Source organism: Neoarius graeffei, chromosome 5 (assembly GCF_027579695.1).
Source record: "Neoarius graeffei isolate fNeoGra1 chromosome 5, fNeoGra1.pri, whole genome shotgun sequence".
Lineage (NCBI taxonomy): Eukaryota > Metazoa > Chordata > Actinopteri > Siluriformes > Ariidae > Neoarius > Neoarius graeffei.
Window position 1 is genome coordinate 109,749,910 of NC_083573.1, and position 72,089 is coordinate 109,821,998.

The 72,089-nt window shown below is 42.5% G+C and overlaps 1 protein-coding gene across 5 annotated transcripts; it reads left to right on the top strand.

Moving 5' to 3' along the window:
• The first annotated feature begins 3,156 nt into the window (after nucleotides 1-3,156).
• LOC132887231 (NACHT, LRR and PYD domains-containing protein 12-like) lies at nucleotides 3,157-56,986 on the top strand. Of its 5 annotated transcripts, none has more exons than XM_060922735.1 (14): nucleotides 3,157-5,957; nucleotides 6,312-6,428; nucleotides 6,867-6,921; nucleotides 7,076-7,280; nucleotides 7,523-9,290; nucleotides 20,870-21,043; nucleotides 32,418-32,591; nucleotides 32,753-32,929; nucleotides 43,779-43,952; nucleotides 53,046-53,219; nucleotides 53,370-53,546; nucleotides 55,333-55,506; nucleotides 55,655-55,831; nucleotides 56,345-56,986. In XM_060922735.1, the coding sequence occupies exons 1-14, from the start codon at nucleotides 5,923-5,925 to the stop codon at nucleotides 56,361-56,363; spliced, it is 3,600 nt and encodes a 1,199-aa protein (XP_060778718.1). In that variant the 5' UTR covers nucleotides 3,157-5,922; the 3' UTR covers nucleotides 56,364-56,986. The 5 variants fall into 5 exon arrangements, with proteins under 5 accessions (XP_060778718.1, XP_060778719.1, XP_060778720.1 ...); XM_060922736.1 differs by having other exon boundaries at nucleotides 56,351-56,986; XM_060922737.1 differs by lacking the exon at nucleotides 53,370-53,546.
• The last annotated feature ends 15,103 nt before the right edge of the window (nucleotides 56,987-72,089 follow it).

Genomic DNA, 72,089 nt, shown 5'->3' on the forward strand with positions numbered 1-72,089 from the left:
AACAGCTGTAAGGCTGTGGAACAACCGAAGAAGAAGAGGGTCTAGATTTAGTGGTGTTCATTTCACAGCTGGTTTTCACTTATCCTAGCAGACTGTCTTCTTTGGTTTTTACAAAACTATGAACTTTGCAGTGCATTCCATGTCTCTCACACACACACACACAGTTCAAACCAGTTAAGTTTTAGTGCATTACTAATAGTTTTAAATCTTTAAAGTGGCATGATAATAAGAAAATATTCTTTGATAATAGTTTGTGTTGAATAAGCTCAATTTTACAAGATAATGTGGCTGATTTATCTTTTCTGTTCTGAATGAGTTTACTGTTTAATTTATATATATATATATATATATATATATATATGATTAATAACACTGTTTTGATATTGAATCAATTCAATTTCATGAAAGTGTGAACTATTTAATATCACTTGATCACTTGAATTATTATTTTCTAAACATATATGCAGTATTGCACATAAGATGTGACAGCATCACTTTATAGAAGTTTTGACATCCAATAGTGAAAATTCTGAATTTAGAACAATGCACTCCTGAAAATTGCTCATTTAACTAGGGGATTTAAATTCGATATTTTTGACATGTTAATCATTAATGTACATGAAAGAAAAAGGCTTAAGTTATAACTTGTTTTAGTGAAAATAAGTACTAAAATGCACTAGAATGCAGGGTTTTGCGTGTTATGTTATTAAAATATTTTCGGGGGACGTTGCCCCCCCCCCCCCCCCCCCCCCCCCCCGCCCCCCCAATCTTAGTTTGACTTTCAAAAGTTCAGCATTTTTTTTCTTTGCTCCACTTTCATCTCTAATGATATGCTCTCAGCAGTGAAATGTAAACTACTGCTGTATGCTGACGATTCTGGCCTTCTGGTGTCGGGCAAAAACACTGTGGATATTCAGCAGCGTCTGTCTTGTGAACTTCAATCAGTCCAAGAGTGGCTTGTAGAAAACAAGTTATCTCTGCACCTTGGCAAGACAGAATCCATACTTTTTGGCTCCAAATGTACAACCCCGATTCCAAAAAAGTTGGGACAAAGTACAAATTGCAAATAAAAACGGAATGCAATAATTTACAAATCTCAAAAACTGATATTGTATTCACAATAGAACATAGACAACATATCAAATGTCGAAAGTGAGACATTTTGAAATTTCATGCCAAATATTGGCTCATTTGAAATTTCATGACAGCAACACATCTCAAAAAAGTTGGGACAGGGGCAATAAGGTACAAAAAAGGAACAGCTGGAGGAGCAAATTGCAACTCATTAGGTCAACTGGCAATAGGTCATTAACATGACTGGGTATAAAAAGAGCATCTTGGAGTGGCAGCGGCTCTCAGAAGTAAAGATGGGAAGAGGATCACCAATCCCCCTAATTCTGCGCCGACAAATAGTGGAGCAATATCAGAAAGGAGTTCGACAGTGTAAAATTGCAAAGAGTTTGAACATATCGTCTACAGTGCATAATATCATCAAAAGATTCAGAGAATCTGGAAGAATCTCTGTGCGTAAGGGTCAAGGCTGGAAAACCATACTGGGTGCCCGTGATCTTCAGGCCCTTAGACGGCACTGCATCACATACAGGCATGCTTCTGTACTGGAAATCACAAAATGGGCTCAGGAATATTTCCAGAGAACATTATCTGTGAACACAATTCACCGTGCCATCCACCGTTGCCAGCTAAAACTCTATAGTTCAAAGAAGAAGCCGTATCTAAACATGATCCAGAAGCGCAGACGTCTTCTCTGGGTCAAGGCTCATTTAAAATGGACTGTGGCAAAGTGGAAAACTGTTCTGTGGTCAGACGAATCAAAATTTGAAGTTCTTTATGGAAATCAGGGACGCCGTGTCATTCGGACTAAAGAGGAGAAGGACGACCCAAGTTGTTATCAGCGCTCAGTTCAGAAGCCTGCATCTCTGATGGTATGGGGTTGCATTAGTGCATGTGGCATGGGCAGCTTACACATCTGGAAAGACGCCATCAATGCTGAAAGGTATATCCAGGTTCTAGAGCAACATATGCTCCCATCCAGACGACGTCTCTTTCAGGGAAGACCTTGCATTTTCCAACATGACAATGCCAAACCACATACTGCATCAATTACAGCATCATGGCTGCGTAGAAGAAGGGTCCGGGTACTGAACTGGCCAGCCTGCAGTCCAGATCTTTCACCCATAGAAAACATTTGGCGCATCATAAAACGGAAGATACAACAAAAAAGACCTAAGACAGTTGAGCAACTAGAATCCTACATTAGACAAGAATGGGTTAACATTCCTATCCCTAAACTTGAGCAACTTGTCTCCTCAGTCCCCAGACGTTTACAGACTGTTGTAAAGAGAAAAGGGGATGTCTCACAGTGGTAAACATGGCCTTGTCCCAACTTTTTTGCGATGCGTTGTTGTCATGAAATTTAAAATCACCTAATTTTTCTCTTTAAATTATACATTTTCTCAGTTTAAACATTTGATATGTCATCTATGTTCTATTCTGAATAAAATATGGAATTTTGAAACTTCCACATCATTGCATTCCGTTTTTATTTACAATTTGTACTTTGTCCCAACTTTTTTGGAATTGGGGTTGTAGACTTAATAGTAATGAGTCTCTGGATGTCGCATGTAATGGTCAAAAAGTTACCAGTAAATCCTGTGTGAAATACTTAGGCGTGGGATAAGACCTGTCTCTTATGGCCCTTTTCCACTAGCCTTTTTCAGCTCACTTCAGCTCACTTCAGCCCGACACGGCTCGCGTTTCGACGACCTCAGAACAGCACGACTCGGCTCGCTTCAGCCCTGCTTAGCACCCAAAGCTCGCACGGTTTTGGAGTGGGGCTGAAGCGAGCCAAACCGAGCTGAGTGAGGCTGGGGGCGTGAGCAGACACTCCCCTGTGCACTGATTGGTGAGGAGGAGTGTCCTCACATGCCCACACACGCCCTGCGAGCACGCTGGGATCTGTAAACACCGTAAACCCGGAAGAAGAAGAATTACGAATTACGAGAATTTCTGAAGCCTTATGCGCCTCGTCTCATCTATACACTCTTGCCAGTATCTGTTGGCGTTGTCGGTGACAACAAGCCACAGAACCAAGACCAGCAACACTAACGACTCCATGTCCTCCATGTTTATGGTTTACTATCCGGGTCGTGAGACTACCGCTTAAAAGATCACTGATGTCACTGTTTGCGCCGCTTAACGACATCACGTGACGTCCACCCACTTTCGCTAACTCCACCCAATGTGTCCACCCACTTCCAGCCAGCACGGTTCAGCGCGATTGTAGTCGAAATGCAACTCCAACAGCCCGGCTCAGCCCGACTCGGCACGGCACGGCTCAGCCCGACTCAGCCGCGTTTGTAGTGGAAAAGCGGCATTAGTGGGAGCCATATAGCTGACAGTATTATACGTAAGGCCAACGCCAAACTCAGGTTTCTATACAGGCAGGCCCGGAACCTCGATAAGGCAATCAAGAAACTTTTTTCTGTCAGCTCTTATCCAATGTCATTTCAACTATGCCAGCTCCACTTGCTACTCTGGCCTTACCAAGAGTTATAAGAATCGTCTTCAGGTTACACAAAACAAAATTATTGACTTTATGCTGAGTTCCTCCCCCAGGATTCCTATAGGGTTTACTGAGTTCAAACAGGTCAACATGTTGCCAGTCCATCTCCGAGTCAAACAGTGACAACTCAATCACATCCACAACATGTTATATGGTAACGCTCCGAGATATCTCTCATCTTCTAGAAGTGTTCGGAATACCCGCCATAATACCTGTTCAGGTCCCATGCCCCTTTTTGTTCCTTCTGTAAAGTCATTTGGCCATTCTTTATTTAGGTTCACCGCCATCACTGCCTGGAACCAACTACCAAGTCAGTTACAGTCCAGAAATGTTTTACATAGAAGAAAGAAAGAAACCTTTATTTGTCACATGCACACTTCAAGCACAGTGAAATTCATCCTCTGCATTTAACCCATCTGAAGCAGTGAACACACGCGCACACACACACACACTCAGAGCAGTGGGCAGCCACACCAGAGCACCCGGGGAGCAGTCAGGGGTCAGGTACCTTGCTCAAGGGCACCTCAGCCCAAGGCTGCCCCATGTCAACCTAACTGCATGTCTTTGGATTGTGGGGGAAACCGGAGCACCGGAGGAAACCCACGCAGACACGGGCAGAACATGTAAACTCCACACAGAAAGGCCCCGGCCGGCCGTTGGGTTCAAACCCAGAACCTTCTTGCTGTGAGGCGACTGTGCTAACCACTACACCACCGTGCCAATTTCAAGAATTGTTTATTTGATCAATTTTATCAGCAATCACTAAATCCTTTTATGTCCGAGTTTACCTTCTAGTCCATGCCATGTTTTATTTTGTTTATCTGCTGTACATGACTTTCCCCCCCTTTTGTTTACACCCCCTTTTTTGTCCCTTGATGTACTTGGACCACAATGGAAATAATGGATTTACACTTTATTGTGCTATCCATATATTTTAATGTGCACTATACTTGTATTTTGTACATTATTTTACTAAATAAACTCAGCAGCAGCAGCAGCTTTCGGGAACAGAATGCTGCGGAAACCAAAGCATTTACTCTCAAAGGACTCTGACCCGAACTGTGGGCTAGATCTTATTCCCACCCCTCCATGTCTCAGCAACCCCAATGTAATACAGTGATACTTATTATTGCTAAAACAATATCTGAAGCGTTATTTGTAAAGTAACAAAATATCTTGCTCTAGACTTTCAAACAATATTTTAAGATTTTATTTTAATTTTATCTAATAGTGGATGGAACAATAATTACAACCACGAACTGAATCAGCACATTCCAGTTGTAGCTGTAGTCATACAGTAACTATAATCACTCTTGTTATAATAATTTCAATCAACAGTTCATGTTCAGTTCCTTCTTCATTTATTCTCGATTCAAAAGACACAGCTGAGTCACGCAGGTTGATCAGTGCGTAACGGACAATAACAATTTTATCCAAAATAGTTTTTCCTGCCTTAGTCGATTTATTTCCATTTCACATGCCTGCAGCTGGTCTAAAGTTCAGTGTGTGTGTAGAACTCTCTCGAACTGGAGGTTCATCACTACACTCTGGCTCCATGGGGACATTTTGCACAAGACTGGGTTACTCTGATAACAGAAACAAAGCTCCAGCGCTCTCTGCTCTTAATCTGTTCTGTTCTTTCACGATATATCGCACATGTCGCTCCTTGTTGGGATTTTTACTGAATTATGTCCAAGTTGTTTATCTGGTGTCCAATCTGAGTTTTCCGTGTCGAATAAGGAAGTTGGTTCATCTGTAAGAAAATCATTTGATTTTGTTTGAACACTTTTTTATGAAGAAGCTCACTCGAATGTGAGCAGAAATGAAATGAGATTCTTAAGCAAACTCTTCCATACTCACATCCGACCTTCTATTTCAAAAAAAGCAAAGCATTTTAAATACAATCACGAATTTATCTGGAGTTTTCAGGCTTGGTTCCTTTCGTCGTATTCTCTTTAACCACTCATTTCTTCGTTGTTCTTGAAGCATTTGCGTCTTTGTTAACATTTTTCTTCATAACGGGGAGATGGTAATAACATATTTTTTTTTCTATTTGAATGATTTGAACAACCAAAAAGAGTGCAAAATAAACCATATTTAAGACAGATTAAGCCTTGCTTACACGAAAGACGCTGTCTGTCTGTCCCTCAGGTGAAATTATCACGTGATGCGTGACGCCATGCCCAAGGGGTCGATTGGAACAGCAAGAACAATTCTTTTGTTTCTGCTTTACACCAAACACATTTGAGTTTGAGATCAAAAGATGAATATGAGCCGATAGATCAGAATTTCAGCTTCATTTCCTAATCTTTACATCTAGATGTGTTCAGCAACAGAACATGACACCTTTGGAGGCAGACCACCCAATGGTTAGGTGAGCAAAAGTATTGGGGCAGATAGTCTGAAAGTAAATGAGAAAAACAGAAGACGTGCCCTTGCTGTTCCAGCGCTTTCAGAGGGGTCTGTATAAACACATGAGACATGATGACATGAGATTAAAATTAATCGTAGTGGAGACAGATGTTCCTCAGGTTTGAACTGCTGTCTTTTATCAGGCTTTGTTTTATTTTTATACAGAAGTCTTGTGTTACTTTCTGCTTATTAGACTGAGATTGTTGAAGAGGTTCTGTGTTAATTCAAACTGGATATACCGTCATCCATATCCACTCCATATTATATTAGCATGCACACTTCCCGTAATTTGTCTGTAATAATATCTGTGTTTTAGAATGATGGAGGGAAAGAGATCAGACTCACCAGAACCCAGCTGTGTGTCCATGAAGAGTGACGGGTCAATGGGACTCCCATATCACTTCAGAGACAGAGACAGTCCTGCTGATCTGAGGTCAGTATAGTGAGGTGTTTTACAACACTGTTCCACCTGATCAAACTCACTGGTGTCATTGTGAAGCCCTTCATGAGCTTTATCAGGTGTTGAAGCAGTAAAACACTAAACTGTGCAGTGCTGCAGCTCTCGGACTGGCAGTGAGGAAAACTGCTGGAAGAGTTCAGTTCAGCCTGCAGTCCCTGAGCTGGAGGGTCTGTGGTGCGACATGAGAACATTTACACCCGAGACATTAATCACTATATCACTATTTCATTCATTCATTCATTCATTCATTCATTCATTTGTTTCTAAATGTGTGTGTGTCAATGATGAAATCCTGAACTCAGTGTATTGTGTTAAGAGGAGAGTGTTAAATATCTGTCTCTGTATGAGTGTGTGTTGTACAGCTATGATACATATAGTCCATATTACGGCATGTGTTTTGTTTGTTCACAGACCACAAAAGAAGAAATCAAACATCAGCAGAAAGCAGCTGGAGTCCATATTCAAGGTGTGTGTGTACAGTTTTATCCACATACAGCAGCATTATGGGTAATCAGACGCAATTTCAGTTGCAACTGACTTTTCTTCTTTTCCTAAAATAAATCCTCTCTCACTGTGTAACATTATAATATTGGGATCTGTTCCTGTGTGTTTCTCACCAGGAGCTGGAACACAAAGTCATCAGTGTGATCCAGAAGGAGCTGAAGAGGTTTAAGAAGCTCCTGAGTCCAGATTCCCCAGCATGCTCTGAGAGGGAGGTGGAGGATGAGGAGGATCAGAGCAGTGTCAGAGAGGGAGTGCTGAAGATCACACTGCACTTCCTGAAGAACATGAAACACACAGATCTCGCTCACACACTGCGCTACAGTAAGAGCTCTGAGTCATGACTTTATTTTATCTGCTTCAGTTTGGTTCATATTTAAATACATCATATTAAATTTATCAAGCTGAATAAGTCAGTGAGATTAGAACTCTGAAATTAATTTTATTTTACAATGTCTATATTTTCCATCTAAATTCTATACATTAATCAGGAACGCACATCAGTATTTAATTTATATTGTTCTCAGTGATTTTGCATGAAAAGATGTTATTACTTTGTTTCTCAGAACACGTCTCTGTGTATCGGCAAAAGCTGAAATCCAACCTGAGAGAGAAGTTTAAAAGAGTTAATGAAGGAATCTCACAGCATGGAAGCTCAGCTCTTCTGAATGAGATCTACACAGAGCTCTACATCACAGAGGGTTGGAGTGGAGATGTCAATAAAGAACATGAGGTGAGACAGATTGAGACGGCGTCCAGGAGACCAGCAACACAGGAGACACCCATCAAATGTAAGGATCTCTTTAAAGACACGTCCATCAGAAGTGTGCTGACTAAAGGAGTTGCTGGAATTGGAAAAACAGTCTCTGTGCAGAAGTTCATTCTGGACTGGACTGAAGAAGAGAATCAGGACGTCACCTTCATGTTCCCACTTCCCTTTAGAGAGCTGAATCTGATGAAGGAGAGAAATCTCAGTCTGATGAATCTTCTTCATCACTTTTTCCCAGAAATGAAAGAATTACGATTCATAGACTGTGATATGAACAAAGTCCTGTTGATCTTTGATGGTCTGGATGAGTGTCGACTTCCTCTAAATTTCCAGAACAATGAGAGATTGTGCGATGTGACAGAGTCGGCCTCAGTGGATGTGCTGCTGACAAACCTCATCAAGGGGAATCTGCTTCCCTCTGCTCTCCTCTGGATAACCTCTCGACCAGCAGCAGCCAATCAGATCCCTCCTGAGTGTGTAGGCCAGGTAACAGAGGTACGAGGGTTCAGTGATCCTCAGAAAGAGGAGTACTTCAGGAAGAGGATCAGTGATCAGAGCCTGGCCAATAAAATCATCACACACATGAAGTCTTCAAGAAGCCTCTACATCATGTGCCACATCCCAGTCTTCTGCTGGATCTCAGCCACTGTTCTCGAGAGAATGTTGGGTGAAGCAGAGAGTGGAGAGATCCCCAAGACTCTGACTCAAATGTTCACACACTTCCTGATCTTTCAGATCAAACACAAGGAGCAAAAGTACCATCAGAAATGTGAGCCTGATCCTCAGCAGACCAGAGCGAGTATCCTGGCACTGGGAAAACTGGCTTTCCAACAGCTGGAGAAAGGAAACCTGATCTTCTATGAGGAAGACCTGAGAGAGTGTGGCATTGATGTGAGAGAAGTGTCAGTGTACTCAGGAGTGTGTACCCAAATCTTCCAAGAGGAGTTTGGGCTTCACCTGGGGAAGGTGTTCAGCTTCGAACATCTGAGTGTTCAGGAGTTTCTGGCTGCTTTATACACATTTATCTCCTTTATCAGCAGAAAAGTAACAGAACGACAAACCACTGATCTGTCTGATCTTTTCACCAAATCAAACATGTCTGATTTTCTCAGGAGTGCAGTGGACAAGGCCTTACAGAGTGAGAATGGACACCTGGACCTGTTCCTCCGCTTCCTTCTGGGTCTCTCACTGGAGTCCAATCAGACTCTCTTACGAGACCTACTGCCCCAGACAGGAAGTAGCGCTCACAGCAAACAGGAAACAGTCGAGTACATCAAGGAGAAGATCAGGGAGAATCCATCTCCAGAGAAATCCATCAATCTGTTCCACTGTCTGAATGAACTGAATGATCATTCTCTTGTGCAGGAAGTACAATGTTACCTGAACAGAGGAGATTCCAGGCGTCTCAGGGGAGTCAGTCTCTCTCCTGCTCAGTGGTCAGCTCTGGTGTTTGTGTTACTGAACTCAGAACAGGAGCTGGATGAGTTTGATTTGAGTAAATATGACCCATCAGAGGAATGTCTTCTGAAGCTGCTGCCAGTGGTCAAAGCCTCCAGAAAAGCTCGGTGAGTGTTTTTATTTTTATTTATAAATGTATTACTGCATGGTTTGTTATTTTAATGTCACACTGAACTGCAGTGTTTAGATTAATGCTTGTTACTAGTGACTCTAATCTTCTTTAAACAAACCTCTGGTACTTTTACAGGAGATGGTTTCACTTTTTACACTAACAGGTTATTAAACCCACCTTCTGACACACGTGAACACACCACCTGTACTCAGGTCCACTCCAAACCCCCAGAAATCAGAGGTGTGTGTGTGAGCAGAGAATGATACACACCAACTGTTTTACTGTCTGTTTGAAATTCAACACACAACTTTGTGTTCAGTTCAAATAATTACATCATATTTTTCCCAAAATCTTGACCTCCAGCAGTAAAACAACCCCAATAAGAAGTGTCCATCAAACCCCACCCTGACAAACTCCTGACTAGGGTTGGGCGGTATTCAAATTTTGATACCTTTAAACTGTCTCTGTGTTTTCCCGGGGTATACGGTATTACCGAGAAAAAAATATTTTGTTTCGGCCTACTGTGTAACCTGCGCCTATGCCTCAAATGTACTATTTAAAAGCAGCATAGCGAATTGTGTGCATTGTGGTATGGATTAAGCAGCAAAGCGAATTTTGTGCATTGATGAATGGATTAAGAGATATTTCAAAGCATCACGCAACTCTTCCTTCATCTTGAAAATAGCATTCAACTGTCGTTTACACATGTCTGCGTTGAAACGCCATTTGCAGCACTATTTCACCTACTCCATCAAAAAAAAGTACACGATGAGCAGGATCATACCCTTTCAAGCATGGGAAATAAAAAAAAGAAAAAGAATCAACCAACACCCAAGTCCGTTTAGACTGCGCGATAAACCATATTCTTCAGCGCAAATGAGGCGAACCTAATTCAAATGCGTGATAGCTGCACAAGGCAAAATCATATGGGCCCACGTCATGCCATGGCAGGGAAATTAATAATCAAATGGCCTTACCTTGCTTAAAACGTTGTCTTGATCACATAACTCCTTACAATTATTCCACTTAAATCCATACGGTTTAACACACCCAACAAAGATAGCAAGCGCATTGCTAATTCCCACCAGAAACCTAACAGTTTACGCTACGATGTTTTCTTCCGTTTCTTCAGTAGATGACATTTCAAACGTTTATTACCCACATCCCAAATGTCATACGTTATATTATTTTACCTTGTTGTTACTCATGTAACCTACTCAAAACACAACTCATTGGAGAGATCTCGTGGAAGTGGAGTGGTGTGCCTTAGGGGACATATTAGATTTTTCGTTTGGTTTGAAACCAAAATACTGCCACACTGCCAATGTTGTATTTTTTTTTTGCCACTAACTCGTTATCTTGACTTGCCATCTTTCAACCGCGGTCTCAGTCTCTTTTTTTTTTAGATAGGACAGTATAGAGAGACAGGAAATGAGCGGGAGAGAGAGAGACGGGATCGGGAAATAACCTCGGGTCGGAATCGAACCCGGGTCCCCGGATTTATGGTACTGTGCCTTAGCCATCTGAGCCATGACACCCCCGGTCTCAGTCTCTTGCGAAGCTTTCTGTCAGACTCCAAATGTCATGCAGGGTTGCCATGGTAACGACATAAACAACCCTGCACGCGATGAGAACTTCTTTAGAAAATTGATAGAATTAGTGAAAATACGATCACACAGTTATTCGGGATGATCTTCAATTTATTATTTTATATTATGACCTCATGTACTCCATATTTATTTAGATATTATATATTTTTTTAAAATGACGGTAATGAGACCGATACTGTTGGTACTTTTGGATACCTCGGGATACCTTCTTACCGTAATACCGCCCAACCCTACTCCTGACCAATCAGAGAACTCCCTCATGGACAAACAGTTTGGTGCTCTGGAAAATCAGTGCAGTGTGAAACTAACCAAACCAAATGACAGGAACACACTGTGCACTGAAAAAAATCCTTTGGATTTACTTGATTTTAATGTGTACATCGGTCCCACGTGATCAGATGACATAATTTCCTTCTTTTTCTCAATGAATTATTACTTGTGGGCCAGCATGGTGGTGTAGTGGTTAGCACTGTTGCATCACAGCAAGAAGGTCCTGGGTTCGATCCCAGTGGCTGGCGAGGGCCTTTCTGTGTGGAGTTTGCATGTTCTCCCCGTGTCTGTATGGGTTTCCTCTGGGTGCTCCGGTTTCCTCCACAATCCAAAGACATGCAGGTTAGGATAATTGGTGGCTCTAAATTGACCGTAGGTGTGAATGTGAGTGTGAATGGTTGTGTGTCTGTGTGTCACCCTGCGATGACCTGGCGACTTGTCCAGGGTGAACCCCGCCTCTCGCCCGTAGTCAGCTGGGATAGGCTCCAGCTCGCCCACCACCCTATAGGACAGGATAAGCAGCTACAGATAATGGATGGATGGAATTATTACTTGTTAAACCAAAATATTTCAGTCATGTTAGACTATTTCAAAGAATCAAGTTGATTTTAACTTTTTCTTTAAGCTATTGCAATGCCAGTTAACTGACTAATGTTAAAGTGATTTCATCATGTTCAGGATACCAGATTTTTAAATGTAACTTTAATTTGATTTGTTAATGCTAATATTATTTAAAGGTATTATGTAACTTAAAAGCAATTTTATGATGTCCTTACAACCCAAGTTAGGTCTCTAAATTCAACTTGATTTGTTAAAGCCAGCCAAATTGTAGACATCAGTTTTGTATTTAAAGTTTGTGCAAATACAAAAATCAAATATTAAAAAAAAAAAATTGCATTGACAAAAACCAAAGATTGAGTGTTCTGTATTAAACTTTGACTGTACTGATCCTTACACTTTACAGTTCACACATTTTACCTGAACAGTAGGACTCAGTGCAGTTGCCATACAGTAAATTCAGCATAAAAACACACAGCAGATACAGTATAAACTTATCATAGTACATTAAAAAATACTGTGAACTGTTAGTACAGCGCAGCAGTGCATCCTCAAGAGTGAATACAAAACAATAACAGTATTTTATTGACTTAAACCAAACATGCCACAAACTGAATAAGGCAAATAAGCTCGAGTGCTTCATAAAAACACTTTACCATGAGGGTTAACCCTGTGAACACCATTTTACACAGCTGACAAGTTTGACAAATCAAAGTGGATTTACAAACAAAAAGTAATCAACCCTGCATAAACTCATCACTGAGAAATAAACACGCACACAAAAGTGGATACACAGCAGAAATCAGTCTGAGCCGTTGACTGAGAGAGCCTGTTTTTCAGAGCAAGTGCTTTGTTGGAAAGTTTACCTCCATCCAGTTCCATCCAGATCTTTTGGATGACCTCAAAAGTGTAGCGGAGGTCAGCAGGGTCACTGATGTTCAGTGCATACATCAGTCCAAACAGCATAGCAACAGCTAATGCTACATTTATCAAGATCTTGTAACACCTTGATGCCTTCGAGAACAATGCCAATGTCCTCTGCTTCATCACTTGAAGCATGTTCTTTAAGAACATAAATCCCAGTGGTGGTGTCTTCAGTGGCCTCATTGATGGTGCTTTGATCCATGCTCTGTACAAAACAGACAAAAGGTAGGTAAACCGGGGGCATCGTGGCTCAGTTGGATAAGGTGCCATGCCATAAATCCGGGAACCCGGGTTTGATTCCGACTGGAGGTCATTTCCTGATCCCTCCCTGTCTCTCTCTCTCTCCTGCTCATTTCCTGTCTCTGCACTGTCCTATCCAATAAAGGTGAAAAAAGCCCAAAAAATATCTTTAAAAAAAAAGGTAGGTAAACCAAAGTTAGGTCAATCAAACCTTTTCACCAAGCCCTATCAAGAAAAGGATAAACATAAAATAGTGACACTATAGATCTAGGTAAGGTGAAAGTTAGAATGAAAGTAAATTTAAAGACAAGAACAAGTAACTACAGCAGAACATGATATAAACATTTAATAAAATGGAAGCATTATCTGTTCCATGAGAACACACTGAACGCACCTGCTGATGGGCTGAAATAATGTTGTGAGGTTCGGTCCGAGCCACTTTGTTGCCCAGTTATAGAACCATGGTTGTGTATGAACACTGGATTCTTTTTCAGTGCGCACACAGATCAGACAGCTGGCAGACCATGAGGAGATATTTACTGAGTTTGACAAAAAGTGTGTTGCACAATTGTTCTTGAGAACCATTTATTCTACCTTGAAGTTAATTCGTCTACGTGTGTGTGACTGCAGCCTATACTGCCAGACACGACGTGGAAGCGCCGGTAGAGTTTTTGTAATTATGTAGAATTCCTCCAGGGGTCAACAGAAGTTGCGCGCTGTAGCTTTAAAGGAGAACTGAAGGCAATTTTTTTTTTTAATCATAAATTCTATTTATGCCATTTTATTAAATATAGGAATGCATTTTTGATCGCTATTTTGTCGCTGCTATAGCAAGTTTTGAGTGTTTGAAATATGCTCTGTAATATCAGTCCATATGTCAAAGCAATGGCCGTAAACGAGATTCGCTGAGACCTTTGCGAGACATCGTAGGCTGTGCTCACTCTAGGACCCAAATTGTTTTAGCGAAAAGTGCTAAAGACTCAAATTTTTCTTTAGCAATTTGCAATTTCGCTTAGCAAGAAATGCTAAAAGAACAATTTTCTTTTTAGCAAAGTAATTTTTTTAGGAAGATATGTTATACTTCTAAATATTTATTGCACTGACATAATATTGAAAAAAGAATTATTACTGTAGTTTGTTGGTGTTTCAATAGTGTTTGCAAGCTTGTTTCCTGCCTTTGTCTTTCCGTGTTCTTGATTTACGTTCATAGCATGCTTATTTATTCTTGAATCCTCTTATTTTGATCATTTCATCAACTGTATATATGTAATGAAATTGTGTGTTTAATTTAACCCGCTTAATCTGGTTTACGGAGCCCATATTTTTCATTATAATTATATTTAACATCTGGTGTAATGTGCTTTGCATTGTTTGCTATCTATGCACCTTTTAGCCCTTAGTCACCCTCTGTAGTATGCTGACTGGCTGTGTAACATAACTGCATGGTGAGTGGCTTCCAGCTCTATCAGGGATTTATCACACCTATGGGTCATGTATAAATTTGAACTGGCCAAGCTGGCCTGGCTAACATCAGTGTCTGACTTGACCAATATCAGTGGCTGTCCTTGCTAAATTCATTTTTTTATTTTTTATTTTTTCAAAATTCTATTTTAACATCTCAACCACTGGTATTGCCTCGCGTGTGTGTGTGTTTTCATTATAGAGATCTTGCAGTCACGTGACCGGAAAGTACACAACCGCCATCTTGTCGGTCAAAAACACCGCTGAATACTGCTGCACTCGTGTACAGAATGGATCAATTTCAACCGACGGACTACACGGCTCATTTTTCTAATGAACAGATAACTAGATATATGTCTAAAATAAACGATCTACAGATTTGTGACCCTTATGGCTTACCGGACGGAGTTTTCACGACCGGATTTTGAACTGCCAGCGGAATACCCGTGTATAATTACCTCATTAGCTTTCCCTCGCTGTTCAGTGGTGAAGCACTGCGTGCTTATAAATCTCTGGACAGTTACCTTTACAGAAATTCAGGATTTGTCAGCGACTCAGATGTGGCATCTTGTAAACAAGAATCCTTATTGGATGGGTAAGTCACTTAAGTATTGAGTATAGCACTGACCAGCCGATTATAGAATAGAATAAGGTAATTCCAGCTGTAATTCCAAATCGTCCGTCTTGTTTACATGGATCTGGCGTTGGAGAGGTAGCGGCTTGGCAGTGGAGATTTGAGTGGCTGTTTTCTGAGCTTGGTCAACAGGCTGGCTCTGCAGCCTCGCTTTTGCTTCCGCTCCCGGCGCCACCTCCTTCGCTTTGCTTCCGATAACAATCCACGGAGACCCCGCTGGTCTCGCTATCTCGTCCGGAACGTTTTTTTTTTTTTTTTTTCTCGTCCGGAATGTTGTGCATGCGATGGAAATCGCTACAAACCGTCATTTTCTGCTGGAAACCAATGTCCAGTAAGTCCATACAGTTGTAGTGGATATTGAAGTCCGGTACAGACGAACAACACGCAAAAATACACACAAAAAACATAAACGTGCACAGGTAGGGAGAGCTTGTAGCCGCAGCCGTTTTAGTAGAATTGTATATAGTAGGGTTTTCCAGAAGAAAACGTAGAAGTAAAAGCAGAAGTAGAAGTAGAAGGCGGAATATGGCGTTTGACCGACAAGATGGCGTCTGTCACAATCTGGATTGGCTGTGACGTCACATGCAAGTGCTCCATTGAGGTGTGTGTGTGTTTAGGGGGAGGGGGGGTGTCTTTATGGGTAGGATGAAGGGAGCTCAGGGAGTTAAAATCAATGGTTGTTTCTTATAAATTAATCTCCTAACCCAAATATAATGATATTCACCATTAATTTCTCAAATGAAACACTTGCAGTCAAAACTTTGAACCATGTGCGTCAAAACGCTCTGAAAACAAAGTACACTTGGTCGATATATCCTGGTTCATCTGTGAGTTCTTCCAAAGTTCTGTCAGGGTTGATATTATGTAGAAAATATGTCTTTAGAATGGTTATATCGTGTTTTTATCCCTAACTGAGAAAGCTAACAGAATATTCTAATAGGTTATCTCACTTTTTAGATAAGTTTGTCATACGTAAAGTCGGATAATTTATTTTAAACAAACCTCGCTATAATCTTGTTCACTAATGAGCGAGAATTGCCGACATTATCAGCGCAACTCGGAAATTGATCATTTTATATGTAAGATCCGCTGCTACATAGACATATAAACATAGACGCCGCATTGAGCTGGCGGCCCGTTGCTGGGATATGTCAGAGTGTCCGCCATATTGGATGGGGCAAATCTTCCCCGTAAACCAATGCAAGTAAATGGACTGAACTTCATAAAGCCCCTTTCTACAATAATATTTAACTCGATGCCTTTTATTCACCCATTAAGACACACACGTATATATCTGGGAAACAAACAGGCATCAAAACAACACATATAACTTTTAATGTGATGGTTATAAATAGTGTGCGAAATACCCATCAATATTCTGAATGAGCGCCAAACTGAGTTCGGCCAGGTTCTAACGTCATACCAAAACAAAATACATCACTGATTCCTTCACATTCAGAAAGGTTAAAAACATTCATCATACGTTCAAAAATGTTCATCATAGTGTGGCACTGTATTATCTAATTCTCACTGCTTATAACTCTACACCTCCCTGGTGGAGATGAGCTGGGAAACTGAAGACTGAAGGAACAGTATTGAAAAGTATTTTTCCAGTCTCACCTGTGAAAGGTAATCCCATGTGATCTCGTTTGGATGGTAAACCTGTTGGTACAGTTAAACGCAGCACATGAATGAGGCATCTTTATTCTCGGCTACTGTCTAGACGCTACACCAGAGACGGCTGAAGAATCTCCACTTTGCCCCATCCAATATGGCGGCGAGGATGACGTATGATTCTACGCAGAAGGCGGCGTCTATGTTTATATGTCTATGCGCTGCTATTGGAAGACGTAATTTGCGGTCAACCAATAAGAAGCTTCGAAACTCGGGGGCTTTGGTTATAAATTAAAACATCGAAGATGGACACGAAAGGTATTGTTCATCTTGAGAAATCGCAATTGTTTGATGGATTTTGCTTAAACTTTAAATGACTTTCGCATAAAATGCGAATACAGATGATTTTCTTTTCGCAATTCGTCAAGCCCCCTCCTACAATAATGCCTGGGTAAACGGAGTTAGAGATTGGAAACATCTCATCTCATTATCTTTAGCCGCTTTATCCTTCTACAGGGTCGCAGGCAAGCTGGAGCCTATCCCAGCTGACTACGGGCGAAAGGCGGGGTACACCCTGGACAAGTCGCCAGGTCATCACAGGGCTGACACATAGACACAGACAACCATTCACACTCACATTCACACCTACGGTCAATTTAGAGTCACCAGTTAACCTAACCTGCATGTCTTTGGACTGTGGGGGAAACCGGAGCACCCGGAGGAAACCCACGTGGACACGGGGAGAACATGCAAACTCCACACAGAAAGGCCCTCGCCGGCCCCGGGGCTCGAACCCAGGACCTTCTTGCTGTGAGGCGACAGCGCTAACCACTACACCACCATGCCGCCCGATTGGAAACATATCTCCTCCAAAATTGCAGTGCATGAATCTACCCAGATCCATCTCGGTGTGTGTGTAGTCTATGAGCAGTGGAAACTCCATGGTACAATAGATGCTGATATGGAGAGGGATGTTCGTAATGCGGCTAACTTTTGGAGGCAAGTGTTAGAGCGCGTTGTGAATGTCACACTGACCTTAGCGTCATGTAACATGGCATTTAGGGGACACCGAGAGTCCATTGGGCAGGGGAACGCAGGAAACTTTTTGTCCATCATTGAACTGTTGGCTCGCTACGACCCTGTCCTGAAAACTGATCAGCCGGCCCGAGGGATCAGTTAAATATCTGAGCCATGCTATTCAGGATGAGATCATTTATATATTATCACAGAGAGTCAAGAGCAACATAGTCCATGAAATAAATGCATCTCCATTTTATTCCATCATTATAGACACCACTCAAGACGTAGCAAAGCGCGATCATCTGAGCCAGGTCTTCAGGTATGTTTTAATTGATCGAGACGAAATGGGTGTTGCTACAGATATCAGGATAGTTGAGGCTTTTCTTGGATTCGAGATCACTGTGAACGCAACCACTTCTGAACTGGAGGGCCTAATTATTAGCTGCATTGAAGGGAACAGCTTAGATCTCTCCAGATGCCGTGGACAGGGTTATGACGGTGCAGCGAACATGAGCGGAATTTATTCTGGTGTTCAAGTGAGAATAGCGGAGCGGGAGCCCCTTGCTTTGTACGTGCACTGTGCGGCTCATTGTCTGAATTTGGTACTGAATGATTCTGTCAAAACTATCCCAGAGATTAGACAGTTTTTTGATGTGGTTGCCAACAGTGTTAAGAGATGGGCATTACTTGGCAACTTATTGAGCCCAGAGAGCAGGGACATAACCTTGAAACGCCTCTGCCCAATCCGCTGGTCCTCCCGCTACAATGTGCTTGTTGCGTTAAAGTACAGAGATGGAGACGCCATTAAAGCTCTCACTTACAAGTGAGAAAATGAATGAACGAGATGAGGCAGATGCACTTAAAAAGGCCATTACTAAATTTCAGTTCATATTTTTAATCAGCCTTCAGACAAAGATTTTGGAGTGCACTAATGCCATCTCAAAGTAACTGCAGGAGAAGACCATTGATCTCCTCAAAGCGTCTGCATTATTGCAGAATGCTGTACGAACTCTACAGGAGTACAGGGAGCAGTTTGATGAGGCAAAGGCTTCCACTCTGGCATTGGCTGTGAAATGGGGCAGTCAAACGCAATTTGTAGCCACCAGGTTGAAAAAAGTGAAGTGCCACCTTGATCACCTTAGCGAAGACCGTCGGCTTTCCGATGCAGAACATTATTTTCGGGTGAATGTGTTCTATGCATGCCTTGATGTAATCATTCAGTAGCTGTCACAAAGGTTTGTCAGTTTAAATCGGTTTGAGGCTGTTCATCCAAATACGCTCCAGCATGCCAAGGACGAGGAGCTATACGAAGTGGCCCGTCGACTGTGTGATCACTATAGTCGGGATATTGACTCCAGCTTTCCTGGTCAACTAGTGTCATTTAGGGTTTGTTTCAAGGAGCAGATAGCGAGACACACATCTGTGCTTAGCCTGGCCAGGTTGCTGGTAGTAGATCACCTAGCAGTAACTTCTAAATTTAGTGAGGTGTGCACGGCCTTCTTGCTTTTTCTCACTCTCCCCGTCTCAGTTGTGACAGCAGAGCGCTCTTTCTCCAAATTAAAATTGACAAATTATCTCAGGAGCGCAATGGGTCAAGAGAGACTCTGTGGATTGGCCATTTTATCAATTGAGAATGAGCGAGCAAGAGCGCTTAACATCCCTCAAATATTCGACGACTTTGCGGAGAGCAAGGCGCGTCGAATGCCTTTTGAATGACGAACGCAGGTTTCTGTGTCGGCTTTGTAGTTGAAGACGTGCTTACACAATGAGGGTGTATCATTCATGATTGCTGGATTTTTGTTGTTGTTGTTTAGTGTCTATTTGGAACATAATAAAAATGAATGGAAAATACAGGCTATGTAGGCCTATAAAAATAATAATAACAAGAAGAAGAAGAAGAATAAAAAAAACTTTGAGCAAGTTCTGTTCTAATATAGCCTGATTATATGCCGCAGGCCTTCTGTTTGTGTGCAATTTCGCCATGTGGGGGCCCTGATTGGTGTTTTGCCCCGGGGCCTTGTGTGCTGTTATTCCGCCACTGGCTGTGTGTGTGTGAGAGAGAGAGAGAGAGAGAGTACTCTGTGTGTGTGTGTGTGTGTGTGTGTGTGTGTGTGTGTGTGTGTGTGTGTGTGTGTGTGAAAGAGAGTAGTGTGTGTGTGTGTGAGAGAGAGAGAGTTGTGTGTGTGTGTGTGTGTGTGTGTGTGTGTGTGTGTGAGAGAGAGAGTTGTGTGTGTGTGAGAGAGAGAGTTGTGTGTGTGTGAGAGAGAGAGTTGTGTGTGTGTGTGTGTGTGTGTGTGTGTGTGAGAGAGAGAGAGTTGTGTGTGTGTGAGAGAGAGAGTAGTGTGTGTGTGTGTGTGTGTGTGTGAGAGAGAGTAGTGTGTGTGTGTGAGAGAGAGAGAGTTGTGTGTGTGTGTGTGTGTGTGAGAGAGAGAGAGAGTAGTGTGTGTGTGTGAGAGAGAGAGAGAGTTGTGTGTGTGTGAGAGAGAGAGTAGTGTGTTTGTGTGAGAGAGAGAGTAGTGTGTGTATGTGAGAGAGAGAGTAGTGTGTGTGTGTGAGAGAGAGAGTAGTGTGTGTGTGTGTGTGAGAGAGAGAGAGAGTTGTGTGTGTGTGAGAGAGAGAGTAGTGTGTTTGTGTGAGAGAGTAGTGTGTGTGTGTGAGAGAGAGAGTAGTGTGTGTGTGTGTGTGAGAGAGAGAGTAGTGTGTGTGTGTGAGAGAGAGAGTAGTGTGTGTGTGTGAGAGAGAGAGAGTTGTGTGTGTGTGTGAGAGAGAGAGTAGTGTGTGTGTGTGTGTGAGAGAGAGAGAGAGTTGTGTGTGTGTGAGAGAGAGAGTAGTGTGTTTGTGTGAGAGAGAGAGTAGTGTGTGTATGTGAGAGAGAGAGTAGTGTGTGTGTGTGTGTGTGAGAGAGAGAGTAGTGTGTGTGTGTGTGTGTGTGAGAGAGAGTGTGTTTAGTTTGTAGAAACTTGAACACAGGTCAGAGTGGAGTGTTTGTCGGCTGCTCGCTCTCACACGTGTGTGTTCTGTCCATGAGCTAATGGTGTGATAATAAATTGTAGCTGAGAGATTGTGGAGTGCAGAAAGACGTCGCTGCTCCTGTAAATGTGCTGATGTGGCGTCCTGTCCTCTGATTTCTGTGTGTGAGAGAAACGCACTCACATTTCTGTTCCATGCTAAAGTTTAGCTGGATTATGGCTGTGTTTGTGTGTTTGAGATCAGTGTTCTGATATTTCATCATTTCTCTTCCAGTCTGTGGGGGTGTAAACTGACAGAGGAAAGCTGTAGAGTTCTGTCCTCAGTTCTCAGCTCAAACTCCTCCAGACTGAGAGAACTGGACCTGATTTACAATAACCTGCAGGATTCAGGAGTGAAGCTGCTCTCTGCTGGACTGGAGAATCCACACTGTACACTGAAGACACTGAGGTACACACACACACACACACACAGAAACAAACCTCTGGTACTTTTACAGGAGATGGTTTCACTTTTTACACTAACAGGTTATTAAACCCACCTTCTGACACACGTGAACACACCACCTGTACTCAGGTCCACTCCAAACCCCCAGAAATCAGAGGTGTGTGTGTGAGCAGAGAATGATACACACCAACTGTTTTACTGTCTGTTTGAAACTCAACACACAACTTTGTGTTCAGTTCAAATAATTACATCATATTTTTCCCAAAATCTTGACCTCCAGCAGTAAAACAACCCCAATAAGAAGTGTCCATCAAACCCCACCCTGACAAACTCCTGACCAATCAGAGAACTCCCTCATGGACAGTGTCTTGCAAAAGTATTCACCCCCTTGGTGTTTGTCCTGTTTTGTCGCATTACAAGCTGGAATTAAAATGGAGTTTTGGAGGGTTAGCACCATTTGATTTACACAACACACCGACCATTTTAAAGCTGAAAATGGTTGTTTTATTGTGACACAAACAATAAATACAATGACACCCCCCAAAACAAACAAAAATAAAAAAACAGAAGTCTGGAGTGGGCATAGGTATTCAACCCCTAAAGTCAGTACCTTGTTGAGCCACCTTTTGCTGCAATTCCAGCTGCAAGTCTCTTGGGGAATGTCTCGATTAGCTTAGCACAGGGGTTCTCAACCTTTTCTACTTCGAGGCCCACCTATTCATACTTGTACCGAGTCGGGGCCCATTAAAACAGATGCCCAATTATTTTGGCTCATCTATTCTATTAGAATCTAATAATCTCCTGTAAAGTGTATTAATGGGATGCGACATCACTCCCTGTTACAGATGGGAGCCCAGGAATTAAATAAATCTGATAAAAACTGTTTTTAATTGTAGGTGTTGTATTTAAAACTGTATGGATGTGACAGAAGCCAAACCATGCATGCAGGGCATTCTCAACCAAACGGGATTAATGATCCAAAAGTGGAGTCTGGTCCATTAACACAGGAACTTATTGTCATGTTTGTGTTCAGCAAACAAGCAAGTTATTAAACCCAAGAATTGGATATAGAAACCACTCGGTGGGATTCGATCCTTACACACTAACAAAGAACTTATCATCTTTATATCAAGTCATTCATTCATTGTGAGTTGATAGATAGATAGATAGATAGATAGATAGATAGATAGATAGATAGATAGATAGATAGATAGATATACTTTAATAATCCTGAGGGAAATTGAGGTGTCCAAGTAGCATATACACATAACTACACACACAACGGCACACAAACAAAATAAAATTAACACACACATCCATATCACAAGGATATAAAAACAAGCAAACAATTCCTGCACCACAGAATATAAAAAGAAAACAATAAAAGATAAAAAATATATAAATTATGCATCTAAAAAAAGCATGTTTAAGAGCCTCATGTTAAAAATAAAATTGTGCAACATACTCAACAAAGCAGCAAGCAAATTTAAACACTAAAATCAAAAACAGTCCATCCTCTCAATGTACCATTAAAAAGCTGAATGGCCCTAGGTACAAAAGATCTCAACAACCTGTCTGTTTTGCAAGATAGGGAAAGGAGCCTGCTGCTAACCATGCTCCTCTGTTTGGAGGAGATGATGTGCAGGGGGTGGCTTTCATTGTCCATGATAGCGAGCAGTCTGCTCAGCGTCCTTTTGTCAGCAACTGCTGACAGAGTCTCTAGCTCCATACCCACCACAGAGCCAGCTTTACTCGCCAGCCTGTCCAATCGTCCAGCATCCCTTTTCCTAATACTACCTCCCCAACATACCACAGCATAGAAAAGGACACTGGCCATGACAGACTGGTAGAACATAAGCAGAAGTTTGCTGCAGACATTAAAAGACCCCAGCTTCCTAAGGAAAAAAAGCCTACTCTGCCCTTTCTTATAAAGTGCATCAGTGTTGGCAGACCAGTCCAGTTTATTGTCAAGGTGTACCCCCAGGTACTTGTAAGTACTTGCAGTCTCCACGGTCACCCCATCAATAGTGACAGGCAACAGGGGAGAAACAGGCCTCCTGAAGTCCATCACCATTTCCTTGGTTTTGGTGGTGTTCAGCTGCAGCTGGTTGGACCTACACCATCCCACAAAGTCATCCACAAGGCTCCTGTACTCCCCTTCCTGACCATCCTTAATACACCCCACAATAGCAGTGTCGTCAGAGAATTTCTGCAAGTGGCATGACTCAGAGTTGCACTTGAAGTCAGTGGTGTATAGGGTGAACAGTACAGGAGACCGAACAGTTCCCTGTGGTGCCCCTGTGCTACTGACCACAGTCTCAGATGTGAGGTCCCCCAGCCTAACAAACTGGGGCCATTCGGTGAGGTAATCTGTGATCCAAGACACCAGGCAAGTGTCTACTCCCACCTGCAGCAGTTTATCCCTCAACAGGAGGGGCTGGATGGTATTGAAGGCGCTGGAGAAATAAAAAAACATGATTCTCACAGCACAGCCTCCTTTGTCCAAGTAAGAGTAGACTCTATGTAGCAGATACAGAACAGCATCCTCCACTCCCACATTCACCTGGTAAGAGAACTGTAGCGAGTCCAGCGCATGGCGGACCTGGGGTCTTGAGAGGTGGAGCAGCAGCCGTTCAAATGTCTTCATCAAGTGTGATGTAAGGGCAACAGGCCTGTAATCATTAACTTCTTTAGGGTGAGCCTTTTTGGGAACTGGAACCAGGCATGACATTTTCCATAGTAAGGGTACCTTACCCTGTTGCAGACTAAAATTAAAGAGGTACTGAAGTGGTTCCCCCAATTCGACCGCACAGCTTCTGAGCAGTCTAGAGCAGACGCCATCCGGGCCCGCAGCCCTAGACTTGAACCTTCTGAGTTCTCTACTGACTTGCTCAGTGCTAAAAATAAAACATGTGGGGAGGGGGGGTGCAGAGGTACAGGGAGGAGGGGGGGCAGAGTCTTTAGATGCAAGAGGAGAAGATGAATTGGAGGTGGCAGGGACAGCAGCAGCAGCAAAGCTTTGGAATCGATTAAAAAAATGGTTCAGCTGGTTGGCTTTAACCATATCACCTTCAGCCTGACTGCTCTTACCCCCACAACCCGTAATGTTGCGCACTCCCCACCAAACCTCTTTCATGTTGTTCTCCTGTAGTTTGCTCTCAACCTTATTGTTCTAGGACTCCTTAGCTGCTTTCAGATATTCTTTCAGCTCCTTCTGCACACCCTTCAGTTCTGTCACATCACCATTCTTAAACGCTTTCTTCTTATTATTGAGGAGGTTTTTGACGTCGCTGATCACCCAGGGCTTGTTATTAGGAAAACAGCGCACAGATTTAATGGGAACAACTATGTCCATGCAGAAGTTCAAATAGCCCGTTATGCAATGTGAGGCTTCTCACAGCATCCAATGGCACACTCCAGTCATAGGGCGGCACAGTGGTGTAGTGGTTAGCACTGTCGCCTCACAGCAAGAAGGTTCCGGGTTCGAACCTCACGGCTGACAGGGGCCTTTCTGTGTGGAGTTTGCATGTTCTCCCCGTGTCCGTGTGGGTTTCCTCCGGGTGCTGCGGTTTCCCCCACAGTTTAAAGACATGCAAATTCGGTACAATGGGGCCACTGTAATTGGCACAAGCTGTTGTGGTTTCCCATGCCATGATGTGTGTGTGTGTGTGTGTGTGTATATATATATATATATATATATATCTTCCTATGGCAAAAGCTAAATAAATAAATAAGTCTGTGGACTCAAAGCAGTCCCTCAAGGCCTCTTCTGCCTCTGGTGTCCACTTCCTGAAGGTGCATGTGGCAACGGGAAGCCTCTGAACTAGAGGCTTGTACAGTGGCTGAAGATAAATGAGGTTGTGGTCTGACCTACCCAACGGGGGAAGGGAGGTAGCACTGTATGCATCCCTCACGTTTGAATACAAAAGATCAATTTTTCTATTTTTTCTAGTAGGGCAGTCAACAAACTGGTAAAAATTAGTGAGGGTGGAGTCTAAGGTGACATGATTGAAATCGCCAGAGATCACAAAAAAAGCATCTGCATGTTGAGTTTGAAGCCCAGCTATCGTAGAGTGGATAGCGTCACACGCTAAGTTAGGAAGGGCTCGTGGCGGTACGTACACACAGACGACAATAACGTGGGACAGTTCTCCAGGTAAATAATAAGGACGGAGGCTAACCGCAAATATCTCCACATCCTTACTACATACAGTCTCTTTCACTGTAACGTGACCGGGATTGCACCATCTGTTGTTAACATACATCACCAATCCCCCACTCTTCTTCTTACCAGAAAGTTGGTTATCTCTGTCCAACCGGACAACATTGAACCCTGGTAGCTCAACATTAGCAGTGAGATTACAGCTTGTGAGCCACGTCTCAGTAAGGCAAATCAGGCTACACTCTCTGTAAAGTTTATGATTCCTTACCAGGGCAGCCAGTTCATCCATCTTATTAGCGAGTGAGTTAACATTCCCCATAACTATAGAAGGGATTGCGGGCTTGTATCTCCACTTCTTCTCACGTCGCCTCACCCTAACTTTAACACCAGCTCTACATCCACGAAAACACTACAATTCCTCAGGGACATCAGCGTAGACCTCCCCCCTGCCAGCTTTGCGAAGCGCAAGTAGTTTACTCCTTGTATATCCAAGTTTAGCACTGGAGCGATGCAATGCCTCCATATCCATAGGATAAAATATAAAAATACTCGAAAAAGTGTGTAATCCAAAGAGCAACACAATAGAAAAAGTAAAACAAAAGACGAAGAAGACGCACCAGACACAGAGCTACCTAGACTTGCTGCCATTCACACGGCGCACAATGATTATTATCCATCCGTTGAGTTCCCCAGTATCTCAGACTCCCTGGTGCTGCAGACATCGTTCTACACGGACACACAGATGAAAACCTGGAAGGTTATGTAGGAGAACAACTTTTTATATGTGGCTGGGTTAAAGATTTGGGGATCAGGACACTACAAGATAAATCCTGTATCGTTTTTGCCCGGGTAAGGAGAAATTTCTGGGCTTTTTGTCTGTGTCTTTTTTAGGCCTGTCACGATAACAAATTTTGTTGGACGATATATTGTCTCAGAAATTATTGCGATAAACGATATTATTGTTGACGTCTTTTCAAGACAATTTTATGCCACTAGTAAAATAATAATGATCATGCAAATCCACCCTTTCAAAGAACAGTCAACTTTAATTAAGTCAACTTATTCAATTAAACACTGGAATGTTAAAAATATATAAATCAATAACCTAAAGAAATCAAACAAAACCACTCTCACAACAAAAACAATAAATAAAATACAATCTATGGCTCTTAAAAATTGCACTTAAGTGAATATTAACTTGGCACAGGGTAATAAAAAGACATTCTTTTCTTCACAGGCAACATTCTGCCAATCCAGTTTCTCAAAGATTAGTACCCAGATCAACAAAAAGTGCAAAGTAACAACGTATTGCCAGCTGTCATTTGGATAAAAGTAACAACAATTAGAATGAGAGAACATGAAGGCAAGGGCGTAGGTTTGGTATTAACACTGGTGGGGACAAAAACCCAATGCCAACCCCCAGTGGTGCCAACTTCAGGTCAACATTAGAGGGTCACAATATTTTGCTCCATTGTGTTCCATCAAAAGAGTCTCCATCATCTCTCCAAAGGCCAGACTTTTAACATTTGAAGTTCAGAACTGTAGTAATTCATGAATAATAATAATAATAATAATAATAATAATAATATGCAATTTATTTGATTAATTCCAAATCTGGCATGTGATGATTAACTCATTCTATCAATTTGCAAATGCCTTTTACAAGCGAATACCGCATTGACTGTCGGGAGGGTGTATGTTCCTTTCCCTCATAAATGGAAGTAAAACACATCCGGAGCCTTAAACACTGCGTTCCATGAGGCTGGCAGGGGGAGTCAGCTCTCTTCTGTGGGATCTTTCGCTGGTTTTAGAATGCTAGTTTAAGCTGATGTGTGATTGATCTAACGGTAAAACAGCACGAAGACTCGAGAACTTTTTCGACATGTTGAAAGGTTACAATTTTACTTGGCAACAGAATATATCTGAATTCTGATTGGTTGTTGTATCTGAATTCTGATTGGTTGTTGTATCTGAATTCTGATTGGTTGTTGTTATATTATTGCCCATTTGTTGTCTTCTTGAGCCCAGAGCGGGGGGAGGAGGGGAGTGACAGGGTTCTACAGAGAAGTTTTTAGTTTCCGCTTTCAAATGAAACCCCTCGAAAACCAATCAGTTCAGCGGATGTGTGGACTCGGTATGTGACGTTTTCAAAAGAGAGGCGGAGTAACCAAAGATTTCTGATCCAGAAGGCGGAGGCTGTTCTGCTTATTACGTGAAAATGTTTGATTTGATTGTTCGTGGCCCAGACACCTTTTAATGTCCACATCACCATCAGGTTGTTGTTGTTTACATGTGTCATGTTACCCGAACTCGGTCAGGGCTCTGCAGGTCTGAACTGAAGCGCTTCAAATTAAGGGTTAGTGGGCTGCTAAAGTTTGCAGGCACTTCACAAGCAAGACTCGGTGCGATATTAGCCAACATTAGCACAATCTGATATGATTTAATAATGTCTTTGTGACCTTAATGAACACCAGTTGTTGTCGGTATCAAGTCGGATTGTTATTTACATGCCACACAAACTTATGCCGCTTTTCCACTACAAACGCGGCTGAGCCGTGCCGTGCCGAGTCGAGCTGAGTCGGGCTGAGCGGGGCTATTGAAGTTGCATTTCGACTACAACCGCGCTGAACCGTGCTGGCTGGAAGTGGGTGGACACATTGGGTGGAGTTAGCGAAAGTGGGTGGACGTCACGTGATGTCGTTAAGCAGCGCAAACAGTGACATCAGTGACAGTGGCGGAACAAGTCAGAGCCGGGCCGGGGGCGGGGCAAATGACCGGGCATTTTATTAAAGCTTATCATAACATCATTTTAGGCTACAAAATGTCCGCAACTGCGGTGTTTACCAATTTCAACACTACCGGGTGCAACTATGTTATTTAGTACATCAAGTCCTTCAAACGAACATGTAACTCAGAAACAAAACACATTAGGATACTGTACATGGCTCATAATAAAACATCAATAGCCTATACTGCGCACATTATTTGAAGGGCATACGAATGAGCGCTCAGAGTGGTGACAGGAAGAGTCAGAAATAAAAGGAGGGCGGTGCAAACCTCACTGAATGCACTGTGTTTACCAATTTCAACACTCCGGGGTGCAACTATGTTATTTTGTACATTAAGTCCTTCAAACGAACATGTAACTCAAACAAAAAAACATTCGGCGACATAGTGTACATGGCTCATAATAAAACATCAATAGCCTACTGCGCGCATTATTTGAAGGGCATACGATGAGCCTTGCGCTCCGCGAACTCGTCCACGATGCTCTATGTCACTGATTCAGTGAGCTTTTAAGCGGTAGTCTCACGACCCGGATAGTAAACAATAAACATGGAGGACATGGAGTCGTTAGTGTTGCTGGTCTTGGTGCTGTGGCTTGTTGTCACAGACAACGCCAACAGATACTCGCAAGAGCGTATTGATGAGGCGAGGCGCATAAGGCTTCCGAAATTCTCGCAATTCATAATTATTCTTCTTCCGGGTTTGCGGTGTTTACAGATCCCAGCGCGCTCGCGGGGCGTGTGTGGGCATGTGAGGACACTCCTCCTCACCAATCAGTGCACAGGGGAGTGTCTGCTCACGCCCCCAACCTCAGTCGGCACGGTTTGGCTCGCTTCAGCCCCACTCCAAAACGGTGCGAGTTTTAGGGGCTAAGCAGGGCTGAAACGAGCTGAGTCGTGCTGGTTTTTGGTAGTCGAAACGCGAGCCGTGTCGGGCTGAAGTGAGCTGAAGCGAGCTGAAGTGAGCTGAAAAAGGGTAGTGGAAAAGGGCCATTTGAAAACAGTCATATTCGTATGTTGTTGTTTTTACACACTGAATCCGAACTGTCGTTAACTGATTAATTTTCCGAGCTAATCTAACGTTACATTCCTCAAGGACAGCTTGCTAGCTAGCAGCCGCTCACTGCACTGCAACCGCACTTGCTAATTGACATGGTAGCTGAACCTGCTTGCTGTTTTCGTGACCACGCCCCCAGAGCGAATATTCATGAGAGAATTGGACGTGACATTTTGCCCAGTGGAAACCTACAGTAACCCTTTGTGTACCGCCCACGGAGCGGGATTTTTATTTTCTCCAGTCAGAAATATTGGTAGGGATCCGTCCATACCCAATTCTATGCCTGTGGTCTGTACAACGGAGCACTGTGTTGCTGTCTTTTCCCCGTTCAGTGGATCCCCTGGCTGGATAACTGTTGCATGCTGGGAGGCCCCGCCTGTGACAGAGAGCCGCGCGAGACGACAGAAAACAGCGCGGTGTTTTATTCAGTCAGTGGGTCAAGCTAATACTCTGGAGACTTCCCTATGTAGCTGTACAGCGCGATTAAATGCCAAAATCCCAGTAAAAAAAAAAAATTACCGAGTTCGTTTTCATTTACCGTACGATAAGTCGGTATATCGAATATTGCGATAGGCCTAGTCTTTGCGATGGTTGCTAAGACGTTACAAGTTTTAGTATCGAGTGTAAACAAACGACAGCCGCTCGATTCTCAAACCTCCCTGCTCTTCTCTTCCAGCAGGCATCACAGATCCATATAATTTACCCACAAACATATATTTATTTATTCTGTTCTTTCTCTCTCTCTGTGCGCACACAAGTTAAATGTAGAGTAGGAATGTGACAAAAATAAAGGCTTCTTAATTTACCCACAAATGTATTTATTCTACTTGAAAAGTGCACGGCAAACCAGCTACTGAATTTGGGACACAACGACATCCTGATCTATTTAGTATTTGGCTTTAAACTTGGGGAAAAAAATTCGCACGGCCCACTAGCTGGCACTTCACAGTCCACTAATGGCCCATGGCCCAGTGGTTGAGAAACACTGGCTTAGCACATCTAGCCACTGGGATTTTTGCCCATTCCTCAAGGCAAAACTGCTCCAACTCCTTTAGGTTAGATGGGTTGTTGGTGTACAGCAATCTTCAAGTTATGCCACAGATTCTCAATTGGATTGAAGTCTGGGCTTTGATTAGACCATTCCAAGACATTTAAATGTTTCCCTTTAAATCACTCCAGTGTAGCTTTAGAGGGTCATTGTCTTGCTGGAACGTGAACCTTCATCCCAGTCTCAAACCTCTGGCCGACTCAAACAGGTTTTCCTCCAGAATTGCCCTGTATTTAGTGCCATCTATCTTTCCTTCAGTCCTGACCAGCTTTCCTGTCCCTGCAGATCAGTAGCGGAGATTTTGGGGGGGGGCTGCGGCGTGAACAATCCAGGGCCTCCCCGCTAGGGGAGGCCCCCACTGGTCGGGATTTTTTTTTTTATACAGTTTATTGACCACATGTCCATTTGGAATTATTTACAACAAAATTGTTCAATAAAAATATATTATCTAGGCTGGGTTAGGCATAGTTTTTGCCTGTTTCTTTTCTTTAAAAAGCATGGGATAGTTGTCCCTTTAACATGTTAAATGAGTTTGCAAAGTTGTTGTTTGCTTGTTTGACCAGAATAGGCAGCTATGATCAAAGTTTTTTTTTTTTTTCTGAAATAAACATATATTAAATATTTTGGTTTGTACTGCATGTTACATGTGTGAATGGAAAGGTTGCTGAAATTACGCTAGTGTAAGCCAACGTTTAGAATTGGCTAGTATAATCGACTGTTTGGGGTACTGCAACATATCAGTGAGAGGGGGAGGGAAGGGGAGAGGAGGGGCCAAACACCCCCCCCCCCCCCCCCCCGCCCGACACAATACCCGAGCTCCACCCCTGCTGCAGATGAAAAACATCCCCACAGCATGATGCTGCCACCACCATGCTTTATTGTAGGAATGGTGTTCTCGGGGTGTTGGGTTTGCGTCACACATGGCATTTCCCATGATGGCCAAAAAGATCAGTTTTTGTCTCATTTGACAAAAACTCATGTGTCTCATGTGTTTGGGGAGTCTGCCACATGCTGTTGGGCAAACTCCAAATTGGTTTTCTTCAGCAAGGGCTTTTTTCTGGCCACTCTTCCATAAAGCCCCGCCCACTCCGTGGAGCGTACAGCTTAAAGTGGTCCTATGAACAGATACTTCCATCTCCACTGTGGATCTTTGCAGCTTCTTCAGTGTTATTTTTGTGTCTTTGTTGCTTCTCTGATTAATGCTGTCCTTGCCAGGTCTGAGAGTTTTGGTGGGCGGGGCCTTTTCGTCAGGTTTGTTGTGGTGCCATATTCTTTCCATTTTGCTATAATGGATTTAATGAAGCTCTCTGGGATATTCAAAGTTGGGGATATTTTTTATAACCCAACCCTGATCTGTACTTCTCCACAACTTTGTCTCTGACCTGTTTGGAGGCTCCTTGGTTTTCATGTTGCTTGCTTAGTAGTGTTGCAGAGTCAGGGTCCTTCCAGAACAGGGTGATTTATACAGACATCATGTGACAGATCATGTGACACTCTGATTGCACACAGGTGGATCTTAATCAACTAATTATGTGACTTATGAAGTGAATTGGTTGGACCAGTTCTTATTTAGGGGTTTCATATGAAAGGGGGTGAATACTTATGCACACTCCAGATGTCTGTTTTTTCATCTTCAGTGTTTGTCACAAACAACAATGTGCACCTTTAAAGTGGTCGGCATGTTGTGTAAATCAAATGGTGCTAACCCTCCGAAAATCCATTTTAATTCCAGCTTGTAATGCAACAAAACAGGACAAACACCAGGGGGGTGAATACTTTTGCAAGACACTGTACAAACAGTTTGGTGCTCTGGAAAATCAGTTCAATGTGAAATTAACCAAACCAAATGACAATAACACTGTGTGTGTGTGTGTGTGTGTGTGTGTGTGTGCGAGAGAGAGAGAGAGAGAGAGAGAGTTGTGTGTGTGTGTGTGTGTGTGTGTGTGTGTGTGAGAGAGAGAGAGAGTAGTGTGTGTGTGAGAGAGAGAGTAGTGTGTGTGTGTGTGTGTGTGTGTGTGAGAGAGAGAGTGTGTTTAGTTTGTAGAAACTTGAACACAGGTCAGAGTTTGTCGGCTGCTCGCTCTCACACGTGTGTGTTCTGTCCATGAGCTAATGGTGTGATAATAAATTGTAGCTGATAGATTGTGGAGTGCAGAAAGACGTCGCTGCTCCTGTAAATGTGCTGATGTGGCGTCCTGTCCTCTGATTTCTGTGTGTGAGAGAAACACACTCACATTTCTGTTCCATGCTAAAGTTTAGCTGGATTATGGCTGTGTTTGTGTGTTTGAGATCAGTGTTCTGATATTTCATCATTTCTCTTCCAGTCTGTGTTACTGTAATCTGACAGAGGAAAGCTGTAGAGTTCTGTCCTCAGTTCTCAGCTCAAACTCCTCCAGACTGAGAGAACTGGACCTGAGTTACAATAACCTGCAGGATTCAGGAGTGAAGCTGCTCTCTGCTGGACTGGAGAATCCACACTGTACACTGGAGACACTGAGGTATACACACACACACACACACACACACACACACACACACACACACTACTCTGTCTCTCACACACACACACAGAGTAAGTGTACTGTGTATAAAGATTGTGTGTGTTGTGTAGTAAAGCTGAGTGATTTACGCTGTAACTGTGAGATGTTTCTCTCTACAGGTTGTCTAAATGCAGGATTACAGGTGAAGGTTGTGCTGCTCTGGTTTCAGCTCTGAGGTCAAATCCCTCATCACACCTGAGAGAACTGGATCTGAACTGCAATAAACCAGGAGAATCAGGAGTGAAGCTGCTCTCTGATCTACTGAAGGATCCACACTGTACACTGGAGACACTACAGTGAGTTACTGACTGTCTCTACACACACACACACACACACACACACACACACACACACACACACAGTACTCTCTCTGTCTCTCTCTCTCACACACACAGTACTCTCTGTCTCTCACACACACACACACACACACACACACACACACACACACACACACACACACACACACACGTTTCATGTTCCATCTTCTCCACAGTGAACTAATCCACTGTTTCTCAAAGTGTGCTCCATGAGCGACCCCCTGCTGCTCTGCGAGTTGATGTTGTAAAATATCACGTTTTATCAGTGTTTCTCAAATCGCCGATGTGACTCCAAAAGCAAAGTTCTGAGTCTCACAGATGAGTCGTTTTCTATATTGAATAAAGTCCTCTGTAAATTCAAATAGTCGCCTATTATTTGAATTTGTCTGACATTAAGCAAGCCAACAGTTTTGTGACACTGCCTATAGCTCCGTCAGTTTAGGTTACACTTTCATAATCAACGCCACCTCTGAATGTGGAGGGAATGTGGAATGCGGAGAAACTACGAGTAACCAAGTTAGACTTGGCATCAAACTGTCAAAAAGATAACGGATCGGTGGCTGAAGAGCGGGCAAGTCAAAAGAAAAGCGCAAGAAACGTCTGACATGAGCAAGGACAAAGTGCAAAGACATGATGATTCAGTGAGCACTGATATGGAGTCCCAGGATAGTTTGCTGCAGGAGCTCCCTCAGAGTAGTAGTGAAGCTCAGCATGACCATGGAAAATCGAGTGCTAAAGCGAAAGGAAAATACCACAGCGGCTACATCAAATTTGGATTTTTTTGGACTGGGAATGCGGAGGATCTGAAACCACATTGTGTTCTGTGCTACGAAACATTGGCCAACGAGGCAATGAAACCTGCTAACCTCAAGCGGCACTTCGAAACTAAACACAAGGATTACGTCAACAAACCGACTGCATTTTCGAGAGAAAATGTGAAGAGCTTCAGCATCACACGAGAAAGGGAGCCTCACAGTTTTTTGTGCCTGCGGAAAATGTGAAAGCTCCAGCAGCTTCATACAGGGTCTCCCTGCTGATCGCGAAAGCAGGCCAACCTCATTCAATAGGAGACTTTAGTTCAGCCAGCTGCAACGGTTGCAAAGCAGCTGGTGACACGTTTACGTCAAAGTCAGTTTTTCTCTCTGCAAATGGACGAATCCACTGATATTGAGAACGAGGCAAATCTCCTGTGGTTTGTAAGATGTATATATGATGGTGCTGTGCATGATGATTTTCTTTTTTTGTCACTCCCTGCTGACCAACACCACAGGAGAAGTGATTTTTAACTCTCTTAATGATGTCATTATGCAGAATAACACTGACTGGACAAGATGCGTTGGCATTTGCACAGACGGTGCGACTGCGATGACGGCAGAATACAAGGGCCTCGCTACGCGTGTCTGCACAGTAGCACCATCTGCCGCAGCAACACACTGCTGCATTCACAGAGAGCAACTGGCAGTGAAAAAAATGCCCCAGTGTCTTAAACCAGTCCTGGACGAGTCTGTGAAAATAGTTAATATGAGTAAAAGCAAAGCACTGAACACACGTCTTTTTAAAGCTCAGTGTGAAGAAATGGGAAGCGAGCACACGAACCTTCTTTTTCAGACTGAAGTTCGCTGGTTATCGTGTGGGAAAGTTCTCACCCGTCTATTTGAACTGCGTGATGAGGTCAAGTTATTCCTGCATCAAAGTGATGAACTGTATGACAGAATGCATGATTTCCAATGGCTCGCAAAATTGGTTTCTCTTGCTGATCTTTTCAGCCCTCTCAATACCATGAATTTAGCGCTGCAAGGAAAAGCCATCACAGTCTTTACTGTCCAGGACAAAATTAAAGACGCACGCCTCAAGATGGAATTGTGGTGTGCCCGTCTTGATCGCCAAGAATTCGATAGTTTCCCTACGCTGGCAGATTTTCTTCTCACTGCCGAGGAGGTCCTGGATGGTGATACAGTTGCAGCCTTTAAGGAACATCTGCAAGGCCTTCACTCACAATTGAGCAGAGGTGGACAGTAATCAGAATCAGAATTACTTTATCTCCGGAGGAAAATTTTAAAAAATTAAGTACATTTACTTGAGTTCTGTACTTAAATACACTTTTTTTGAGTATCCGTACTTTTACTTGAGTATTATTTTTTTTGGCAACTTATGACTTTAACTTCACTCCATTTGAAGGACAAATACTGTACTTTTTACTCCACTACATTTCTATCAAGGTCCTCATTACTCGTTACTCTGAAGCAGCTTTGAAAGTGGATGTTTTTTCTTTTATTTTCTAAAATGTGGTTTTTTTTTTTCGCAGGTGACACTGAGACAGCCGATCAGTAATCACTAGGGTCATGTCACGTCCACAGAGTATAAAATCAAGTTCAGTGCTTTCTCCGCAGCATTATTTAACATGATCAGTTGATGGCAGAATGGAAGGAGGCGGTTCTTCTGGGGAATGCACACACCCATGTTTCAGTTTTCTGAAAGGAATTACGAGGGTTATGTATATAACCGCGGTTCTATGAGTTTCGGATGACCGCCAGAGGCGGTGCTTTCAGCACATGGATATCCATCACACGAACGTGCAGGTCGAGTAATAGTAACAACAAAGTCACATGTGACCTGGGTGACGTCACCCCGTGACCCCGGCATAAAAGACCGGTGAACCCAGGAAGTGACCTCTTGGCAAATCTTCTCGTGTACACGCCGAGTGACTGCCAAGCTCTGGCGGTCATCCGAAACTCATAGAACCGCGGTTATATACATAACCCTCGTTCTATTTCGTTTCTCCTGACCGCCAGAGGCGGTGCTTTCAGCACATGGATGACTAATACCAACCAGGTCATGAGGAGTGCCTACCCGTACTCAGTGCTGCTGCGACGGGCCTGGAATGCCGTCCGTCGCCACAGGATTATGTGGGACGACATTAAGACGGTAAAAACTGGTGAAGGTGCAGCTGGAAGCCCAGGAGGCTGTGCTGCATATGTCTGATAGGGGCACGCCCTTCAGTGATGCCCATGAGGCCGCCACGCCCCGTGCAGAGTGCGCCCTGACAGCCGGAGGAATCGGGGAGCCACTGTGCCTGTAGGCATGTAATATGGCCTCGACTATCCACTTGGATAGCCCCTGTTTAGAGAGGGCCAGACCCCTCCTCGGCCCTGTGTGGCACAGAAACAGGGCGTCACTCCTACGGAAGCTCTCCGTACGGGACACGTACACCCTGAGGGGGCGAACTGGGCACAAAAGTTCCGACCTCTCACCATGGCCCGCTTCGAACGCCGCAAGGCTAAGTGGCTGGTTGACGAAGGTAGCAGAGAGGGTCTTCGGGAGGAAAGAGGGGTTAGGCCACAGAGTGACCCCACTGTCGCCGGAGTGCCACTGCAGGCACTCCCCACTGACTGACAGCGCGTGTAATTCCCCGACGCGCCTCGTCGATGTAATGGCCAGAAGAAAAGCAGTCTTCAGGGAGAGCCATGAAATGTCTGCCGTGAGCAGGGGCTCAAACGGTGCATCGCAGAGAGCCTGCAGCACCAAGTGAAGATCCCATGTGGGTACCCGGCTCCGTCGGGGGGGTCTCAACCGGAGAGCACCCTTCAAGAAACGTGCCACCAAGGGGTGGGACCCCATGGTCCTTCCCCCAACTCTGGCATGCTGAGCAGAGATGGCAGCTGCATAGACCTTGATGGTGGAAGGAGTAAGACCCTTGTCAAACAGAGACTGGAGGAACAGTAGAATGGTCGGCAGGGGGCAACATGTAGGCTCCTCACCCCGAGTCAAGCACCAGTTGGAGAAAAGCCTCCATCTGTTGGCGTAGAGGGCATTGGTGGAGGGTACCCGAGAGCTTGCAATGGTGTTGACCACTGCCGGCTCACAAAGACCTAGCAGGGGGTCCGGCCCTTCAGCGGCCACACCCAGAGCTGCAGACGGGCTGGATCCGGGTGCCAGATCTGCCCTCCCAGCTGTGATGGCAGGTCCGTCCTCACTGGCAGGCACCAGGGGTCGCCGTTCAGAAGTTGCAGCAACTTGGGAAACCACACTCGGCCCGGCCACCGAGGGGCGACAAGCAGCAGCCCGTGGTGGTCCATTGCAATCCTGTGTAGGGTTGGCACGATCAGCGGCAGAGGGGGGAAGGCATACAGCAGTTGCCTCGGCCAAGCATGCGCCAGCACATCCTGGCCCAGGGAGCTGGGGCCGTGGAGGCTGAACCACAGAGGGCAGTGTGTCAACTCCTGGCAGGCAAAGAGGTCCACCTCTGCCCTGCCAAAATGTTCCCAGATGGCGAGAACCACCACTGGGTTGAGTCTCCATTCCCCGGGATCGGGGTCCTGGCGGGACGGCAGATCCGCTGCCCTGTTGGCAGTGCCTGGCAAGTACATGGCACGCAGGCTCAAGAGATGTCGATGGGCCCACCGCAGAAGTTGGCCGGCCACTTCCAAGCACTGGAGGGACTTGGTGCCTCCCTGGTGGTTGATGTAGTACACTACCGTAGCGTTGTCCGTCCGCACCAGAACGTGTCTGCCGGCCAGGCCTGGGAGGAAGTGCTGTAGGCCGAGGAACACAGCCCGTAGCTCCAGCACGTTGATGTGCTGCTGTCGCTGCCCTGGACTCCAGCAGCCTCTGACGGTCCGGCATTGCCAGACTGCACCCCAACCTCCCAGGGAAGCATCTGTGGTGATGACCTCCCTCCGGGAGGGGATAGCCGCCAGCGGAACACCCCGCAGAAGGTAAGCCCTCCTCCTCCATGGACGGAGGAGCCTGAAAAAAGAATCCGTCACCTTCACGAGCCTGCGCCCGTGCAGCGCCGGGTGGAGGTGGAGACCGTTGAGCCACCTCTGAAGCGGGTGTAAGTCCAGGAGTCCCAGCGGGACCAGAGAGGAGGCTGCCGTAAGCATGCCCAGCAGGCGCTGAAAGGTCTTCAGGGCGAGTGACCTGCCCCGTCCAAAGCGGCCAAGCAGCAGGCGGATGTTGTGGATCCTGGTCTGGGAGAGGGTTGCCATCAACGACCTCGAATCCAGGTGCATGCCCAAGAAAGTCATCTCCTGGCTGGGCACCAGCGAGCTCTTCTTGTAATTCACCCTGAGCCCCAGCTCTGCGACATGTGAGAGCACAGTCGCGATGTCGGTGCGGGCCTGAGCTGCTGACCGTGAACAGACGAGCCAGTCGTCCAGGTAAGGCAGGACACGCAAACCCCTTGCCTGAAGTGGTGCCAATGCCGCTGCCACACACCTGGTGAACACACGGGGTGCCAGCGATATCCCAAAGGGCAGAACATTGAACTCGAAAGCCTGGCCCTCAAAGGCAAACCGCAGGAACTGCCTGTGGTGTGGCGCAATGGGAACATGGAAGTAGGCGTCTTTCAGGTCGACGGTGGCAAACCAGTCGCCCGCCTGGATGTGGTGTAAGACATCCACTGTACACAGCATGCGGAATCTCATGGTCTTCAAGTGGGAGTTGAGGGACCTCAGGTCGAGGATCGGGCGGATACCGCCGTCCTTCTTCGGAACCAGAAAATACCTGGAGTAGAACCCACCTTGCTGTCTCTGCCTGTCGACGGGAGAGATTGCTCCTTTCTCCAGGAGGGTGACGATTTCCTGCCGGAGGACGAGGGACTTCCCCGGATGGCTCACGGTGGTGTGTTTGACCCCATGAAAACTCGGCGGTCGGCGGCAGAACTGGATGCGGTAACCCTCGGTGAGGGTCACCAGCACCCAGGGGTCTGGGGTCAACGCTCTCCAGTTTTGGAGCTGTTCGCTGGAAAAGCGGCCGACCGCCGGCGCGCTGATGTCAGCGCCGCTCAGACCGCCCCCGTCGGTCACCATGGGGGCGATGAGGAGCGGACTGGGTGTAGGGGGCGGCGCCGCGGGTCCAGGAGGTGGTGGGGCGACGAAAGTCATCAACCCGTCTGGTCTCCTGGCAGGTGCATGGCCGAGACAGAGTCGGTGTGGGCCCCCTGAAGGACTGGGCAGCGTTGCCGTGGTGGTGGACCTGGCGGAGGCCAGCGAACTGCTGTCGCGCCTGGACGACCTGGGCACTCCGGTCCAGGGCTTGCTGAGCGGCCTCGCCAAACAGTTCCCCGGGGACAACAGGGAGAGAGCGCAGCACACGCCGGTCGGGCTCGGCCAGAGGGGACTGCGCCAGCCATATCTGCCGGCGGGCGAGGGTGAGATACGACATCAGCCGGCCCAGTTCCCGCGACGAGTAGGCAAAGGCCTGGAGAGCCGCATCGCACAGCTCCCGTGATGCCGCGCTCGTCCCCTCCAGCGTCTGGGCGAGGGCCAGCAGCAGATGGGACATGGAATTGTCAATACGACCCATTCGTGCCGCCGTGTCGTATCCCCGCACGATGAGGTCGTCGGTCGCACGGCATTGAGTGTGGGGGCATCGGGCGTTAGGCCGCAGAGCCTCGTTGGGCGAAAGGATGAGGGCAGCCACGGAGGGCTCAATGTTGGGCATCTGCTGGAGGCCGTAGGTAGGGGCGTCCTGCATTGCTGCCAGGGCCCTGCAGTCACTAGGGAGGTGGGAAAGGCGTCTAGGGTCCACCCAACACCTCTGTAACTTCTCGATGTATGGGGCCGAGGGCGGAACAGACAACGAGGAAGGCTGTGTGGAGCCTCTGAAGAAAGCGCTCTGAAGCTGGGCCACCGGGGGCGTGTCCAACCCCAGACGGGCCAATGCAGCCCTCAGCGTTGGCTGGATGGATGAGCGTCCGCCTTCCAACGCTGCCACGGTGCCATGGCTGGTGGCCTGGGAACCGGCCGGAGAGGTGGAGTCGTGACTGTCAGACCCACCGCAGTCAAAGCTCTCCGACGCCTGGATCGACAGCTCATCCAGGCCGCGTGCATCAACGGCCGGTGACAGAAGCGGTGGTGATGGCGAACGGTCGGGCTGCCAGGCAGATGGGGTGGCTGCGGGAACACTGCTGCCCTGTGGCGGAGGCTGGAGATTCGCCAGCAGGGCCTTCATCTCCTCCAGCTCGGCGGACATCACCTCCACCTTCCGAGCCAAATCGCCCGAGCGCTTCTTTTTCGCCTTGGAAGCGGAGACGCGTGGGGGAGCCCCACGGCGCTTGCTGGGCCCCGCTGCTGCAGCCAGCACCATGTCCTGTCCCCCGGAGGCCCGGGGGATGTCAGACGGAGGATCCATCTGAGCCAGCCTGGCGGTCCGCGCAGCCACGCTCAGGCACATGCAGTCTGTGCAGGCCATGTCCATCAGCCCCTGCCGCAGGTGATCAATACCCAGGCACGAGGGGCACTCGCGGTGGCCGTCCTCCGGCTCGAGGGGGGCCCGGCAGTTGGCGCAGCAAGAGAATAGGTCCATGACACCTGGCTGGCAGAAGGGAACTTAAAAAATAGGGCGAGAACACCCCGAGTAAGTATCCCAAAATAAACAATCAGGCGGCAACGAAAAACAACCGGGCGAACACACCCGTGGTCGGAAAAAAAGAAATGGTGCGAGGGCCTAAGTGGGAGCACCCGGACCTCGTGAACCGCGAGCCTACTGCTGCGGGTTTAAAAGACAGCCGCAACTAAACAGTCACTCACTAGCGTGAGAAGACCTCATACGCTGCTAAAACACACAAGACAGCCAGCCCGTGAGCAGGCCGGAGGCAAGGTTACACAAAACAAGGCGGTCGATAATATTAACATAGATAGGCGCCGTGTGCCACAGAACTGATAACAAACAGCGGCGAGAAACACCGCTTTAACTTAAATGAATGAAAACCGCTTACCTGAACGAAAACAAGCCGGCCTCCAGCGGCAAGGACACCGCCTCGGAGGGCTAATCAGCTAACTCCACCGAGCAAGAGCACTCAGCTTAACGGAGTAACAAAACAATACGAATACAACACACACAAGACAGCCGGCCCGTGAGCAGGCCGGAGGCAAGGCTACACAAAACAAGGCGGTCGATAATATTAACAAAGATAGGCGCCGTGCGCCACAGAACTGATAACAAACAGCGGCGAGAAACACCGCTTTAATTTAAATGAATGAAAACCGCTTACCTGAACGAAAACAAGCCGGCCTCCAGCGGCGAGGACACCGCCTCGGAGGGCTAATCAGCTAACTCCACCAAGCGAGAGCACTCAGCTTAACGGAGTAACAAATAAATACGAATATAACGACAAGAGAAAAAGAATTGGTGGACTTAATGCAGTTTCTTGGGGGATGCGTAAGCACAGCCCCAACCCTACGGGTAACGAAACTAACACGGCGCTTTGTCCAAATTCCAATCCAGCTCGCAACCTGCAAACGTGAGAAGATGCAAGAGGTCACTTCCTGGGTTCACCGGTCTTTTATGCCGGGGTCACGGGGTGATGTCACCCAGGTCACACATGACTTTGTTGTTCCTATTACTCGACCTGCACGTTCGTGTGATGGATATCCATGTGCTGAAAGCACCGCCTCTGGCGGTCAGGAGAAACGAAATAGAACGAGTCGTTTCATTTAAATTTTATTTTTTTGCCTAAAATGGAGTAAATCACAGCCTACAAAAACTTGTTGTCCGACCTGCGGAAGCATATTGAGGTGTATAAAAGTTTTATTCCAAGAGAAAGCTTACCCAAAGTCACCCATGTTTCAGTTTTCTGAAAGGAATAACGATTGGTTTCGTTTAAAATGTTTGCTCCGTTTGCCTAAAACGAAGCACGTCATAGCCGACAAAAACTTGCTGTCTGACCTGCAAAAGGATATTAAGGAATGTAAACGTTTTATTCCAAGAAAAAGCTTATCATAAAGTTGTCTGTGCTTTTAGAGCTAGCGATAACGTTGCAATATTTATGCAGTCTGCTTATTCAATGACTTTCTATGGATTTTCCCGCCAAGTTGCCATAGTCTCGTCCACAGCTAGCATTAACATGTAGCTTGTTAACTTGGACACTGTTAGTTAGCATGTAAAAATTGAGTTATGCTGACATGAATAACGTTAACTTATCTGAAGTGCTTTCAGAAATATGTTTTAGCATAATCTTGTACAAGTAAACAGAATGTCCAAATCTTTCTTTTCTCGTAATGTTAGCGACCCAATATGATTTTGAGTTTGAAAAGAGTTTGCTAGCGTCAGGTGGAGCTTCACTGACGAGCCAGCTTATTGTTAAATCACCATGATTCCACAGGCAGATTCATATGTGCATGAATACATACACTTACTCATGTGTATACACACACACACACACACACACACACACACACACACACACACACACGACATGTGAGATGGACAGTGTTTTACTCGTCAGTCACAACAAATTGTTGGAATTTTTTGTTTTGATGTCAGATGATGGTGTTGCACTTTTTTGTCTTGCTGAAAGCAGTGTTGCTGTTGGGCAGTTATTAAGCTCGAGGTGTGGATCTGGGTTTTAATCAGGTTGGATTGTCATTTTTATTTTCTGAGGAAGCTGCAGTTACAGCTATTCCACTGTCTTCCTGATTAATGTATACATATATGTGTGCACACGCTGCCAGAGCTGGGTCAGAACACGACCATGCTGCTTTGTGGGGTGGGGAGGAGCGTTACGATTAATAAATAAATGACGATGGCTCTTTTTCAGTTCAGTTGTGTTTCATTTTGTAACATTCTACCAGGTGTTTATTCTACAGGTTCTACAAGTTGGTCAGTAAATCCAGTCGGTTGTTTCAGAGGCATTAGGTTTTGTATGCGCAATAATACAACAATATGTTGACAGAAAATGCATTTTAAATATTTAAGTATTTTTAAAATCAAGTACTTCAGTTCTTTAACTGAAGTAAAAATTTGACTGTACAACTTTCACTTGCATTGGAGTAACATTTGACCAGTGGGATCTGTACTTTGACTTGAGTAATGAACTTGGGTTCTTTGTCCACCTCTGAATTGTGGAGATCTTTCCCAGAATTAGATGTGGGCTTTGAGTGGATCAGAAATCCATTTGGAGACAGAAAACACAATGAGCACGTCAGTTCCAAGCTATCACCAAGAGAGATTGATGGTCTTGTGGACATCGCATCAGATGGGACGCTGAAGATGACATTTAAAGAGAAATGCTTGACAGGCTTTTGGGTCCACATCCAACCTGAATCTCCTGAGCTGGCTGACTCTGCTCTGAAACTGTTAATGCCATTTTCAACCACATACAACTGGGAAGTTGGATTTTCCACTCTGGTTGGACTGAAAACAAAGCAGCGCAACCGGATCAATGTGGCCCCCAATATAAGATTAAAACTGTCCAGTTTGGAGCCAGACATTGCTTCACTGATGGATCAGAATAAGCAGCACCATTCTTCCCATTAAGATAAGGACAACAATGAGTGAGATGATACTATTTGCAAAACTCTCATTTCATTAGTGTGTAATTTGTAATATACTGTTGAAGTCATCTCATTGTTTTTTGTTTGGGATAATTAGGGGGTTCGGTGGTCCGCGAGATTTTTTTATTAATAAAGTGGTCCTTGGTTTGAAAAAGTTTGAGAAACACTGAACTAAACTGATGTGTGTTGTTTAAAGTGTAATGTTTTATTCTATAAGAAACTGAAATGTGTCCATGAGAATCAGATTTACTTTCTACGTTAATTCCATCTCATCAGTCAATAAAAATTAAACTTGTGAATTGTAATTCTAGCTGTTTCGATCTTGTGTGTCCACCTCTATCCGTCCCTTTCCCTTTCTTGTAGTTAAATCCATTGTCTCATATGAGCTGAGACACGTGGATCTGTCCAAGTACAAACACACAGTCTCTTTATTTTATATTTTTATTCTGACATCAGAACCTTGTGTTCAGGGAGACGCTTTATTTCACTACTGATGGAACACACTGCATTTATCCATCAGATATTCACAGATTTCATCATTTCTCTTCCAGTCTGTGGGGGTGTGATCTGACAGAGGAAAGCTGTAGAGTTCTGTCCTCAGTTCTCAGCTCAAACTCCTCCAGACTGAGAGAACTGAACCTGAGTTACAGTAACCTGCAGGATTCAGGAGTGAAGCTGCTCTCTGCTGGACTGGAGAATCCACACTGTACACTGGAGATACTGAGGTACACACACACAGTCTCTCTCTCTCTCTCTCTGTCTGTCATTTGGTTTGGTTAATTTCACATTGAACTGATTTTTGCACAGTGTCTTGCAAAAGTATTCATTCACACACGTGAACACACCACCTGTACTCAGGTCCACTCCAAACCCCCAGAAATCAGAGGTGTGTGTGTGTGTGAGCAGAGAATGATACACACCAACTGTTTTACTGTCTGTTTGAAACTCAACACACAACTTTGTGTTTAGTTCAAATAATTACATCATATTTTTCCCAAAATCTTGACCTCCAGCAGTAAAACAACCCCAAAAAGAAGTGTCCATCAAACCCCACCCTGACAAACTCCTGACCAATCAGAGAACTCCCTCATGGACAGTGTCTTGCAAAAGTATTCATCCCCCTTAGAGTTTGTCCTGTTTTGTTGCATCACAAGCTGGAATTAAAATGGAGTTTTGGAGGGTTAGCACCATTTGATTTACACAACATGCCGACCACTTTAAAGCTGAAAATGGTTGTTTTATTGTGACATAAACAATTAATACAATGACCCCCCCCCCCCCCCCCCCCCCAAAAAAAAAAAACAAAAAAAAACAACCAGAAGTCTGGAGTGGGCATAGGTATTCAACCCCCAAAGTCAGTACCTTGTCGAGCCACCTTTTGCTGCAATTCCAGCTGCAAGTCTCTTCGGGAATGTCTTGATTAGCTTAGCACAGGGGTTCTCAACCTTTTCTGCTTCGAGGCCCACCTATTCATACTTGTACCGAGTCGGGGCTCATTAAAACAGATCCCCAATTATTTTGGCTCATCTATTCTATTAGAATCTAATAATCTCCTGTAAAGTGTTGTTAATGGGATGCGACATCACTCCCTGTTACAGATGGGAGCCCAGGAATTAAATAAATCAGATAAAAACTGTTTTTAATTGTAGGTGTTGTATTTAAAACTGTATGGATGTGACAGAGCAGGGTTTCCCGCAGAAAATCAGGTCGTCAAGGTGGGACCAAGGGGGAGGGGGCGTCGCCTGGGGGGCAGTGGCGGCGGCGACAGTCGAGCCGGGGGGGGGGTTGGGCGGGCGGTGTCCTGTTTGGGCGACGTTGGCGAGAAATCTGGATCACAGGGCCAACAACTTGTTTAAAGGAATACTCCAGAGTGAAATGCTTTCTAGGTCTATTTTCGCATTATTGGGAGTGCATACGTTGAGTTGCTACCACAATCACATCAATTGGTTGTGTTTCGAGAAAATCCGTTTTTTGTGATTTCAACCGGAAAATGCTAACACGGCAGTGGCCGGGGCATGTCTTTTTGCCGATACAAAACGCTAGTTTTAAAACCATTGCAAAGCTCAAAACAACATGACAGTTCTGTGGAAGTGAGTAGAGGGTTCCTACAAACAAAACGAAGTGTCCCTGGCTCTGTAAGTGCACTGACAGTGTGTGTAGAAGAGTAAATTCAAAGCCAGTGACCTTACCTGAAGTCGGTCTTCCTCAGACGCCATCTTCAGTGGACAGTCCGTAAAAGTCGAGTGCCGAGTGCAGCGGGATGGAAATGCATTAGCGGGATGGGCTCTGCACTCGGCACTCGACTTTTACGGACTGTCCACTGAAGATGGCATCTGAGGAAGACCAACTTCAGGTAAGGTCACTGGCTTTTTATTTACTCTTCTACACACACTGTCAGTGCACTTACAGAGCCAGGGACACTTCGTTTTGTTTGTAGGAACCCTCTACTCACTTCCACAGAACTGTTTTGTTGTTTTGAGCTTTGCAATGATTTTAAAACTAGCGTTTTGTATTGGCAAAAAGACATGCCCCGGCCACTGCCGTGTTAGCGCTTTCCGGTTGAAATCACAAAAAAAACGGATTTTCTCAAAACACAACCAATTGATGTGATTGTGGTAGCAACTCAACGTATGCACTCCCAATAATGCGAAAATAGACCTAAAAAGCATTTCACTCTGGAGTATTCCTTTAAGGGCAACAGCCTTCTTTTATTTACTGAACTCTTTTTTTTTTTTTTTTTTTTTTTTTTTATAAATAAACAGTTAAAGTGCAATAACACAATAACAAGATAACATACAATCAAAGTGCAATAACAAAATAAACAATAACTAGACTGCATTTCCGCAGAGAAAATGCAAAGTGTGCTTGCTGAGCTGCAGCAGAACAGCTAAAAGCTAGCATGCCAACATGCTAATGCCAACATGCTAACAGCTAGCATGCTAACAGTTAGCATGCCAACATGCTAATAGATAACATGCTACCAGCTAGCATTCTAACATGCCAATGATTAACATGCTATTTGTTAAAATTCTAACACTTTAAGGCTATGTTGACAGTTATCATGCTAACAGGCTAACATGCTAATGGCTAGTATGTTAACTTTTAGAATGCTAACATGCTGAGGGTGACATGCTAACAGCTAACATTTTAACAGTTAGCATGCTAACATGCTCAGGCGAACTCGCTAACAGCAAACATGCGAACTCTGCATGCTACCATGCTAATCCTAACATGTTAACAGCTCTCATGATAACATGCTAATGGTGAACATGCTAACAACTCGCAAGCTAACAGCAGGCATGATATCGTAATGGGTAATATGCTAACAGCTAGCATAGTGACACTTGAATGCTTATATGCTAATTGCTATCGTGTGCATGTAAGTATTCCTAATAAAGTGGCCATTGAGTTGAAGCTGATTTGCTGTCAAAGTCTCAAATGAGCAGATCCTTGCCAAATGCATCATCACCTATGGGGGAAGGGAGGAATGACTCAGTCAAGCTTCCATTGATTAGTGGCAAAATGGAGAAAAACTGGACGGATGAAAGGCGAGACAAAGGCGAGTGCGGGTCAGAACCGATATTATGTGTGTGATGGTGATTTGGCCTGAGGTGCCATATGAAGTTTGGTGGATGTGTGGTGAAGTGTTACTGAGCAAAACTCTATTCATTTGAATGGGGCCAAAAATCAATGCAAGCCTATGGAGGAAAAAGGGATGAGCAAAAAGAAAGGAAAAATATGAGTGCGGGTCAGAACCGATTGCATGTATGTGTCGGGGGAGTTGGCCTGAAGTATCACATGAGGTTTGGTGCATCTGCGATGGAGCGTGTCTGAGTAGGACGATTCGATTCATGAGCCCTATTCATTCTCTATGGGAAAAACCAAAAGAAAAACGACAAGAACAAGAGAACGGGCACGTTGATCCAAAAGCTGTATACAAGCACACTACACCACTTCGGGCCAGACGTCTCAGAGTTGGAACGGTGTCTCTATCTTGAACGCCCTAGGAGGAGTAGTGGATCCAACAAACATGTCGGAATAAGGCAGAATAAGTAAACTTAAGAACAATCGTGTGCTTTACCTTTGCTTGAGCAAGCACACTAACACGATAACAACATGCAATCACACAACATGTGCAAGTATTCTAGTGTGATACAACTTCACATACAGGTGATAGATGGCGCAGTAACATATTTAACCAGCAGATGCCGCTATTCGGCCTCATTGCGATGCGGCCGTATTTTAATTGTCTATGCATGCGTGGATGCGGCAGATTTTTTTTTTTCCGGGGGGACGTAGTCAAGGCGGGGGGCAGTTGTTGTCAAGGCGGCCGCCCTAACTATAAAGCGCTGCGGGAAACCCTGCAGAAGCCAAACCATGCATGCAGTTCATTCTCAGCCAAAAGGGATTAATGATCCAAAAGTGGAGTCTGGTCCATTAACACAGGAACTTATTGCCATGTTTGTGTTCAGCAAAAAAGCAATTTATTCAACCCAAGAATTGGATATAGAAACCACAGTGTTCGTACAGGTCCTTAAAGTCCATAAAAGTCCTAAAAAAATGAATTTGTAAAATTAAGTACTTAATTATCCATAAAATTGATGAAAATATGTTAAAGTCAATAAAAGTCCTTAAAAATCAGGGGTTTTTTTCGTCTGCCTTCTAATAACACATTTTTAATTTCTGAAAACGCTGTTCCTGCTGCCCCAATTCGCGCAAACGACCCTGTTTCACAGGCGAACTGCACTAGTGGTCAGGGCCTGAACAAAGTGTATAGTGGCGACCCCTGGTGTCTGCTTTTGAGAATAGCCCGGAACCACGTGGCGCTGTTCGGGATCAGTCCCGAACAGGGTCACGTGACTACTTCGTATCAGCTCGGTCGCCCACCATTGATGCGTATTAATGGAAACATGGATTAACAAAACATAGCAAGGGGGGGTTCTGGGCCACCCTGTGTCAATTTAATACTTTTAGTTTCAATTGTTCCTGAACAAAATGAAAATCTTGTGAAAAAAATTTTACTCTAAATGGAATGTTCTTTATATTTTTTGTTTTTAGCCACTAACCATTTCCTCACCCACCGTTGAGGTTTTCTTAAAATCGTTTTAAATATCAGACATATCAGGAATTGCTGCACTTGTTGCAAGATTTGGTCAAGAAAAGTCCTTTTAAGAGTCATAAAGAAAACAAGCAGACAAAGTGTGGGAAAACAAGCAAGTGATTGTTACAATAGGCAATTTCACACCAGTGATATTCAGTTTTGGTCACTGGGTCCTTAAAAAAAAATGAAAATTGGTCCGTAAAAGTCATTAAAAAAGAAGCCTGAAAAACTGTGGGAACCCTGAACCACTCAGTGGGATTCGATCCTTACACACGAACAAAGAAGGAATTTTCTTGTGAAACAAAAGTTTACTCGCTAAATTTGACATTAGGAGAATAAATTTTGATCCTCTTGTAGCCGTAACTAAATACAAAGACAATAGTTAAGCATAATATTAATGAACTTAATGTGAAGATAATCAACAGAGAATCAACAGATTTTAAGGATTTTTTTAAAGATTGTGTATATTTTTAATCTTTTCTATTTGTAATGGTTTGTATCTGTGCACGACCCCACCAGCTCTGCTGATCAATTTATCGTCTTTATATAAAGTCATTCGTTCATTCATTCATTATGAGTTGGAAAATTATCCATCCGTTGAGTTCCCCGACATTCCAGACTCCCTGGTGCTGCAGACATCGTTCTACACAGACACACAAATGAAAACCTGGAAGAGGATGGAGGAGAACAACTTTTTATTTGTGGCTGGGTTAAAGATCTGGGCATCAGGACACTACAAGATAAATCCTGTATTGTTTTTGCCCAAATAAGGAGAAATTTCTGGGCTTTTTGTCCGTGTCTTTGCGATGGTTGCGAAGACGCTACAAGTTTTAATATCGAGTGTAAACAAATGACAGCCGCTCGATTCTCAAACCTCCCTGCTCTTCTCTTCCAGCAGGCATCACAGATCCATATAATTTACCCACAAACATATTTATTTATTCTGTTCTCTCTCTCTCTCTCTCTCTCTCTCTCTCTCTCTCTCTCTCTCTGTGTATGCGAGTTAAATGTAGAGTAGTAATGTGACAAAAATAAAGGCTTCTTAATTTACCCACAAATGTATTTATTCTACTTGAAAAGTGCACGGCAAACCAGCTACTGAATTTGGGACACGACGACATCCTGAACTATTTAGTAGTTGGCTTTAAACTTGAGGAAAAAAATTCACAGCCCACTAGCTGGCGTTTCACGGTCCACTAATGGGCTGCAGCCCAGTGATTGAGAAACACTGGCTTAGCACATCTAGCCACTGGGATTTTTGCCCATTCCTCAAGGCAAAACTGCTCCAACTCCTTCAGGTTAGATGGGTTGTGTTGGTGTACAGCAATCTTCAAGTTATGCCACAGATTCTCAGTTGGATTGAAGTCTGGGCTTTGATTAGGCCATTCCAAGACATTTAAATGTTTCCCTTTAATCAAATCCAGTGTAGCATTAGCAGTATGTTTAGGGTCATTGTCCTGCTGGAATGTGAACCTTCGTCCCAGTCTCAAACCTCTGGCCGACTCGAACAGGTTTTCCTCCAGAATTGCCCTGTATTTAGTGCCATCCATCTTTCCTTCAGTCCTGACCAGCTTTCCTGTCCCTGCAGATGAAAAACATCCCCACAGCATGATGCTGCCACCACCATGCTTTATTGTAGGAATGGTGTTCTCAGGATGTTGGGTTTGCACCACACATGACATTTCCCATGATGGCCAAAAAGATCAGTTTTAGTCTCATTTGACCGGAGAATCTTCCATGTGTTTGGGGAGTCTGTTGGGCAAACTCCAAATGGGTTTTCTTCAGCAATGGCTTTTTTTCTGGCCACTCTTCCATAAAGCCCCGCCCACTCTGTGGAGTGTACGGCTTAAAGTGGTCCAATGGACACATACTCCCATCTCCACTGTGGATCTTTGCAGCTCCTTCAGTGTTATCATTGGTGTCTTTATCGCATCTCTGATTAATGTCCTCCTTGACCGGTCTGTGAATTTTGGTGGGCGGGGCCTTCCCTTGTCAGGTTTGTAGTGGTGCCATATTCTTTCCATTTTCCTATAATGGATTTAATGGGGCCGGCAAGGGCCTTTCTGTATGGAGTTTGCATGTTCTCCCCGTGTCCGCGTGGGTTTACTCCGGGTGCTCCGGTTTCCCCCACAGTCCAAAGACATGCAGGTTAGGATAATTGGTGGCTCTAAATTGACCGTAGGTCACGACTTGTCCAGGGTGAACCCCACCTCTCACCCATAGTCAGCTGGGATAGGCTCCAGCTCGCCTGCAACCCTGTAGGACAGGATAAGCGGCTACAGATAATGGATGGATGGATGGATTTAATGAAGCTCTCTGGGATATTCAAAGTTGCGGATATTTTTTATCAAACAACCCTGATCTATACTTCTCCACAACTTTGTCTCTGACCTGTTTGGAGGCTTCTTAGTTTTCAAGTTGCTTGCTTAGTCGTGTTGCAGAGTCAGGGTCCTTCCAGAACAGGTTGCTTGATAGAGATATCATGTAACTTTGATTGCACACAGCTGGATCTTAATCAACTAATTATGTGACTTATGAAGTGAATTGGTTGGACCAGCTTTTATTTAGGGGTTTCATATGAAAGGGAGTGAATACTTATGCACACTCCAGATTTCTGTTTTTTCATCTGAATTATTGTTTGTGTCAAATAAAAAAAAATGTACCTTTAAAGTGGTCGGCATGTTGTGTAAATCAAATGGTGCTAACCCTCCAAAACTCCACTTTAATTCCAGCTTTTAATGCAACAAAACAGGACAAACACCAAGGGGGATGAATACTTTTGCAAGACACTGTCCATGAGGGAGTTCTCTGATTGGTCAGGAGTTTGTGAGGGTGGGGTTTGATGGACACTTCTTATTGGGGTTGTTTTACTGCTGGAGGTCAAGATTTTGGGAAAAATATGATGTAATTATTTGAACTGAACACAAAGTTGTATGTTGAGTTTCAAACAGACAGTAAAACAGTTGGTGTGTATCATTCTCTGCTCACACACACACCTCTGATTTCTGGGGGTTTGGAGTGGACCTGAGTACAGGTGGTGTGTTCACGTGTGTGAATGAATACTTTTGCAAGACACTGTGCAAAAATCAGTTCAATGTGAAATGAACCAAACCAAATGACAGAGTACTGTGTGTGTGAGAGAGAGAGAGTTCTGTGTGTGTGAGAGAGAGAGAGTAGTGTGTGTGTGTGTGTGTGTGTGTGTGTGTGTGTGTGTGTGTGTGTGTGAGAGAGAGTTGTGTGTGTGTGTGTGTGAGAGAGAGAGTAGTGTGTGTGTGTGTGTGTGTGTGTGAGAGAGAGAGTAGTGTGTGTGTGTGAGAGAGAGAGTAGTGTGTGTGTGTGAGAGAGAGAGTAGTGTGTGTGTGTGTGTGTGTGTGTGTGTGTGAGAGAGAGTAGTGTGTGTGTGTGTGAGAGTAGTGTGTGTGTGTGAGAGAGAGAGAGAGTAGTGTGTGTGTGTGAGAGAGAGTAGTGTGTGTGAGAGAGAGAGTTGTGTGTGTGAGAGAGTAGTGTGTGTGAGAGAAAGAGAGTAGTGTGTGTGAGAGAAAGAGAGTAGTGTGTGTGTGTGAGAGAGTGTAGTGTGTGTGTGAGAGAGTGTAGTGTGTGTGTGAGAGAGTGTAGTGTGTGTGTGTGAGAGAGTGTAGTGTGTGTGTGAGAGAGAGTGTAGTGTGTGTGTGAGAGAGAGAGTAGTGTGTGTGTGTGAGAGAGAGAGTAGTGTGTGTGAGAGAGAGTAGTGTGTGTGTGTGAGAGTAGTGTGTGTGAGAGAGTAGTGTGTGTGAGAGAGTAGTGTGTGTGAGAGAGAGAGTAGTGTGTGTGAGAGAGAGAGTAGTGTGTGTGTGAGAGAGAGAGTAGTGTGTGTGTGAGAGAGAGAGTAGTGTGTGTGTGAGAGAGAGAGTAGTGTGTGTGTGTGAGAGAAAGAGAGTAGTGTGTGTGAGAGAGAGAGTAGTGTGTGTGAGAGAAAGAGTAGTGTGTGTGTGTGAGAGAGTGTAGTGTGTGTGTGAGAGAGAGAGTAGTGTGTGAGAGAGAGTAGTGTGTGAGAGAGAGTAGTGTGTGTGTGAGAGAGAGAGTAGTGTGTGTGTGTGAGAGAGAGTAGTGTGTGTGTGTGAGAGAGAGAGTAGTGTGTGTGTGTGTGTGTGAGAGAGTAGTGTGTGTGTGTGTGTGTGTGTGTGTGTGTGTGTGTGTGTGTGTGTGTGTGTGTGTGAGAAAGAGAGAGAGTAGTGTGTGTGTGAGAGAGAGAGAGTTGTGTGTGTGTGTGTGAGAGAGAGAGTAGTGTGTGTGTGAGAGAGAGAGTAGTGTGTGTGTGAGAGAGAGTGTGTGTGAGAGAGAGAGTAGTGTGTGTGTGTGTGTGTGTGTGTGTGTGTGTGTGTGAGAGAGAGAGAGTAGTGTGTGTGTGTGTGTGTGTGTGTGAGAGAGTAGTGTGTGTGTTTAGTTTGTAGAAACTTGAACACAGATCAGAGTGGAGTGTTTGTCGGCTGCTCGCTCTCACACGTGTGTGTTCTGTCCATGAGCTAATGGTGTGATAATAAATTGTAGCTGAGAGATTGTGGAGTGCAGAAAGACGTCGCTGCTCCTGTAAATGTGCTGATGTGGCGTCCTGTCCTCTGATTTCTGTGTGTGAGAGAAACACACTCGCATTTCTGTTCCATGCTAAAGTTTAGCTGGATTATGGCTGTGTTCGTGTGTTTGAGATCAGTGTTCTGATATTTCATCATTTCTCTTCCAGTCTGTGTGGGTGTAATCTGACAGAGGAAAGCTGTAGAGTTCTGTCCTCAGTTCTCAGCTCAAACTCCTCCAGACTGAGAGAACTGAACCTGAGAGACAATAACCTGCAGGATTCAGGAGTGAAGCTGCTCTCTGCTGGACTGGAGAATCCACACTGTACACTGGAGACACTGAGGTACACACACACACACACACACACACACACACACACACACACACACACACACACACACACACAGAGTAAGTGTACTGTGTATAAAGATTGTGTGTTGTGTAGTAAAGCTGAGTGATTTGTGCTGTAACTGTGAGATGTTTCTCTCTACAGGTTGTGTAAATGCAGTATTACAGGTGAAGGTTGTGCTGCTCTGGTTTCAGCTCTGAGGTCAAATCCCTCATCACACCTGAGAGAACTGCATCTGAACCGCAATAATCCAGGAAAATCAGGAGAGAAGCTGCTCTCTGATCTACTGAAGGATCCACACTGTACACTGGAGACACTACAGTGAGTTACTGACTGTCTCTACACACACACACACACACACACACACACACACGCGCACACAGTTCTCTCTCTCTCTCTCTCACTCACACACACACACACACACACATTACTCTCTCTCTCTCTCTCTCTATCACACACACACAGTACTCTCTCTCTATCACACACACACAGTACTCTCTCTCTCTCTCTCTCTCTCTCTCTCTCTCTCTCTCTCTCTCTCTCTCTGTCATTTGGTTTGGTTAATTTCACATTGAACTGATTTTTGTAGTGTCTTGCAAAAGTATTCATTCACACACGTGAACACACCACCTGTACTCAGGTCCACTCCAAACCCCCAGAAATCGGGGGGGGGGGGGGGGGGGGGGTGAGCAGAGAATGATACACACCAACTGTTTTACTGTCTGTTTGAAACTCAACACACAACTTTGTGTTCAGTTCAAATAATTACATCATATTTTTCCCAAAATCTTGACCTCCAGCAGTAAAACAACCTCAATAAGAAGTGTCCATCAAACCCCACCCTGACAAACTCCTGACCAATCAGAGAACACCCTCATGGACAGTGTCTTGCAAAAGTATTCACCCCCTTGGAGTTTGTCCTGTTTTGTCGCATTACGAGCTGGAATTAAAATGGATGTTTGGAGGGTTAGCACCATTTGATGTACACAACATGCCGACCACTTTAAAGCTGAAAATTGCTGTTTTATTGTGACACAAACAATTAATACGATGACACCCCCCCCCCCCCCCCCCAAAAAAAAAAAAACAGAAGTCTGGAGTGGGCATAGGTATTCAACCCCCAAAGTCAGTACCTTGTAGAGCCACCTTTTGCTGCAATTCCAGCTGCAAGTCTCTTCGGGAATGTCTCGATTAGCTTAGCACAGGGGTTCTCAACCTTTTCTGCTTCGAGGCCCACCTATTCATACTTGTACCGAGTCGGGGCCCATTAAAACAGATCCCCAATTGTGCCACAGATTCTCAATTGGATTGAGGTCTGGGCTTTGATTAGACCATTCCAAGACATTTAAATGTTTCCCTTTAAATCACTCCAGTGTAGCTTTAGCAGTATGTTTAGGGTCATTGTCCTGCTGGAACGTGAACCTTCGTCCCAGTCTCAAACCTCTGGACGACTCGAACAGAGATCTTTCCTTCAGTCCTGACTAGCTTTCCTGTCCTTGCGGATGAAAATCATCCCCACAGCATGATGCTGCCACCACCATGCTTCACTGTCGGAATGATGTTCTCAGGGTGATGGGTTTGCGTCACACATGGCATTTCCCATGATGGCCACAAAGTTCTGTTTTAGTCTCATTTGACCAGAGAATCTTCCATGTGTTTGGGGAGTCTGCCACATGCTGTTGGGCAAACTCCAAACGTGTTTTCTTCAGCAATGGCTTTTTTCTGGCTGCTCTTCCCTAAAGCCCCGCCCACTCTCTGGAGTGCACAGCTTAAAGTGGTCCTATGAACAGATACTCCCATCTCCACTGTGGATCTTTGCAGCTCCTTCAGTGTTATCATTGGTGTCTTTGTACTGCGTGTGTGTGTGAGAGAGAGATCTTGTGTCTCCACCTCTATCTGTCCCTTTCCCTTTCTTCTAGTTAAATCCATCATCTCATATGAGCTGAGACACGTGGATCTGTCCAAGTACAAACACACAGTCTCTTTATTTTATATTTTTATTCTGACATCAGAACCTTGTGTTCAGGGAGACACTTTATTTCACGACTGATGGAACACACTGCATTTATCCATCAGATATTCACAGATTTCATCATTTCTCTTCCAGTCTGTGGGGGTGTAAACTGACAGAGGAAAGCTGTAGAGTTCTGTCCTCAGTTCTCAGCTCAAACTCCTCCAGACTGAGAGAACTGAACCTGAGTTACAATAACCTGCAGGATTCAGGAGTGAAGCTGCTCTCTGCTGGACTGGAGAATCCACACTGTACACTGGAGACACTGAGGTACACACACACACACACACACACACACACACACACACACACACACACACACACACACAGAGTAAGTGTACTGTGTATAAAGATTGTGTGTGTTGTGTAGTAAAGCTGAGTGATTTATGCTGTGACTGTGAGATGTTTCTCTCTACAGGTTGTCTGGCTGCAGGATTACAGGTGAAGGTTGTGCTGCTCTGGTTTCAGCTCTGAGGTCAAATCCCTCATCACACCTGAGAGAACTGGATCTGAACTGCAATAAACCAGGAGAATCAGGAGTGAAGCTGCTCTCTGATCTACTGAAGGATCCACACTGTACACTGGAGAAACTACAGTGAGTTACTGACTGTCTCTACACACACACACACACACACACACACACACACACACACACACACACACACACCCAGTACACTCTCTCTCTCTCTCTCACACACACACACACACACACACACACACACACACACACACACACACACACACAGTAAGAGTGATTTGGTGGTTTGATGTCTCTTTATCCACTCCAGAGGAGATTCTGTATCTGAATGGGTTGGTACAGTAATAAATAAAAACACTGTTGTGTGGTTGGTGTTCTCTCTCTGAAAAGAGTGGAAGAGAGCCTGCCCCTGATGGCTGTATCAGGCAACAGTGTTTCACTGAGAAAGAATGGATCCCCTCCCCTTTCATTTACACACACTTTGAGATCATTTATGGTTTTGTATTTTGTAAACTTGAATCTGTGCTTTGTGTGTTCTGCGACATATTTTTCTTGTCATGAACCTGATGACTGATTCTGATAAAAACATGTTCAAATCTGATTGTTCTGCCCTTTTCTCCTTCTTTCCAGATTTAGATTTTCATCCTGATCTGATCTGAGTCTCACACACAGAGGATGATGAGGATAAACCCTTACAGTACAAAGTGATTTGAAAATCATCATCATTTAGTGATAATCAGATGTGTACAACATGTCAGCACTTCCACTTCTCTAGTTGTTTGTAAAAATACGCCAGCTGAGATAAATAAACTTTAATGAACTCAACAATCATAAATATTTTCTTATTCATATCTTTTACAGCAAAACAGAAACTGTTAATGCACATCGAACATCATTTAATAGTTTTGTATGTACAGTATGCTTCTGTTTTTCCATTTACATGCAGCAGAAGGTCACATTTATGTTTAAAACACATCATAAATATCTTATAGTATCAGTTCACTGCAGTAATTTGATCATTGCACAAAGTTACACACTGTTTATAACTGCGTAAAGTAAATTATTTTCCTCCTGGAGTTGTTAAATTTCAGATGAGAGGTTTAATTTGGTTGACTCTGTACATAACTAATGTTTTAATCAATTTTTAAATGCTGTGTTTATAAAAATGCAGATGATTATCAATTCTGTATTGAAATGTTAGAAATATTTGTGTGAAGACACTTCATTGTGTATATGTACTGTGTGTGTGTCAATACACATCGATATACTGATTATTGATCAACATGTTATTTTCTCGAAGCATCTTTGAGACACTGATGGTTTAAAATTACATTGAAATGAATAATTTGCTGTAAATCGCTGTTTCACATTGTAGACTATTATACTCCCATTTAATATTCCGTTATAAGCATAATAGCTTTAGGTGTTATATAAAAATGCAGATGATTATCAATTCTGTATTGAAATGTTAGAAATATTTGTGTGAAGACACTTCATTGTGTATCTGTACTGTGTGTGTGTCAATACACATCGATATACTGATTATTGATCAACATGTTATTTTCTCGAAGCATCTTTGAGACACTGATGGTTTAAAATTACATTGAAATGAATAATTTGCTGTAAATCGCTGTTTCACATTGTAGACTATTATACTCCCATTTAATATTGCGTTATAAGCATAATAGCTTTGGGTGACCACAGGAGGGGAACAGAACAGATCCTGGAGATGGAACTGATCCCCATCAACCCTGTGACACATAATACAGCTCCATCTAGTGGCTCTTCCTGATATGACACTGTGTTGTGGTGTTTTCCAGTTTCTCTCATTCGGATACACACTGTAACGGAATGAATTCACCAAATAACTGATTCATTCTGCTCAAATCTCTGAACCACACAATATTCCTTCACAACAATAAACACATTCTTATTGTTCAGCACAGTTTGCAGTTACACTGCATTCATTTTGCAAACTTCTATACACACTTCTCAACCCACTATGTACTTCTCATTGTCTCGTTTTTCCTAAACACTGGCGTTACCAATCAGAACTCAGTGTGTTGATGGATGAAACCACATCTCACCTGTGAAAACCACTCAGTTTTCTTCATCACCTGGGGAGAGATGGTTCACAACAGCACGCTCAAGTGTCATTGATAGGAAGGGAGAAGAGAAGCCGAGTGGTAGTTCTGGATGACAGCGGGGTCTAGGGCGGGTTTTTCAGCAGTGGGGTGATGTGGGTTTGTTTGAAGCTGGAGGGAAACTATCCGGAGGACAAGGAGGAGTTGATAAATGGGAGGATGTCAGGAGTGATAGTCTGGAGGGGAGATGAGGGGATGTGATCAAGAGCACAGGTGGTAGGACGGTGAGAGAGCAGGAGCTGGGTGACATCAGCTGTGGAAAGAGGGGAAAAAGCAGAGAGCAGGAGGGAAGGGACAGGGATGGGAGAGGAGGGGGAGGCAGTCTGAAACTGAAAATGACTAAACTGGACTAAGAACAGAATATAATCCACCCAGCTAACATTTATTTAATTAAATACATCAGAAAAGCGTCATCATAAACCTTCATCACTGAAAACATTGAATATTTTAGATGTTTTATCTCCTAAAACCAGATGCAGATTTACACACGAGTAAATGATGAATCTTATAGCAATAATGGATATATTTCATATTAATAAATGTAAATATTTAGGTAAAATGCCATGTTTTATTTATTTGAAAAGGGAGATTGTCAGCCCTGTGATGACCTGGCGACTTGTCCAGGGTGTACCCCGCCTTTCGCCCGTAGTCAGCTGGGATAGGCTCCAGCTTGCCTGCGACCCTGTAGAACAGGATAAAGTGGCTACAGATAATGAGATGAGATTACTTCACAGCACATGACACTGACTCAATAAAAACTAAATTAAAACTACAGAGTTCTGTATTTTATTTAAAGGTCTCATTGCATCGTTTTTTCATTAATTGTGCGGTGTTCTCGAGTATGAATGAATGCCCTGTGAGCCGGTTTTGGTGAAAAAAATGCTGTGGTTCTCCTGTTTCAGGCTGTTCTAGTTTGGTGGAGGAGTGGGTGGCGGGAGAACGACAGGATTTCAGCTCTTACTCATTAATATTCATGACATGTAAACGTGTTCCCTCTGATTTGCTAACAGCAATCAGTAAACGTGTTACTTCTGATTGGCTAACAGCACTGTGACGCTACCTCCAGTGGGTCAGAACAAGCAGATGTGGGTGTCTGTAAAAACTGTTTTGATTGGCTATTATGGTCTCGACATTGATGTTTTGACCAATAACAATGTAGATAACATGAATTTTACATCACATTCAATGAGATTAAATGAGACTAAAGATGGCGACTTACAAATAATGTGTAAACATCGTTGGAGTTAATAAAGTTTGAACAGCATGAAGGAACATACCCCAACCCCCCGAAATTAATAAAAAAAAAATTCTCAACGGATTTGGCATAATATAAAAAGGTCGTTTTTTACTCAGAAAAAGCGGAAATCCGCCAAAAAGCGGAAAACTCTCATCCTTGCCGAGCTTGTGACCATGACATGCATGCTAACGTGGAGAATATGAACATTCTATTTTGGAACAAAACCCTTCGAACAAAAAGTTCATGTTTTACTTACAGCTTGTGAGCTGGTGGTCGATCGTCTTGACGGTACAGATCCAGGTATTAAAAACAACCTCGAATTAAAACCACTATTGAAGGCACCGAAGTTTGAAAAGTCACTGTGGTTGAAATGATCAGAACACAGTACTAACGTTGCATTATACTTCACTGGTGGTGTTCCAAAGATAAATTCCAACCATTTCTTCTTCAGCTCTTCTATCTTGAGCAAGAAATGCAACGTTGATGTGTTACTGCCACAAATAACACAGGCACAAACTTGTTCAGACATGTTTTCAACTTGCTGTTAGCAGTGTTGGGGAGTAACGGATTACATGTACCGGCGTAACGTAATCAGAGTACAAATCATGAGTAACTGTAATCCGTTACAGTTACTGTTTTAATAAGTGGTAATCGGATTACAGTTACTTTGTTGAAATAAATGGATAACACGGCAGTACTTCCCTTTTCACATTTTAGGCTATAGAGGGCTACCGCATGACATCACTGCGCCGCTGGAAAAACAGTGATAGCCGCGGCTGCCGAAAACCCAAACAGAAATAGAACGCAAGCAAGAGCAGTTAACGTTGGCAGCGTCAGTCAGTCACAATCACACAATGGAAGAGGAGCCCAAACCAACCCACCATGAGGAGCAAGAGCAGAGCCACCTCACGGGCAAGAACGCGTTTTTCTCCTGGAAATTAAGGTACCACTTTATATTTAAAGGACACAAAGATGAGCGGAATCTGGCCATGCAGTGTAAACTCTGCCTGCCAGCAACCAAGCTGCTGTCCACATCCAGAGACTCTACATCTAACCTGAGCAAACATCTAACAGTAAGTTTTAAAAATCAAACATTAGCCTACTGCAACTAGATTGTTTTAGTTGTGTGTATCTGGTAATGTAGGTTGTGTGCCACTTCAGGAACATAATAGTAGCCTATTTGCGTGATTTTAACATTAGCATAAAGGCTACTCCATCAAGCAAATCTTGCTAGCTGGCGTTAGCAAACAATCATCCGTTTTTGTCATGTGCTTGCTTTTTATGAAACCAAACTAGGTGGGTCTTATCGAGTATTAGGCCAAAAAAAAAAAAAATAGTGTGTTTCCGGTAACATGAAATACTTAAATAAGGTCGGTAGGTAGGAAAGTTTTTTTTTTCTTAATTTTTTTTTATTTTGTTCAAAAAAATTAACACAAGTAAACATCTTACAAAATAGTATTTTGGCACAGAATCCTTTATACCACACATCATAATAAAATAAGTGTTTTAAATCTTTAAACGAATAAAAAAAATATCACGAGAGTTCGAGTTATGATCTACGGAAGCGATATTTCATGATATTTTCATGTAATAATGTGAAAACACCTTATCAAGAAATAACATGAAAATAACGTCCTAGGCTAGGCTACTTCCATTAAAAGCAGACGGCCTAGCCTAGCCTACTGTAGAACTTGGGTCGAGCAAAAACACCGAGCAAAAACATGGCTGAATCCTGAATGACTCCTATTTGTATAAATAGGGGACTACATAGGCAGCAAAATGTAGTGTTTTTCCCTGCCATGGAAGTGCACTTGTATACTGAAAAGGAAGCAATTTGCATTACAGCCTTGAATGAGGATTCAAAATGGCAGCTCGGCTCAGTTTTCCTTCCTCCTTCAGTATACAAGTGTGCTTCCATGTTTATGCAGGAGGGCTGGTAGAAGTGGCGAAACATTTTACTTTTTATCGTTTCTTTCACAACTTGAATGCGTTGAAACAAAAAATTATGACAAACTAACGCCGCTTACACTAAAATATCGTGGGAAATTTGTAATAAAAACTTTACGGTCGGCAATTTCGACGCAGAAATTCTCGATCGGTCGGGTTACCGGAAACACACTATTTTTTTTATTTGGCCTTAGTAATATAACAGGACTTAGCTACGTTCAAACATTATGTTGCCTTGTGGAACCAAAATTCTGATGGACGCCGCTTTAGTCCTCTCATATTTAGTCCTTTCATATTCAACTAGCAAGTTGTCCCGATATGCTACTAGCCTATAATGTCACGAGTGGTAATTTTGGAATATTGCACTCATTTAGTACAGGTCTGCCCTTGTTGAATCTACTTGTTGTTGATAATGATGATGATGATGATAATGTTCTTTAAAGAGATTGACAAAACGATTCTCTAGCCTTTGTGTAGGCTATTTGTGGTTAACATTAGCAAATAACATACATGGTATGGTTTATGGTATGTGGTTAACATTAGCTAGCAATATACTTTTAGTTTAGATATAGAATTATTTCCCTTGTGTGTATTTGGAATTACAGTGTTGGTTAATGTAGTACACTCCAAGTATGTTAATTTGTTCTGAAAGGAATGCCAACTGGACATGATTAAAGGCAGCTGTGATCTCATATAGAAAGCATGTCACTACAGCAGAGGAAGAAGTGCAACGGTACCTTCAGGATCCAGATAAGACATTGGCCTCATTAAAAACATACCCAACAATCAGAGCTCTCTTCTTAAAGTATAATACCACTCTGCCATCAAGTGCTCCTGTTGAACGGCTGTTTAGCCATGGAGGACTTGTTTTCAGCCCTCACCGAAACCGCATGACAGACAAGCACTTTGAACAGGTGCTCTTGCTGCGCTACAACCACCTTTACTGGACTCTAGACTAAGCGAGACAGATTTAAGTAGGTTGCTGAAAAGCAAGCTGAAAATATTGCGGTTTTGCTAACAGATAAAAGGAAAATATATGTCATATTTGTTTAAAATGTACATCTGGTGACGAGGTTTGTGGCAAACAGCGTTTTTGTCAGTGTCACAAAGTTTGACGGACATTTAGTCCTTTGAAATTATTGGTGGATGAATACGACTGACTGTAATTCAAATATTTCACTTTTGATAATTGTTTTATAAAAGCTATTTTTTTGTCCTTATAGGGAAAGGGAAATTGAAAATCCATGTTTTATTACTTTTTTTATTGCTACTTTATTTTAACTCTAGTCATAGTGATAGAAAGTGTTGGTAACCATAGCTGTAAATACTTTTCAATGGCATTTGTTTGCCTAATTTCAGTACAAAGTACCACCACTGCAGTTTTGGAAATAAAAATGTGGAAAAGGGCATTTTTGTCATTGTCACATCAAGTTTAATAGGATGTTTAATAGGATATTTAATAAGCTCAGTTTAGTCATTAAAAGAATACTGACAGTAAATGGAAAAATAAGTTTCATTTTTGATAATTGTTTTATAAAAACACTTTATGTCTATCTAATACTCTTCCACTTTCAAGTGTTGGAACTAAAGAAGTCGTTAAGGAAAAATTGGGCTTTTTTATTGTCTTTCAACAAATGAAACATATAATAAACCTTTTGTTGCACACCCCACATTTTGTAAATGCACAAAACAATATCACTACTGGTGGGTATAAATAGATTCCTGAGGGTCTAAGGTTTCAAACAGTACATGTTTGCCATATATATTTTGATGGAAATTCTAAAACATTGAAAAAATTATCCGCCACCTCCACCATCCCCTCCCGTAACATACTCTCTTCTGCAAACAAATGGCATACAGTAAATGCAGATTCTAAAGAATTAGGAGGAATGAGCAGATACGCAGCAGTGAAATGCAGAATTGGAGTGACCAGTGTGGAAGGAGGAAGGGGAAGATCATCTTTAAACAAAGTTCAGTAGGGTGACTGCTGTGGAGAAAAAGCTCTTTCTGTATCTGGTGGTTTTGGTGGATAGGCTCCTGAAGCGTCTCTTGGAGGGAAGGATCTAGAAGAGTCTCTTTGCCAGATGAGAGGAGTCTTTGAGAATGCTGCACACTCTGTGCAGGCATCCCTTCTTCGGCCTCCTCAAAAGAAGTGAAGTGCCTCTAATGTGTTGGGCAGTTTTCAACACATTCATGTAGTCTTTAAAAAGATGGTAATGTCAAGTAATCCAAAGTAATCAGATTACGTTACTCACCTTAAGTAACCTAATGGATTACGGTACAAATTACATTTTGGAGCATGGAAGCTGTAATTTGTAGGGGATTACATTTTAAAAGTAACCTTCCCAACACTGGCTGTTAGGTCCTCTTCATTAGCTACTGACGAGATGGGCACTGCTATCTCTCCTCGCGCTGAAATCTGAACTTTCTTGTGTATAGTGACAATAAAGGTATTCTATTCTATTCTATTCTATTCTATTCTATTCTATTCTATTCTATGTAGGTATTTTCTTATTAATTTTTCAACATATCTGAGGTAAATGTTAACATTGTAGGTAATTCTGTGTCATTTCCACTGTCACTGTGTTAGCAGTTTGATGTTAAGTGTCGTTACAGTGTAATCTAAGTATTTTCGTAATAATTTTTCAATACATCTGAGGTGAATGTTGACGTTCTGGATGACACTATGTCATTTCCACTGTCACTGTGTTAGCAGTTTGATGTGAAGTGTAATTACAGTGTAATTTAAGTATTTTCGTAATAATTTTTCAACACATCTGAGGTAAATGTTGACGTTCTGGATTACTCCATGTCATTTCCACTGTCACTGTGTTAGCAGTTTGATGTTAAGTGTAATTACAGTGTAATTTAAGTATTTTCGTAATAATTTTTCAACACATCTGAGGTAAATGTTGACGTTCTGGATGACTCTGTGTCATTTCCACTGTCACTGGGTGAGCAGTTTGATGCTAAACTTTATTACAGTGTAATGTAGGTATTTTCTTCGTAATTTTTCAACATATCTGAGGTGAATGTTAACATTGTTGGTAATTCTGTGTCATTTCCACTGTCACTGTGTTAGCAGTTTGATGTTAAGTGTAATTACAGTGTAATTTAAGTATTTTCGTAATATTTTTTCAACACGTCTGAGGTAAATGTTGACGTTCGGGATGACTCTGTGTCATTTCCACGGTCACTGTGTTAGTAGTTTGATGCTAAATGTTATTACAGTGTAATATAGGTATTTTCATATTAATTTTTCAACAGATCTGAGGTAAATGTTAACATTGTAGATAATTCTGTCATGTCCACTGTCACTGTGTTAGCAGTTTGATGTTAAGTGTAATTACAGTGTAATTTAAGCATTTTCGTAATAATTTTTCAACATATCTGAGGTAAATGTTGACGTTCGGGATGACTCTGTGTCATTTCCACTGTCACTGTGTTAGCAGTTTGATGCTAAATGTTATTACAGTGTAATGTAGGTATTTTCTTATTAATTTTTCAACATATCTGAGGTAAATGTTAACGTTGTAGGTAATTCTGTGTCATTTCCACTCTCACTGTGTTAGCAGTTTGATGTTAAGTGTAATTACAGTGTAATTTAATTATTTTCGTAATAATTTTTCAACACATCTGAGGTAAATGTTGACATTCTGGATGACTCTATGTCATTTCCACTGTCACTGTGTTAGCACTTTGATGCTAAATGTTATTACAGTGTAATGTAGGTATTTTCTTATTAATTTTTCAACATATCTGAGGTAAATGTTAACATTGTCGGTAATTCTGTGTCATTTCCACTGTCACTGTGTTAGCAGTTTGATGTTAAGTGTAATTAAAGTGTAATTTAAGTATTTTCGTAATAATTTTTCAACACATCTGAGGTAAATGTTGACGTTCTGGATGACTCTAAGTCATTTCCACTGTCACTGTGTTAGCAGTTTGATGCTAAATGTTATTACAGTGTAATGTTGGTATTTTCTTATTAATTTTTCAACATATGAGGTAAATGTTAACATTGTAGGTAATTCTGTGTCATTTCCACTGTCACTGTGTTAGCAGTTTGATGTTAAGTGTAATTACAGTGTAATTTAAGTATTTTCGTAATAATTTTTCAATACATCTGAGGTAAATGTTGACGTTCTGGATGAGTCTGTCATTTCCACTGTCACTGTGTTAGCAGTTTGATGTTAAGTGTAATTACAGTGTAATTTAAGTATTTTCGTAATAATTTTTCAACGCATCTGAGGTAAATGCTGACGTTCTGGATGATTCTATGTCATTTCCACTGTCACTGTGTTAGCAGTTTGATGCTAAATGTTATTACAGTGTAATGTAGGTATTTTCTTATTAGTTTTTCAACATATCTGAGGTAAATGTTAACATTATAGGTAATTCTGTGTCATTTCCACTGTCACTGTGTTAGCAGTTTGATGTTAAGTGTAATTACAGTGTAATTTAAGTATTTTCATAATAATTTTTCAACACATCTGAGGGAAATGTTGACGTTTTGGATGACTCTATGTCATTTCCACTGTCACTGTGTTAGCAGTTTGATGTTAAGTGTCGTTACAGTGTAATTTAAGTATTTTCGTAATAATTTTTCAACACGTCTGAGGTAAATGTTGACGTTCTGGATGACTCTATGTCATTTCCACTGTCACTGTGTTAGCAGTTTGATGTTAAGTGTAATTACAGTGTAATTTAAGTATTTTCGTAATAATTTTTCAACACATCTGAGGTGAATGTTGACGTTCTGGATGACACTATGTCATTTCCACTGTCACTGTGTTAGCAGTTTGATGTTAAGTGTAATTACAGTGTTATTTAAGTATTTTCGTAATAATTTTTCAACACATCTGAGGTAAATGTGGACGTTCTGGATTACTCTATGTCATTTCCACTGTCACTCTGTTAGCAGTTTGATGTTAAGTGTAATTAAAGTGTAATTTAAGTATTTTCGTCATAATTTTTCAACACATCTGAGGTAAATGTTGACGTTCTGGATGACTCTGTGTCATTTCCACTGTCACTGTGTTAGCAGTTTGATGCTAAACGTTATTACAGTGTAATGTAGGTATTTTCTTCTTAATTTTTCAACATATCTGATGTAAATGTTAACATTGTAGGTAATTCTGTGTCATTTCCACTGTCACTGTGTTAGCAGTTTGATGCTAAATGTTATTACAGTGTAATGTAGGTATTTTCTTATTAATTTTTCAACATATCTGAGGTAAATGTTAACATTGTAGGTAATTCTGTGTCATTTCCACTGTCACTGTGTTAGCAGTTTGATGTTAAGTGTAATTGCAGTGTAATTTAAGTATTTTCGTAATAATTTTTCAACACATCTGAGGTAAATGTTGACGTTCTGGATGACTCTAAGTCATTTCCACTGTCACTGTGTTAGCAGTTTGATGCTAAATGTTATTAGAGTGTAATGTTGGTATTTTCTTATTAATTTTTCAACATATGAGGTAAATGTTAACATTGTAGGTAATTCTGTGTCATTTCCACTGTCACTGTGTTAGCAGTTTGATGTTAAGTGTAATTACAGTGTAATTTAAGTATTTTCGTAATAATTTTTCAATACATCTGAGGTAAATGTTGACGTTCTGGATGAGTCTGTCATTTCCACTGTCACTGTGTTAGCAGTTTGATGTTAAGTGTAATTACAGTGTAATTTAAGTATTTTCATAATAATTTTTCAACACATCTGAGGTACATGTTGATGTTCGGGATGACTGTCATTTCGACTGTCACTGTGTTAGCAGTTTGATGCTAAATGTTATTACAGTGTAATGTAGGTATTTTCTTATTCATTTTTCAACATATCTGAGGTAAATGTTAACATTGTAGGTAATTCTGTGTCATTTCCACTGTCACTGTGTTAGCAGTTTGATGTTAAGTGTAATTACAGTGTAATTTAAGTATTTTCGTAATAATTTTTCAATACATCAGAGGTAAATGTTGACGTTCTGGATGAGTCTGTCATTTCCACTGTCACTGTGTTAGCAGTTTGATGTTAAGTGTAATTACAGTGTAATTTAAGTATTTTCGTAATAATTTTTCAACGCATCTGAGGTAAATGCTGACGTTCTGGATGATTCTATGTCATTTCCACTGTCACTGTGTTAGCAGTTTGATGCTAAATGTTATTACAGTGTAATGTAGGTATTTTCTTATTAGTTTTTCAACATATCTGAGGTAAATGTTAACATTATAGGTAATTCTGTGTCATTTCCACTGTCACTGTGTTAGCAGTTTGATGTTAAGTGTAATTACAGTGTAATTTAAGTATTTTCGTAATAATTTTTCAACACATCTGAGGGAAATGTTGACGTTTTGGATGACTCTATGTCATTTCCACTGTCACTGTGTTAGCAGTTTGATGTTAAGTGTCGTTACAGTGTAATTTAAGTATTTTCGTAATAATTTTTCAACACGTCTGAGGTAAATGTTGACGTTCTGGATGACTCTATGTCATTTCCACTGTCACTGTGTTAGCAGTTTGATGTTAAGTGTAATTACAGTGTTATTTAAGTATTTTCGTCATAATTTTTCAACACATCTGAGGTAAATGTTGACGTTCTGGATTACTCTATGTCATTTCCACTGTCACTGTGTTAGCAGTTTGATGTTAAGTGTAATTAAAGTGTAATTTAAGTATTTTCGTCATAATTTTTCAACACATCTGAGGTAAATGTTGACGTTCTGGATGACTCTGTGTCATTTCCACTGTCACTGTGTTAGCAGTTTGATGCTAAACGTTATTACAGTGTAATGTAGGTATTTTCTTCTTAATTTTTCAACATATCTGATGTAAATGTTAACATTGTAGGTAATTCTGTGTCATTTCCACTGTCACTGTGTTAGCAGTTTGATGGTAAGTGTAATTACAGTGTAATTTAAGAATTTTCGTAATAATTTTTCAATACATCTGAGGTAAATGTTGACGTTCTGGATGAGTCTGTCATTTCCACTGTCACTGTGTTAGCAGTTTGATGTTAAGTGTAATTACAGTGTAATTTAAGTATTTTCATAATAATTTTTCAACACATCTGAGGTACATGTTGATGTTCGGGATGACTGTCATTTCGACTGTCACTGTGTTAGCAGTTTGATGCTAAATGTTATTACAGTGTAATGTAGGTATTTTCTTATTCATTTTTCAACATATCTGAGGTAAATGTTAACATTGTAGGTAATTCTGTGTCATTTCCACTGTCACTGTGTTAGCAGTTTGATGTTAAGTGTAATTACAGTGTAATTTAAGTATTTTCGTAATAATTTTTCAATACATCTGAGGTAAATGTTGACGTTCTGGATGAGTCTGTCATTTCCACTGTCACTGTGTTAGCAGTTTGATGTTAAGTGTAATTACAGTGTAATTTAAGTATTTTCGTAATAATTTTTCAACGCATCTGAGGTAAATGCTGACGTTCTGGATGATTCTATGTCATTTCCACTGTCACTGTGTTAGCAGTTTGATGCTAAATGTTATTACAGTGTAATGTAGGTATTTTCTTATTAGTTTTTCAACATATCTGAGGTAAATGTTAACATTATAGGTAATTCTGTGTCATTTCCACTGTCACTGTGTTAGCAGTTTGATGTTAAGTGTAATTACAGTGTAATTTAAGTATTTTCATAATAATTTTTCAACACATCTGAGGGAAATGTTGACGTTTTGGATGACTCTATGTCATTTCCACTGTCACTGTGTTAGCAGTTTGATGTTAAGTGTCGTTACAGTGTAATTTAAGTATTTTCGTAATAATTTTTCAACACGTCTGAGGTAAATGTTGACGTTCTGGATGACTCTATGTCATTTCCACTGTCACTGTGTTAGCAGTTTGATGTTAAGTGTAATTACAGTGTAATTTAAGTATTTTCGTAATAATTTTTCAACACATCTGAGGTGAATGTTGACGTTCTGGATGACACTATGTCATTTCCACTGTCACTGTGTTAGCAGTTTGATGTTAAGTGTAATTACAGTGTTATTTAAGTATTTTCGTAATAATTTTTCAACACATCTGAGGTAAATGTGGACGTTCTGGATTACTCTATGTCATTTCCACTGTCACTCTGTTAGCAGTTTGATGTTAAGTGTAATTAAAGTGTAATTTAAGTATTTTCGTCATAATTTTTCAACACATCTGAGGTAAATGTTGACGTTCTGGATGACTCTGTGTCATTTCCACTGTCACTGTGTTAGCAGTTTGATGCTAAACGTTATTACAGTGTAATGTAGGTATTTTCTTCTTAATTTTTCAACATATCTGATGTAAATGTTAACATTGTAGGTAATTCTGTGTCATTTCCACTGTCACTGTGTTAGCAGTTTGATGCTAAATGTTATTACAGTGTAATGTAGGTATTTTCTTATTAATTTTTCAACATATCTGAGGTAAATGTTAACATTGTAGGTAATTCTGTGTCATTTCCACTGTCACTGTGTTAGCAGTTTGATGTTAAGTGTAATTGCAGTGTAATTTAAGTATTTTCGTAATAATTTTTCAACACATCTGAGGTAAATGTTGACGTTCTGGATGACTCTAAGTCATTTCCACTGTCACTGTGTTAGCAGTTTGATGCTAAATGTTATTACAGTGTAATGTTGGTATTTTCTTATTAATTTTTCAACATATGAGGTAAATGTTAACATTGTAGGTAATTCTGTGTCATTTCCACTGTCACTGTGTTAGCAGTTTGATGTTAAGTGTAATTACAGTGTAATTTAAGTATTTTCGTAATAATTTTTCAATACATCTGAGGTAAATGTTGACGTTCTGGATGAGTCTGTCATTTCCACTGTCACTGTGTTAGCAGTTTGATGTTAAGTGTAATTACAGTGTAATTTAAGTATTTTCATAATAATTTTTCAACACATCTGAGGTACATGTTGATGTTCGGGATGACTGTCATTTCGACTGTCACTGTGTTAGCAGTTTGATGCTAAATGTTATTACAGTGTAATGTAGGTATTTTCTTATTCATTTTTCAACATATCTGAGGTAAATGTTAACATTGTAGGTAATTCTGTGTCATTTCCACTGTCACTGTGTTAGCAGTTTGATGTTAAGTGTAATTACAGTGTAATTTAAGTATTTTCGTAATAATTTTTCAATACATCTGAGGTAAATGTTGACGTTCTGGATGAGTCTGTCATTTCCACTGTCACTGTGTTAGCAGTTTGATGTTAAGTGTAATTACAGTGTAATTTAAGTATTTTCGTAATAATTTTTCAACGCATCTGAGGTAAATGCTGACGTTCTGGATGATTCTATGTCATTTCCACTGTCACTGTGTTAGCAGTTTGATGCTAAATGTTATTACAGTGTAATGTAGGTATTTTCTTATTAGTTTTTCAACATATCTGAGGTAAATGTTAACATTATAGGTAATTCTGTGTCATTTCCACTGTCACTGTGTTAGCAGTTTGATGTTAAGTGTAATTACAGTGTAATTTAAGTATTTTCGTAATAATTTTTCAACACATCTGAGGGAAATGTTGACGTTTTGGATGACTCTATGTCATTTCCACTGTCACTGTGTTAGCAGTTTGATGTTAAGTGTCGTTACAGTGTAATTTAAGTATTTTCGTAATAATTTTTCAACACGTCTGAGGTAAATGTTGACGTTCTGGATGACTCTATGTCATTTCCACTGTCACTGTGTTAGCAGTTTGATGTTAAGTGTAATTACAGTGTTATTTAAGTATTTTCGTCATAATTTTTCAACACATCTGAGGTAAATGTTGACGTTCTGGATTACTCTATGTCATTTCCACTGTCACTCTGTTAGCAGTTTGATGTTAAGTGTAATTAAAGTGTAATTTAAGTATTTTCGTCATAATTTTTCAACACATCTGAGGTAAATGTTGACGTTCTGGATGAGTCTGTGTCATTTCCACTGTCACTGTGTTAGCAGTTTGATGCTAAACGTTATTACAGTGTAATGTAGGTATTTTCTTCTTAATTTTTCAACATATCTGATGTAAATGTTAACATTGTAGGTAATTCTGTGTCATTTCCACTGTCACTGTGTTAGCAGTTTGATGGTAAGTGTAATTACAGTGTAATTTAAGAATTTTCGTAATAATTTTTCAATACATCTGAGGTAAATGTTGACGTTCTGGATGACTCTATGTCATTTCCACTGTTACTGTGTTAGCAGTTTGATGTTAAGTGTAATTACAGTGTAATTTAAGTATTTTCGTAATAATTTTTCAACACGTCTGAGGTAAATGTTGACGTTCGGGATGACTCTGTGTCATTTCCACTGTCACTGTGTTAGCAGTTTGATGCTAAATGTTATTACAGTGTAATGTAGGTATTTTCTTATGAGTTTTTCAACATATCTGAGGTAAATGTTAACGTTGTAGGTAATTCTGTCTCATGTCCACTGTCACTGTGTTAGCAGTTTGATGTTAAGTGTAATTACAGTGTAATTTAAGTATTTTCTTAATAATTTTTCAATACATCTGAGGTAAATGTTGACGATCGGGATGACTCTGTCATTTCCACTGTCACTGTGTTAGCAGTTTGATGTTAAGTGTAATTACAGTGTAATTTAAGTATTTTCATAATAATTTTTCAACACGTCTGAGGTAAATGTTGACGTTCGGGATGACTCTGTGTCATTTCCACTGTCACTGTGTTAGCAGTTTGATGCTAAATGTTATTACAGTGTAATGTAGGTATTTTCTTATTAGTTTTTCAACATATCTGAGGTAAGTGTTAACGTTGTAGGTAATTCTGTGTCATTTCCACTGTCACTGTGTTAGCAGTTTGATGTTAAGTGTAATTACAGTGTAATTTAAGTATTTTAGTAATAATTTTTCATCACATCTGAGGTAAATGTTGACGTTCGGGATGACTCTGTGTCATTTCCACTGTTACTGTGGTAGCAGTTTGATGCTAAACGTTATTGCAGTGTAATGTAGGTATTTTCTTATTAATTTTTCGACATATCTGAGGTAAATGTTAACATTGTAGGTAATTCTGTGCCATTTCCAAAGTCACTGTGTTAGCAGTTT

Excerpts from the sequence above, each read along its gene's own strand:
- LOC132887231 (XM_060922735.1), top strand. The coding sequence starts at position 5,923 with ATGACACCTTTGGAGGCAGACCACCCAATGGTTAG. Across the intron at positions 7,281-7,522 it reads CGCTCACACACTGCGCTACA|AACACGTCTCTGTGTATCGG; the intron begins GTAAGAGCTCTG and ends TTTGTTTCTCAG. Across the intron at positions 32,592-32,752 it reads TGTACACTGGAGACACTGAG|GTTGTCTAAATGCAGGATTA; the intron begins GTATACACACAC and ends TTCTCTCTACAG.